Below are 64,648 nucleotides of genomic sequence, written 5' to 3'. Positions count from 1 at the left end.
TATATCACTCGTATTTCTTTTCACTAATTTTAGTCTTCTACCTAGTTGTCCGCTCATTATTTCATTCATGGCCCAGCATGATTATACTTTGGACCGTATTCGATTGACTTCTTCAACAAAAATATATCCCCAGTGGGAAATTATCACCGTGGAATCAAAATGTATCTCTGGTTATCACGATCTTCTTTAATATCGAGGGATTTCTTAATATATATCCTGCTATATATACATGTACGTTTAGATTTAAGCTTAGTGAAATTGGATAATTATTTTTTGGTGTGGATGAAGTATTGAGATGAAAAAACATTGATTAAATGGGGTTATGACAAGTGGAGGTGCGAGCCAATCTAACATGACAGTGGCAAAGAGAAAATATATGTAGAGAAGACGGTTGATCAAGAGGAGGGTGTGCATGGATGGGAAGGTTTCGAAGACCACACAACCTTGTTTTATCTAGAGAGATCTTGCACGAGGTTCTTAGCAAAAGACTACCACTAGTTTGTAACTTAGATTGGAGTCTTTGCATGTGACAAAATCCCTTTATATATATATATACGTGTGCAGATGAAATAAAGAGGGGAGGTCACATGTTTTGGATAAATTTGATTATGTATTGTTAGGGTTTAAGGATGATGAGTTTTGTTGTGCACGGATGGTGTATTTAGCAGTAGGTCAAACTAAGCTATTTCTTTACACTTTGGATAATCTACAATGGATGTCGAAGAAACCTCTGCTTGGTGTTCAAGTTCAAGCGTGATTGGAACTTGTCTGACGCTTGCAGCAGTTGGGTGGGTATCCGTCGAGGCTTTGGTGGAGAAGGTGTAGGAAGATCGTAACTATCTAGTTTTACTTTGATTGGATTCAAGCGAAGATGGAGTTTATTGTGACGTGTTTAGAATCAAATAGAAATTGTTGGTACACCTAGCTAGTCGTAGCTCTCTTTTTTTTAGTGGTCACGTGACCACACATGTGACTCCGATTGAAAAAGCCATTTCTTTAGATATGTTACCTGCTTTTTAGATCGTTAATAATAATAGAATGGTCGTAATTATTTTTTTAAAAAAAAATTGTTTAAAAATAATATATATTTTTAAATTTTTTAATTATTTTTGACATAACACATCAAAACGATCTAAAAATATATATATAAATTAATTTTAAATAAAAAATTATTTTTTTTAACGAACAACATGAATTTTAGTGTTTTTTTTTTCTCGTTTCAATTTATCATTGTCTTTTGTTAACCCTCTATAAAAATATTTATTGTGATGTTTGAGACGTTTCAAGGTTTTCCAACAATATAGAAGGAGTGTCGCCCCCTTGCAAATTAAAACCCATCCATGAAATATGCGACAAAAGCACCATATGCAGCATCTTAACAAGGACAGCGCCCAAGAAAAAAAGGGATCTGCGGGCTAAACAACAATCATGGGCAAGGATTTATCTGTTCATGTGAAAGCATGACATTTTTGTGAAGATTCCATTTCACAGATTCGACATTTGTTTTAAATCAGACCCCTTGATGTTCCTAGGCATCGAGCTAGAGTCAAACTCATTACAAATTTTAATGATACCAAGTCTAAACTATGACATCAACACACCTTCCTTATACTTTCCATCTTCATTCCATTATCAGCAGCTGTCTTGTATGGTATTGGAAAAAAAACAACAATTAGATTAGATGGTAGAACAAGCAAGCCTTTCCATTAGGCCGAACAACCAATCGATTAGGTTTTGACAAAAACCACCACGATGTACAGCACTGGGCAGTGGTTGCTGTTTGGCCAGACAAGCAATTATCAATTGTGAATGGTATGGTAAAAATGGAAATTCTATTGGGCCGATGAACTCAGACGGCAGTGGGACACACAGAATGAGCAGATGGGAAGCACCCAACATATTAAAGTTGTCTCCGTTCTTCCTTCATCAATCCAGTTACGTCCTCCCAATGAAGGTTTGCCATGTAGTGTTGACCTGGGAGGGACTGCAATTTTTGTGACGGGATGTGGAGTTTGTGTCTTGTAGCATGTGAGGGGCAACAAAGATTTGCTATACAATACAGTGAAGTAGGGCATACACGCATTCAATTTGCACTATTAATTTATTATGGGCTGTCTCAGCATTGATTACTACACGTTGATGACACACAAGCGGAGGCAGCTGATACGCCGCCACGGTGGCCGCAGGCGGCGGGATTGCGGGTGTGCTTGCTTTCAGCTTAAATTCTCACCTCTAGGGTCAGCTAGTTGTGATTTAATGAGAGTATTAATTATATAAAACCCGGCAGAGTTAACAAATGCAGCCCAAGACAAAGCTATTAATGAAACTTAATTAGTTGTCGTGGGGAAAATGAGATAACATGAAGACTTTTTCGATAATCGTTTGGTTAGTGCCAAAAACCATGGATAAAAATCAATGAAAATGAACCGAAATCCTATCAGTGAACCAGCTATGAAGGAGTTGCTACTCGGCTCCATCAACACAGACTCATTGATGTGATGCTGAAGATGTAGCTGCATCTAAGCTTTGCACAAGTACACAAGTTTGATAAATTTCTGATTGGGCTCCGCCTGGCCTTTCTTGTCGCCGCCTCTATGCTAATCCTCGTCCGATTTCAGGTCCAAATGTCCTTGGACCACATCTATTATCTACACACACTAGTTTAGCATACATATAATCAAAGTCCAAGCAATGCAAAGCTATTCACAGCTCGGCTCATTTTGTTTTGTGGGCTTAACCTTAATTCAAATATTTCGTGTTTCATTAATGAAGTCCAACTACATTATCCATTCCCTCGGTTCCCTCCCAAAAGCAGCCCTCATCTTATTTGTAAAGCCATCGAGGTGTCCAAAGTCCAAGTACCCTGGAAAAGTATTTCAACTAGTTCTATTTTGTTGAGGTCACAGGTTTTTTTTTCTTTTCTTGATTAGTATTATCTTGTTAGGATCACAGGTTTCTCGCCTTCATTTCAGCGAGAATGATATAAATTCTGGTTAAACCTGGTTGATTTAATGAGTTGATTTGCAGAACCTGGTTTGAGTTGGGTTTTGAGATACGAGTTTTCGAAATGAACTTGCAAGAAAAATCGAATAAGAGATTAGTCTGGGATGGTAACAATAAAAACTCTTTTCCTTGCATATATGTCCATGAAACCACGGGATTGGCCCCAAATTAGGTTGCCAAGGCTTTTCAATCTGGTGATAAAATAGACAAAGTTGTTGCTCGTGGTGTGTTGTCTTTCTTGTGAATGGCACCATCCAGCTGTTTTTATTATCAAAGCATGAACATAAAGCATGTCTATGAATGAAAGAATGCCATACCTTATGATTAAAATGTTGAATCAAACTTTAAACTTGTGAAAGCAAACTGGAATGATTGATTTAATCAATTTGTTGTTTTTCTTGCATTAGTAATTATTCTTAATAATGACTTTCTTTGGTAGTGTTGGGTCAGATTAAGACGTGTCGCCAAATGCCCTGTTAACAACCTAATGCAGGACCATGATTACATAGCTAAAGTTTAAGCAAACCAAGTCTTGTGCTAAATTATTTCTTGCCCAAGCTACTTGTCTTTCCCATATCGTCACCACCTACCTAGTAGCAGGTCTGGAGCTTGATTTCTTTAATAATACTACCCCTGAGCATGAGCTCCAATTTGTCTTGGAATTGGTTTTTACTCAAATTATGTTGTGTTGGGCACGATGGCTTGTTTGGCCACATCGGCAAACAGAAGCAAGGTATAATTTCATGTGAGCGTTCTGTTGCCACCTCGCTAGCTTTCCCTTGTTCAGGCTCGACAAGATGAATCTGCATCACCTTGTTCCACGATTTCATGTTCTCAGTTGAGGCCATTGTTTCATATCAAGTGAGAACGTGGCTATATTCTGATTTCTGAACTTGCAGTGTGGTCTGAGCAGTGTGATAAGGCATTGCTACCAACACGTCTCTAGGCCAGGCTATTTGATTCCCATCCATGTAGATGGATTGGTTCATCGACATCCCCTCACGGATGCTGATGACTGTATCAAGGATGGGCAGTTCTTGTCTTCAATGGTGTCAGAACCTTTTCTCCATCCCGTCTAACACCTAAATCATTATGACATCCGATGAAATCAACAGCACAAAGTCGAATTTCCTTCTCATGATTATAAGGTAATTCACTAAAGATTTTGATCAGATTTTCAACCCGGCAGATCACTAGAGAACATATCCATCATTTGTTCAATTCCCTAGTTTGAGGGTCCAAGCCGATGATTCGTGCAGACTTCAAAGTGGTCTGACAGAATTAGCCGATCTTCCAAATTCTCCACAGTAATGCTTTCAATTCATGGAGCAGCAAGCACTAAATTGTGTCTTGATCCATGGATTTGTACAAGGAGCTCCATGGCCATGGATCATTGAATCCCCTGCATTTTTTGATGTGATTCTCTAATCCAGAAAACTGAGGACATTAAGGGATTAACAATATATTTAAAAAAACCCAAGCCTCGCAAGCCACATAGCTGAAATGGGGGGTAAAAAAAATTGAACAGCTTTGTGCACGGGAGAACAAGTCGACGATTGATGAAGCATTACAAAGTGCTAAAAATCCATTACTCGTCTCAGATTTTTTTACTAACACATTGAACTGCAAAAAGAATACCCATGGCAAAGGAAAAATAAAAAAGAATGCAAGGAAGAAACAAACAGACTCCCAATACCTACTTACCTTAATTAAGGACCTACCCTTGACTAAACCTAAAACTCTACTATCCCTTAAGCTTCCATTACGCACTAACCATTTTCTGAGTTCTGTCTTACAATGCTTCTCTACTGGCTAAAATTGTGGTCATCTAGTGCTTCTATTCACCGTTCCATCCCTGTACAAAAATCCAACGAAGAAAGAAATGAAATAACAGTAAACGAACAGAAAATAGGCAGCCATCAATTTGAAATGATCCAATTGGAACACTGTTCTCTACACCATCCCTTATATGTAATCCATTGCAGGGTTGCTCTTATTAGGAATCAACTCCGGCGGGTTGGCCACCATTGCAGCAGGTCTGCTGACAGTAATTTTCTCCCCAGACTTTGCTCTCATCTCAACAACTTTCTTATGGGAATTGGAATGCAGGGAAGGAACGAAGGTTGGACTAGCCGCGGGCCGGTACTCGGGGAAAAGCCGACCTGACTTGTAGCGAACACCACAAGCATTGCAAAGGGTTTTTGGTCCCATTGGCCCTGCTCTCCATTGTGGTGTCTTGGTTATCTCACAATGCATGCATTTTCTCACTGCTTGCTGTGGTGATGAGTTTTGGTTCATCTCCACGGGACCTAACGGAACAGTAAACTTAATTTTCTTCTTCTTCTTATGTTCTGGGTCAACATGGTTCGGTATCTTGATCACAAGTCTGGACTCAGCAAAGTTCTCAGAGTCCAAAGCGATCTTAGGTGGAACGAATGGCTGGGGAACCTCAGTGATTGACGAAGTGGGCGAAATGAGTTGCATTGCTGGACGAGGAGTGAATGTAGCAGGGCGAGGACGCTTGCTACGAGCACGCCCACGTTTGCCAGAAGCACCAACTTCAGGGCTACGCGGTGCAGTTTTCTCTCCTGAGCAGGAGCTACTGCTCTCAAGGACAGAAACTGGGCTGGAAGTCTGGAACTGGTACTGGTGATGTGGCGGCGATTCCTTGTTGTTGACGATTGTGGACTCCTCTTTCTTCATCGTCAGGCTTCCTCCAGAGAAGGAATCCTCCACAAAGTTTGATAGCCATTCCAGCTGAACAATATCTTCATACTGCAACACAAAATTCCATATTTTTAGATTTCAAAATTAAAAATTCTAAATTTTATACCATAATTAAACTATTCCATATGGAGTTTTCCAATTCAAAATCATCCATTTTTAAGTCAGCAAACATCGCTTCCAATTAAAGCCTAAAAATCCTAAATTAATACACAACTATTTAACATTATTATCCTAGTCAATGACAACTAAGAAATGTTTGACAACCTTAATCTTTTCATTAAACATAATTAATTATCCAACTACTAGTGATTATAACCTGAATCTTTCACTTGCTTAACACACAATTAATATGAATATATATTTTTTTTTTTTAAAAAAAAAGAAGATCAAACACTTTCTGCTTTTTTGGTGGGCCTATAAGGCTATATAACAACTTGCACATGATCATAATTCACTTTGAGTAAATCACATGACAGCCCACGTGATCCATAACTGAACCATTTTTTTTTAAGAAAAAAAGTCCAGCTTGTCGCCGACAATCCCACTAAATGACAAAAACACCCCTAAAAACCAAAATATTTTAAAATTCTAACACAAATTGACAGGCTGGCAATCGATGACATCAGCATCGAGAAAATACGACGGCTAACATTGAGCAAATGACAAAAAAAAAAAACACCAAATCATACAAAACTGCCGCGTGTAAATATAATTAAATGCACTCACAGGAACGGACAACTCGGCAGATAGGTCAGAGGCAGAACCCGGGAGCGAGTCGGACTGAGTCGACCAAATACCAGGAAACGAGTTATCATCGTTGTTCATGAAACAACTGGTATGGTTGTTTGTGGTGGTGCAGTCAGGTAAAGTAGCGTCGACATCATCAGAAGGGAATTCGAGGAGGTCGTCGATGTGCTCGAAAAAGCTTCCACAATCTATCTCGTCCATGAAATTACTAGTAGTATTTGTCTGTCCAATCATTTTCTCTTCTCCTCGCTTCTTTAACTTTTTATTCCTTCCTGAGAAATTATTTCAGGGGTGTGAGAAAATGAAAGGAGAATAGTAGTGGGCAAAACGTGATACTAATTATAAGTAGTGATTTGTATATGTATAGAAGTAACGTAATAATTAGGAGTGGTTTGTGGCGTTTTTTCTGTGGGTCTTTGAAAAGTTTCTCAAAAAATATAATAAAAATATTTTTAAAAAATTTTGTCTCTGTCTCACTGTCAATCAATTATGGATTTCTATGCCCAGCAACAGCGTATAATTCGTGTAGCGTAATTTAGCAAAAATGCTATACGTTTAGGTCAAAAAGAGACAGCTAATATTCCTGCTTTACTTTTCTTATTTGGAATTTTAGCAAGTGTAAAATTTGGAATCTAATTTGGGAAAGGAAAATTATAATTACCTTGACAGAAGAGAAGGGAATTCTTGGTAATTCGAATTTCTTGTTGGGGTTTTTGGGAGTTTGTAATTTTAAACACCTGCAGTAGAACAAAAAAAAATTAATTAATGCAATTCCGAGTGCTTAATTATTGTTCATGAAATGCATTTTAAAAAAAATGTCGTCAAGTTGTAGAAACAATTAATGGAATGAACCTTTCTCGAATTTGGGGAATTTGTTCAAGGAATTATTGCTATAATATTCATTTAATGCTAAATTTGATTGTTAACGAAACTGGGGAAAGTAAAACAGGAAACGGAATTTGGCTCTGAGATTGGGCTTTAGAGGGGAGAATGCGATGAACTTTCACGAATTCCGGAATTTTCCTTTCCCTTTCTTTTCTTTCTTTTCTTTGCTCCAGTTTCTCAGCAACCAGACAAGGTTGACATTCACCCAAATTAAACCTCTACTAATTTTAGTCACATAAACCATGCCGAAACTTGAAAAAATTATCGTTTCGAAAACAATTTCAAACTCGATTTGAGAAAAAAGAACCAAGGAATTGAGCTTAAAACCACTGAAAATGCAGAGTCAAACCAGAACCACCAATCAATTCCCGCCCAAAACCCAGAACAATGCTGAATTTCTGTTAAAGAAAGAAAATGTAATTCTGCGGACACTTGAAAATCAATTTCAAAAACAGTTTAAACAACCCAGTTAAGCTCTAAGCCATTATTAGTGGAAAGCGAAACCTCAACTTAAAACCCAAAAGAATCACTCAAATTATCTCAAACAAAGCAGAAGTAAACAACCCAAGATGAATACCACATTACCTTAGAGAAAGAGAGAGGACAGTGGGAGCGACGAGGAATGTGTGATATGTGTTTGAGTTTTAAAACGGAGAGAGGGAATGAAGAAGAGGGAGAGAGATTGAAGCTAAAAAAGAAAGGAAAAGAGGAGGAGAGTGGGTACTACTAATAGTGGGTAGTAGCTGAGTAGTGATTGAAGGAGAGGGAAGGAAAGGAAGAAGTAAAGGGCTACGGTAGGTGAGCCTCCACCTTCATGCTAGCTGTATTTTTTACTACTATCCCCCCCCCCCCCCCCCCTCCTTCTTCACTCTGTCTTGATGTTGAAGTCTTCCCTACCTCCTCTCTCTCCTGATTACCCACACGGGTCCCACCTCCCACCGCACCTCTTTTTTAAAAAAATTCCCTCTTTTTCCAATTTTTTTATAAAAAATATTTTAACTTCAACAGATTTATTTTATTGTTGGCGTTGATGGATATATAGCTAAATTGCTCAAAGGTGATTATTGGGTTGAAATCACGAAAGAAATAAAGCTGTTATTATCACACTCATGAAAAGTCCATTGACTGTGTTTTTCAAGATCCAAGTGCTAGGATGCTGTGGCGTTGATGGATATCTAGCTAAACTGCTGATATGATTTTCAGCACCCAGGCTAATTTTAATAAATTGCTCAGGAATATATCGATTTATTTTTATTTTCTTACAGCCTAGAGAATGGGACAGTTATTTTATTGTGAGGGTAAATTTGAACAATTCCACGTTAAAATTAAGTTGAATTATGAGCTTGTATGGTGATATTTCATCTAATATTGTGATATTTCAATAAAAAAAAAAATAGGCTGCCCTGAAAAAAAATAAAATTCAATGACACAATCAAAGCCTGCAATAACTCTAAATATGAAGTAACAAGATAGAGACTTAAAGTTATATAAAACCTTATTTAGATCAAGTTTTTAATTAAATTAAATAGACATGGAAAAAAAAATTACGATATATTTGGACCGATCAATTTCAATTAAATTAAAGTAAAATAACATGTTTTAATAGAAATATTCCGTGCTGAATTGATCCATTTACGTTCTAAAAATATTTTTAAAAATTTTGAAATTTTTTTATTTTTATTTTAAATTAATATTTTTAAATCATTTTAATATGTTAACGTTAAAAATATTTTTTAAAATAATATATATTATTTTAATATATTTTTAAATAAAAAATATTTTAAAAAACAATTACAATATAGATAAGAGAGTGATGTAGAATCGGTACGCTGCATTATGTTGAAAAAGAAAATTCCGCTATTGGATTTTGGAAACAAATGGGCTTTTCTTTTGTTTTGTTCTGTCTTCTCGGCTTACTGTTACTTTTTCTCTCATGCTTAACTTTGCCATGATGATGACCAGTCTGGTTTCTCTTGGGTTTCGGGAATATTTAGATTTTTTTATTTTTTTAAATATTTTTTATTTAAAAATAAATTAAAATAATATTATTTTATTTTAAAAATTATTCTTTTTTCTGAAGAATAATTTTTTTTTTACACACATGAAATATAAAATTATATAATTATTTATACCAGTGATACTTACAGATCTTCTCAGGGTTGGAAGCCCATTTTCACGTCGCTGAGATAAATTGAAACTGGAAAGGGATGAATATGTTAAACAAAAAAAAAATCTAGGCGAAATGTGCAATATTTGGTACTCATGCATTCGATAGTTACTACAACCCTGGGGACTGATTTGTAGTTATCTAATTTTAGAATTTAAAAAAAAAAAAAAAAGTACCGCGGTGGTCATTTATGTAGGACCGTGTTTTGGTGTGCTTTTTAAGGAAGTCAAATCCGATTTCACATGGGGCTGCTGCCTTTATAACTGCTAGTGTTTAAGTTTAAATAAGAAGGAAGAAAGGTCAATCTGTTTTCACGTGGTTCTGGTAATTTTGGATTCTTTATTTAAAATATGAAGTAATGCTGTTTAATCGTGTTTTATATATATAAATTAAATTTTATTTATATTTTTATATCGTTTTAATATTAATATACTAGTATAAAAAATAAATTTTGAAAAAATATATATGTTATTTTAATAAATTTTGAAGTAAAATATAATTTAAAAAACAATTTATAAACGGACGAAAAGCTTACCCAAACAGGAGCTTCTTTCCCAGTTTGGTCTCAACTAGAATCAGCAAATTAGTTGTTCAATTCTTTCTTCTCAGATGTACAATTCTAATTATTAAAACCATCGATTTCTTACCTTTATAGCTATACCTTTTCGTTGATGATATATTCAGGAAGTTGATTTGCCTTTTTTCTTGCATTTCAATTAATTAGTAGAAACATATTCAAGGCCAAATATTATATTCTGAATTCCTGGTTTTCAAAAACTAAGTTTCACATTATAAATGCTCCGATCAATTCATGTAAGAAAAAATTCAATGCTCAAGAGCCAGGACTTAATGCATGCTAGCTTGGCATTGCTTTAATTTTTGTGGTCGCGGTTTGAAAATATTGGTTTAAAAAAAGTTATAAATTATAGTTTTTTCACGATTGTTTTGGAACATAATTTTCAATGGGATATTTACAGAACCGTGATGTATTTTAATAACAAAATATTTTTAAAATTATAACTAAAATAAAATATAATTTCAACTACACCATCGTATTTTCGAGACAGGCCCTTAGTAATGGGAAAGGAAAAAAATTAGAAGTGTATATTCGTGCAACGTGCAAAGCGCAACGCATCTTGAAACAAGAACAGGCAAGACGGACGAGTTAACTGCTCCTTGATTCATTCCAATGTTGCAGCACAACACTCAACATTAATTGTACCGATCCGTTTTATATTCTCTTAACCATGTTTAATACGTTAGTATTTTAAAGCATATATGATTTTAATATCCAAACAACTCATGAATTTTTATTTTTTTTTGAATTCGAGAAAACCCCACCCAGTTGTTCTAAGCTCTTACAAAAGATGCATATACTGACTCGAACTCGAGACTTGCTATACAAATTTCAAGCCCTTTACCATCACGTTATATCATTTTCAATTAAAAATCTTCAATTAAAAATGAGAGGTGACCCCTTGGTATAAAATATGGTACGAGCTAGGTTAATTTTATTTCAGAATCTTATCGAAATTAATAACATTTTTTTGTTTAAATTAATTATAACCCAAGTCTTCAACAAAGTAAACTAATTCATAATCATGCTTCGCAGCAATGGGCTAAGTTTTCTTTCTGGCTTTTATAGCGTTCGGCGTGGGTGGTTGACACCTCTAGCTAGCTAGTGAAGCACAGGTGTCCTGAAAACGGGAAAGGCTTTACAAGCAATTAAAGGTAATAAATCCGGGATTTAATAATTACCAGAGGGCTGATTTTCATTAAGATGGAGAAGGGTTAATAAGAGTGACAGCACAGCAGAAACATGTTTTCTTCTGGGCTTATTAATACAAAACGAAGGGCTCACTCACACGACGTCGTCGTCTAGCTAACTTGAGGTTTACCCTTTGCATCGATGCCTTCCAGGACACTCCACGTACGCCCATCCCTCCTCAAAAGAATTCAATTCAATATCAAATGGAAGGGTCTTTCTTGTTCTCGTGCTGCAGCACCAGTACCCTTTTGCTTCCCTTTCTATTCTAACTAACTAACTTCGATTCCACTCTTTGAACCAACTTCCTTCCGAAAGACTTGTCTATCTTTGAACAAAAGTAAATTTGGTAGAACCCTTTTATATTTCAAGGCATAGCCACTCGCCACTGGTAATAATTAATTAGCCTCCTCGCATCACCAGTACTGAAACTGGAGCTGCTGCCACAATGAAACGAGGAGCTAGCTGGTGTGTCTGAAAACAATGGGAAAAGAGGCCGGAACGTGGTTTTTTCTTCTTTTTTTTTTTTATTGGACATTAATGACACGTATATGTAAAATACCAACCCTGAAGAGTATAGCTCACTGGTCAAGTTCTAAATTTATGTTTTAAAAATCACCCATTCGAGTCTCACAAACCTCAGGGCCACTGAAGACTTACATGGTTGTTAATTTCAGGGCCCGTGAGATTAGTCGAGATACACGCAAGCTGAACCAAACACTCGCGTTAATAAAAAAAATCTTAAAAAAAATAAATTAAATGAAAATAAATACACTGCTCGGATAGTGTTTAATTACATCTTGCCCTGGTTAAATAATGTAGGTGATTTATATAATAATGTTTGCAAAATGTAAATATCAACGTCTTTAATTTTATGTCGCTTTGGATCGCAAGTAGGACTTACCACGGTTAATCAATAACTTTAAATGGCACCGACGAAATACGAACAATCCATTACTTACAAATATATTATTTTCATCACTCGATTTGTCTGTTTTGCATTTCACCCGAACTTTTAAAAAGTCTTCCCAAACAATTCGTACATCTCAATCACCTAACAGCAACGTTTTTTCGGTGGGATTGAAGTTAACTGTGATATATTTTTTAAAATTTATTTTTAATATTAATATATTAAAATAATATAAAAATATAAAAAAATAATTTAAAATAAAAGGACAATTATTATTTTTTAAAAAATACTTTTAAAAAACAAAAACAACTCTATCATGAATGGCATGGCGTCGATCCATCCAATTTCACAATCGTATTGTCCATGTCACATAATTAAAAAATAAAAAATTATTCATAAATGCAAACAATAAAAAATCACCCCTCCCCAGCTCCCCTCCCCAATAATCGAGCATCCATCCATGTGTCGGCAAGGAAAGGAAAATTGACACTGTACAAAATAGCCTCGCATGCAGAAATAGCACATGCTTTTGTGCCCTAACTGGACAAGCATGCATTCAATTGAAAATTCAACAATGATCCATCGAAATATATATGCTCGTGGGTCAGACTGGTTAATTACACAACAGATCGGAGTCATTGCTGAGCTGATTAATGGCAAATCCCTCCGGACATGGGATCGGAATGTTTGACTACTAGGCATGTGCAAGTTAATTATCAATCGATCTGGGAAATATTTAGCTCGTGTGATTAGCTCTGAGTCGTGAGAGATTAAATGTGATAATCCAATAATTTAGAAATTCAAATGGATTTAAGCTTGATCGGTCACTTGATTTGTTTAAGATCTGTGTGATTTAAACTCTCGTCTCCTCTATAATATATGGTCATGTAGATGGTCGTTCTCTGTCATTAAAAATTAATCCCTCTGGTGTTAACATGTTGGTTGTCACATACACGTGGGGGTTGGATGCATGAAGTGACGTTGTAACCTTCCTAATTGTCATATGACTAAAGTACCCTTGCATGTGGCTATTATGGTCAATTGACAGCTCGTTGGGATGGCTGGTGACGTGGCTGTACCCGGCGAGATAAGCGGGGCGCGATGGCACGTGCATCGTGCGTGCATGCAAGTAAGAGGCCATGTTCTTCGTGGGACCCATCTTAGCTAGGACGTTCAAAGTAAGAGGAGGAATATAAGTCCACGCGCTGAGCAGACGTGGCACAGGAAATCAGATTACCGTGTGCCCGTGGGATCCACACAGCGAATCGAAACCTGCTCAGTGCCAGCCGGGTAGTGCAGAGTGTAACGGAACTGGATTACTGTAACCTTGATGCTGGGAGTCACGTGCCTTGTGTGGGGATTTGTGCGTAAATAGTTTATTCCAGCTTGGACTGCTTATTGGTTGCCACGTTTTCGGGTTGATTTTTGTGGGACGAAAGTGTCCTAGGGGAATTGTTTTTATTACCTTTCTGGGTCGTGTGATCAAGAATTTTGAAGGTTTTGTGCATCATGACCACAGTTGTTGTGTGGGGCCCCCAAACGCACAGCCGTACAAATGGTATCATGGAGTACAGTCCAGAAACCAGCAAGCAATCCACCGTGGGAGAATCGCAGCCGAAGTTTGATAGAAGCCTGTGTTTTCTTTGAAGGATCCAAGCAACAGTCGGGGTGATTATTTTTTATTTGATTTAATTTTTATAAAAAAATAATTAAATTGGTTTTTTTTATAAAATCACATTGAATTGAAACTGGTTCAAACTAATTGGTTCTGATTTGATTTAGTTTGGCTTGATTTTTCTAGTTTGACTCGGTTTTATGATTTTGTTCGGTTTTTTCAGGTTTGACTTAGTTTTTTTTCGGTTTTTTCTAATTTGGGTTCGGTTTGGTTTTTTCAGTTTCAGTCTTATAAAACCAAAATCGAACTATACCGATCAATTTTTTTAAAATTGTAATCGGTTTAACTAGTTTTTTTTTACAATTCGATTTTTTTTATTATTGTTTTTCTAGTTTTTTTCATTTAATTATTTTTCCGGTTTTTTTACTGATTCCTGGATAATAGCAAGTTCCATAAAAGAGAAAAATAGAAAAAGGAAGGGCAAGACCCACGGTTTACACTATACATACAACTAAAAGATTTGGAACCAGACAGGCTAATCATTTTTTTAAAAATAAAAATAAAAAAACTTTTTTTCAATTGAATTTTTCTAGGGTCTAAAAAAATGAGATTAGACTTAATATTATGAAGGAAATATCAAATTAAAATACAGGATAAAAATATAAAACGAGAAGAAAAAAAGTCTAATTTCAAATTATTGACAACTTTCATTTTATTTTAAAAGTTTATTTTTTGTTTATTTTTTAATTCATTACTTTATGAGAAAAAAAAGAAATTCACCTGAAAATAACAAAAAAATAATAATATCAGTTGAGTTATTTTTTAATGATTAAACTCATCATTTTTTATATCAACGAGTTTCATTTAAAAATTTGAGCTTGATAGTTGTGATTTTTTCTCTAAACATCTCTAGAAAAAAAATCAAGCTTGGTCTATACTCTTTAATTCAATTGGTTTTTGTTTTTTATGTGTTTCTAGAGTGTTTTAGGGTTATTAGGTGATTTGTATAGGATTTTGATAAGTTTTTATGTGATAATGACTTGATAATAGAATTTTCGGTCCAAAAAATACCTCCCTTGATTTTCTTGGTTACGTGCCACGAAATTGGGCAGACCCTTAGCATGTGATGCGTTGCCTCTATTTTTTTTTTAAAAAAGCCGGTAGTAGTTGGGCTTGCCTCAAGCCCACACACATGGACTTTTTTTTTTCTTGACCATTTGTGTATTTTTGATTTATTGAATATTTTTTCAATTTCATCCTTCAGAGTTGAGCTTTTATTGATTTTATTATTATTTTTTTGTTCAGATTTATTCTTTAATATATGATTAATTTTAAATATTTTTTACTTTATAATAAAATATAAAAAATAATTAAACTCAATGGAGTTCATGATCCATGCCACAGACCTGGCTTGCCAACCCGGGTTAACATTGGTTCTCTCTCTCTCTCTAGATCTCTCGAGTTGACAAGGTCACGATTTAATTTAAAATCCGAGTTAACAATGAATTGAGGCAGGAGCTTTCAAGTTTCTTCAACTTAAATATTAATTATTTCTCTTTTTATATCAATTTATATGGTCCAATCTATAGCTTAGCACTTGAAGTAACCTAGTTTGATAATGTAATCCTATAGCTATATATTTTCTAAACTGTGAGTAGTGCTTAAGCTTCTGCTAGCAATTAAGGTCTCATGTCGGGATAAATTAACAGGTCGAGGGACCAAATCCTGTAAAAGGAAAAGAAATGTTTGGTCTATTCATGTATATTAATTAAAATCGCAATCGAGCCAGCATGAAAGATCTTCGATATTCAATGCGATGGCAAGGTATAACTGAACTTACATGAATACTTTCAAGGATATTTTTTATTTGTTAATGAAAGAAATAAAAGAAAAAAAGCATCCCTGGAGATTCAAGCAACTTTTCTCAATCACAAATATCCTCTCAAATCCTTAAAATAAATGCTGGTGCAGGGACTTAACATGGGCTAGGGCGTAGTCGCTCCTTCCCTTGTACTGCCTCTTTCACTAGTTTTAAACAAGTCAGTGTACCTGGGGATCGAGTACCTCTCACCTACGGAAACGAAAGCAGTACCTGGTCCCACGATCACCAATCATAATCATTCAGTGCCCCCGTTTGGAATACGTGGCTTTTAAATGATTAATAATATTTTTCAAGAAGTTATAATTTATATTTCTTTAAAAACCACAACCACAGATTTGGCGCTCATGGTTCCCCGACAAAATTCCTCTCCTTTCCTTGACATACATGAAATTCCCATATAACCCCAGGATTTCAGTGGCTTTGTGATAAAAACTGCAAACGAACGAAAGGTAGTCTTCCGGTAATAAATCTGGCGTGTCGGTGCCGACACTCAATGGCACCGACAGAATTACCGGGTGCAACAGGGGATACGGTCTTGACATGGGAAGTGCTCGCTGGCTTGTATATTTGTTTTTATGTTTTAAAAATATTTTTTAAAAATTTAAATTTTTTTATAAGTTAATATTTTTTTAGTGTTTTTAGATTATTTTAATATGTTGATATCAAAAATAATTTTTAAAAAATAAAAAAAATTATTTTAATATATTTTTAAATAAAAAATATTTTTAAAAAATATATAACCACAAGGTTTGAATGAAACAGACAAAATACATGATGCCATTTAACGCGTCGGTAGCGTTAAATTTTGACTCCTGTGAGTCTGTACAGAGCCTTTAACGGTTTTCCCTCGCTTCCCTGATTTTCGACCGTTTGACATTTAAATTTGTTCATCTGCTTTAAATCTTGAAGTGATTTTTTTTTTAATTGATTGCTTTGGTTAATTCTTATAGATTTTATAAACATGGAAGCAGAGAAAAGAAAATTTTATATCCAACCGACAAAAGATCATAAGAATATTTCTCTTTCTTGAAAATTATTTTTTTAAACTTACTTTTTTTTATTACTCTCCTTTTCTTATATTTATTTCTCGTGTACTATAAATAGTGGCAGTTGCACCTGAGACACCGTATAATTCCTCATTACAATTATTATTATTATTAAGAGTTATAATTAAAAAAAAAACGTTTCATGAATATATCAACATGCATGATAATTTATCTAAAATGTGACGGGAAAGGAAAAAGTTTCTGGGACCTTTTTCCAAAATTTCAAAGCATAAGATATTCAGATATAATTTTAATTTTAAAAAAAATAATTTGAAAACCAGATGTAAAATGCTACAAGATGAAGTTTTTTTCTTAAAAAAAAACCTTCAAAATTTACTCGACATAAAAACATTTCAATAATGACATATTATTAATCATTTTTACGACCTCAATTGCTAATTAAAAACGGCAGCTATAGTACCAAATGACCTCTTAGACTGCTTGACGTTTTGAATTAGGTTTTTTGGAGCCCAGTGTTTATTAGCTAGTGTTTGATAGAAGCTGTGTGGCAAGCATGTAGTGGTGTTCAAGCGCCACCATTGCAGCCGGAGTCCAAGTTGCGCTGTTCATGCAAAGTCGCCAGCAATAGACTCAGCAGCACATGCCAGAAAACAAGACGCCCTTGTGCTCAAAATTCAAATTGTTAGCGAAGCTCCCATCACATGACAGCAACACTCAACGAGTATGTTGTCAAAGAAATCTTAAAATTTGAACATTCAAATTAAGCCTTGAAGACAAGAGGCTCTAAATAAATAAAGTATCGACAAAATACGCGCTAGCCATGGATTTTTTGTACGTCTAGCGTAGGCATCATCAGGCAAAATTGTCGTCATACAATACAGAGCAGGGGATTCTATCGAAAATTAATACTAGCATAACGTGCAATAATTTATAGATCAGACGACATGCTGTCATGTAACCACTGTGCTGCTGGATTGCAGAGAAGACGTACGTAGAAGGCAGCATGTGATGGTGCCACGTGGTTGCATGTTTATTATAATCATGAAAAATAATATCGTGATGGTGATGTAGAAAATAATGCTTGTATATTTTGGGTCATCACCCGTCACAGGCGCCGGGAACAGGGACAATGTATTGAATGTGATGATAATGTGTGAGATTTTTTATACAAGAAAAAGAAATACTATAAAAAACACGATTTAGGTTTGTTAATTAATTATATAAACTGCAAGGGCTCGAATTTAATGAAATTAGGAAAATGTGTTTCTTGAAAATTCATTCGTTCATATTCCATATTCATATTCATTTAGAATATGTGAAAATTGTTTTTTAAATACCTTAAAAAATTAAAAAGAAAGCTAACTTATTTACAAAAATGGACATATATACCTATAGGATACGGATTCTGTGTCACCATAAAATACAATATAAGTTTCCTCTCTTGCATAAATATATTGATCAATTAGTATCGTGCGTGTACGTAATAATACTACTTTGAACTGCATGTTTTTTTTATATTATTATTAATACGAGTCCTTTTGATTTTTTTTTAAATTATAATTTTGATTAACTTGTTGATTTATAATCTCATTGACTTAATCCACTATTCAAGTCTAAAATAATTTTTTTGGTTAAAAAATAATTTTTTTTTATATTTTGAATCGTTTTGATGTGCTGATCTTAAAAATAATTTTTTAAAATAAAAAAAATATTATTTTAATACATTTCAGCACAAAAAACACTTTAAAAAACAATCACAATTATATTTTTAAACAGAAACTTAATATAAATCCTGTGATGATATTAGAGTATTTTAGGATTTTCCTAACCTAACGTCACATACAATGATAACATCTATTATAACATACTAGAGCGCACACAAAAAAAAAAAAAAAAAAAAACAGTTAAAAAAAACTATAAAACATGTTTGAACGTGATCACGTGCCATGTGAGTGCATCAAATCTAATGGTACTACGTGGGGACAATGTTAGAGAACTAGATTTTGGAGGGAGGTGGTGAAATGGCAAAGTTGCCCGTAAGGTGAAGTGATTTTAGTAAGTTTTGTGAGGGTATTTAGGGCAAGTTCGGAAATGGGTCGGGGTTTCAATCAAAGGCACAGATCCATTCCAAGAGCCAAGTTGAGAGAGTGGCATCCCACACCTCTTTAAAACCTTCGGGAGACAAATTAAAATACAGGAGGAAGCAATGTATCTTATCCCATGCAATAAAAGCATGTGACATTGTTATGCAAAAGTACAAGTGTTTTAATACCTTTTTTTTTTTACACTGTACTAGATAGCTTCCATCACTGTCCAATGTGATTATTTTCACTAACCGTTGTAAATATATATTTTTTAAAAAATTAAAGGTTTTACATCATAGAAAAAGAATAAAAAAAATCTCGACAGTGAATTCATAGGAATTTAAATGATGAAAGATAGAATCAAGAAAAAAAAATCAATGAACAAATGAAAAAAAAATATCAGCAAACTCAGTTGATGAAATTAAAAAAAATCAAGATTATGAATCCAATGATGAAATAAAAAATAAATTAAAATTTGATAAAAATATCAAAAATAAAAATTTTAAACCAAAACATTGAGGGCCGAAAACTAAATACCATAAAATATTGAATTGAAGGGCTAAATTGAAAATTACTAAGTCCACATATTCACAAAAAAATCCAAAACAAAAATAAAAATCAAGTGAGTAAGGGCCAAGTTTGAAAATAAAAATAAAAATAAAATAAAATCAAGATACACCATTTAATGCTTAAAATGCTTGACTTGATAAGTTGACTCGTAACTCAAGAAACCCAGGGCTTAGGCTAGCTTGGGTCTCAAAAGTAATATTTGGAACAAAACATAAAAAACATTAGGTGATTATATTTAATTCAAAAGTAAAAATCCTTATAAAATAAATAAATTGAACAAAGCCTGAAAAAATAAACTCTAGGAAACACGTGTTTTTTTATTAAAAAGCTTTCAAGGGTATCATTGTTTTTTAACTGTGCAAATAAAATTGAAAATACATAAAATCTTATTGACAAAAAATCTATTTTCTTAGCTTTTAAGGGTGACGAAGTAATCTCATTGCATATAAAAAAACATAAATTTACTAAATTATCACCATCAATTGGCAAATAATATTTGATCCCTTGAAAAAGATAACTTTACCCTCATAACCAAGATAGTTATTCAGTGCATTGAAGGATAAACTGATTAATACATTACTTGATTCCACAATGTTTATTCTCACATGTTAGAGAAAAATGCTAAGCTCTTTTAGTGTCTTTTTGTAATTTATCTTTTTTTTTTCTAGTTTGAATTTAAAAATGATTTTTATTAATTTATAATTCTCATATTGTCAAAATCCTTGTTATTATTTGATTACAATTCAAAACTATTTTATTTTATTTTTAATTTTTATTAGAATTTAATACAGAATATAACAGTATAAACAAGCTAAAAGTCTTTCAATCTTTTATCAGTGTCACAATTTCATATTGGAATCGTATACATTAATTGGCAGAAATGTAGAATCGTATTACTATTACATGAACTGAATGGATTATTACTATGAAAGTGAATGTTTATCATGAAATTCTCTTGTAATATGATATTTTTAAACTCAAAGATTAATTTATTCGGATTTTTTTTCTCAATCCGATTAGCCAGAAATGACATTCTCTTCCGTATTTCTTTTTCCTTTTTTTGATAATTTATCTGGTCTATTTTTGGAGTAAATTTATTTCCCTTGTTAATTGGTTTTATATATAATTACTGAATTTTGGTTCAACTTAATAGGTTGGCTAGAGAAATTTTAGATCCGGAGCTTAACTTGAATTGAATTTATAATTAAATTAGATAAGATATTGACCTGATCAAATTTATTCATTCAACCCGGCCATATTTATAATAACTCAGTTGATTCATTGAAACTTAATCTAAAATATCAAGGTTTATGTTTTATAAAATAAGAAAAAGATGCTGGTGTTTAAATAAAATTAGTTTATTAGTATTGATTTTTTAACTGTATGTGGGGTTGATTTGATAATCTAATAACATAAGGTAATTTTTAGATTAGTACCTAAATCGGGTGACAAGTAAGATTTTATACACATCATTTATACATATGATCTCCTCATTTGAATCCAAAACGATACAAGGGCTAATCTATCAGTATAAAGATATAAAAACACAAAATATATTTATTTATAGTATTTTTGGGGTTATAACAATTATTTTTTAAAATATTTTTTGTTTAGAAATATATCAAAATAATATATTTTTTATTTTTTAAAATTTATTTTTGATATTAGTATATCAAAAAAATAAAAAAATAATTTTTTAAATAAATTAAAATTTTAAAAAAACACAGACTCTTACTTGGCATAATAATGGCAAATGCAGTTTGTGTTTCTGAACTTCAATTTCCAATCTTTATGGATTTAATGCCGACATTATGTGAATGGGCTTGAAGAAGCCCAAGTTTTATTCTAACCCCTCTCGGCCTTGCTAAATAAATCTCTTTTCATCGATACAAAAATAAAATAAAATAAAACAATTCTGTTCCAAAAATGGTCACACATCTTTCTTAAAAAAAAAAAAAAGAAGCGTGCCGTACAAACCAATCGAAATCATACACCTGGAGAAAAGAAGCAATTATTAAGCTTGATGACACCAATCCATCTATTTTGAACCCAAATAAACCCTACCTGTGATAGGGTGGAGAATTACTCACAATCATCCAACTTGATCACTGGACAGAAAATTCAAATGCTTAATATTAGCTCAATTATCCACATTTTAATGATCGAAAAATATTATGCCAAAAATAAATTACCTCACAAAAAATATATATATTTTTATAAAATATCGCTTCAATTAGCAGATTAAATTAAAAAATACAGAATAAATAATGTACTCTGGTCATGTATCTCTATATGAAAAAAAAAAAAAAAACTTTACACAGTAATTTGCCCTACCAAAGAACCACTGACGAAATTAGTAAACTGTCATCACTGGAGTTTTAAATGAATGAACGAAACATATGATTACGACGAAAAAAATTGTTGGTCATAATCATTTGGCTATACAAGGACTGATTTGGATGCATCCAGATTATTGAGTCGACAGGTTCCGAGTAGGACTTCTGGGAGCTCCTCCTCGGTGTTACCCTACAAGATTTTTCAGACAGGAAGTGTTAATGCTTCTGTTCCTGATGGTATGGTTTTAATCTTCACATCAGCACAGTTTTTGAAATCACTTGAAGATTTCGAAAACTCTTCGTTCAGTCTCATCACGCACATGCAGTTAATTACTTAGCTCGGAGGATGAGGATTTAGGAAGCTGGATAAAGATATAGAGAGATTAATATGTGTCACCTGAATCACAAATGCCATTTCTATGACCAGATGGTTCAGGTATCCAAGAACAAGGCTGACCACCCCTCTGGCTACAGTGGAAGATCCGACATCAATGTCGAGCTGAAATTCGGACATGTTTAGAGGTTGATCAACACGAAACTCAACCTGAAAACTATGGATGCAGAAAACTTTATTTGAAATCTACCTCCAAGTAGTTCTTCCCTCGAAAGTAATTCATTTCAAGTGCTTGACCCACTAAGCAAGCTTTCTTACCAACACTCTGCTTGACTATCCATGATCCCTGCGAAATCACAAACAATGCAAGAATTTAAGCGGCATGATCTGTGTGATATTCTATGAATACAGCTAACTCAAGCTTTGTTACTTACCTTAGAAATATAAGGTATGAGCTTAAATCTTGAATTCCTAAAGGCATCATCACCATTGACAAAACTGTGGAGCAAGGGAGTTTCTTCCAGAGGAGTTTTTAACATATAATACAGTGCAAGGGTATGCTGGGTTACACCGGGAACCTGATTCATGGTCAAATATCATATAATCTGTCTCTTGAAGATGAGATTCATCATCAGCATTTACATTAACTTAAATTAACCTGTATATTGACAATGAAGAAGAATTCTGGTCGACCTTGTGCTGCAAACTTCTGCATGAATCCAATAACAATTGATTGCATGAAGAAATTTGCATTTCCAACAATAGGTCATCCTTTTTTTATTTTATTCTTATAGGAAGATATATGCACACAGTTCATAGAGATGGTTGATATCAAACCTGAACAATACTCTCAGCACGGCTTCCAAGATCATCTTCTCGGCGGTCGGATCTTAGCCAGTCGGCACCAACCATTTGCATTAATGTACCTGTTGCCTTGATCTGGAGAAAATAAAATGCTTAAACATGAAATTTAGAAAAAAAAGGTGGAGGTTCTAAATAACTGAATTAGCTAGAATTTAAGGCACCTTCAGATTGTCTTTGAAATAATTTTCTCCACGAATCAGAAAGGTAGTAGGATCAGCAGTAGCCCAACTGCATGGTAAAGAACAGGCTGAGTCCTTTTGAAGAGTATTTCCAAAGGATGTCGCTACGTTTTCTTCTTTAGCCAACTCTTGAAAGTCCATGTAACCCTTCTTCTGAACTGCAGCAGAGACAAGTTTTGAGGGATTTGTTTTACCAGAACACAATAAATCAGTGATTCATACCATCCTCCATTCAACAGTCAACTTAAAATTGATAACTTTGGCTACCACGACTGGACTAACCTGCAAGGTCATGTAATTTCTTCACAAAGACAGCCGCAGATGATAATCTGGGCTGGGACATGTTCTGCACAATTGGATGCCCAAAAAGTCAGAGAACAAAAGGTTGCAGCTCTTTATCATAATTTATCTCTTACATGTACAGAGAAGAAAAACCCAAGCAAGTATCGACATCAACTTCTGAAGTTCGTGATACGAAACGCAAAACAGAAGTCTTTTAAAAAGTCTGGTTAAACTACATTTTGGAAAGCGTAGACTCAATCATGGAGTTTAGTAAATACCGAAGCAGGCCATTCTTGACTCACTTCAGGAAACCAGCCATTCTCCAAATGGTCAAAAGCTATCACTTCACCAGAATCAGGAACATCAAAGAATTCATCAGAGGCATCATTCAGGCTCATTAAACTTCTGCGCCCTGAAGTTGTTTTTTCTGCCTCGTCTTCCTCTAAATCAGCATTCAGTTCGAACTTCTGTTGGCTTTTATCTTCCGATTTAATATCCTCCACTTCATCCTGGGGCAACATTATTTTTACTTCCGAGTCCGCAGAAGAGAAATCAGATGGATAATTGCCGGCTTTGGCTTGGAACATCTCCCTCAGTGCTGCAAAATGCAACAACAGAGATGGTGATTTAATAAAGTAAACTTTCAGTTCATAAAGCTAAAATGTACCGCAGGTGAAGTTCCCTAATCAGTAGAATAGAAGGTACCCGCAAGTCTTTCAAGCATGCGGATGGTTATAGATCTTCCAGATGGTTGACGCAAATATACTTTCCAAAACTTCCAATTAACTGCAAGCATGTGTTTTACAAGTGATTCCCTTCCTTTATTCACAGGAGTTATTACGTACCCTCCACCTGCAGGTTTGTCAGAAATTAATACACATTTAGGAAAGGTATGGCATGAAGGATAACAAGTCAACACAACCAACTGGAACTCACAGATAAACAGAAAAAAAATAGATATATAGTGAAATGGAGATAGTAGGAAATAAGCAAAAGTCACCATGAACAAAAAGCCTCACATCAAAAGCCATACGTCATCTAAGCTGAAATATCCTCAAAATTAATCTTTACTTTATATAATTGCTGGAAGAACCGGCAAAGAATAGTGAGAGATGCAAATTAACAATCCTGATTGAAATTCTTGTCTTTCCCGTTCATGGCGGGGTCAATTGGCAGCATTAATAAGTAAATTAACACTTTAAATTTCCAGAAGCAAAGCATACATTACTTTTAAGGCAAGCTCGAACATATCCATTTTGTGGAGGACACTTCTTGTGAATCACAGAATGGTATAGAATTACTGTGAAAAAACCAGATAAAATGTTAGGGCCAAATAACAAAGGCTGCAGCTTGTTGACATCATACGCCTTCTTGATATTGTATCGATTTTCTGAAAAAAATTATGAAATATTACCATATGTTCCATCTTCCTCTCTTCTCCAATATCGTCGCAACAAAAAATCTCTACGCATCATCCCCCTGCAAAGAAGTTACGAGTCAATGAGAACATATAATAGAAGTAAGTAAACTTTTCAAATGTCTTTATCTAACCAGGGTAACCAATTGCTGTATAACTTCGCGTGAAGAATATCTGTGTGACCATCAAGGTGCTCAACCACACTGCCTCGGTAAAAACAGAAGTCCCATCTGCAAGACAGATGACAATTCAGCCTCTGGAATGTTACGAAAAATTAATTTAAATGCTCATCCGATCTAAAACCAAAAACAGCAGACAAGGGTTGAACAAAGGAAGTGGTGCATGTAGTATAAGAATCATAATTAAGTTCCCCGTGTTGCTTTCCTCAGAAACCCCAGAACTTTGAAGACTATTATCTTGTCTCTAAGCTCATATAAAACCAGACGTGATAGATATTCTCATAGAAGTTATAATAGGAAGTCACAATATATATATATATCTTAAACATTCAGGATGAAATTGTAATAAAGCATGCTTCCAATTCCACTTTTAAGAAGATAAGAGGCAACATTCCAGCAATCTTACTCTGATCTCGAGGCACCAAGAGACATAAGAGTATGGAAAATGGCTTCTGGAGTCCCATTAAGCACACCAACTGCCATTATAGCTGGGTGATCATCCCAATGCTGAGAAAAAAAAAATCTTTAGCTGAAGAAGTGAAGTGCTGCTATCCATAATCACCAGGCAATGAAAGAGTGCTTCAACTTACCCTCCCACGAGAATCCCAATCTTTTGCTTCTTTGAAGAGACGCAATCCTGAATTTGCAACAAGGTTTAAGCAAATAAGATCATCCCATGAATACTAGATTAAAAATGTAAGTCTTACCATTCTGACAACCAAATATTTTCCATGGTGACGGCGCAATTACATCAGATGTCACTGCCTCATTATGCAAGAAGGAGTAATAATCTATGGATCTTTGGCGCTGAGCCCTCTTTGCACTGCCAAATCTGTTGAAGCAACCTTGGATTATTGTGTGGAAAGAAATCTAAAACTTCAAAATATTGCTACTTGGAAGATTGAAGCTTACTAAGAATTCCAAATGACCATATCTTGTTTTGGTAACGCGTTTGAAATCGTGTTTTTTAAAATTTTTTATTTATTTATTTTATTAAAATAATTTTTTAATATTTTTGTATTGTTTTAATATGCTGATATCAAAATTAATTTAAAAAAATAAAAAAAATATTATTCTGATATATTTTCAAATAAAAAACATTAAAAAAAAATCGTTACTACAACTACCAAACACCCAGATAAAGAAGTGTACATGGGGAGAGTTCCAAATCTTCAAATGGTTGAATTCATAGTAATTACATTTCAAGAATCAAATCATGAAAGTATTACGAGTCTCTTCTCTTAGATGATCAGTAAGCATAGAAGAATAGAATCTGATAACAAATGCAGGCCTTCTGCAAGCAGCAATGTATAGTTGTATACCTCTACGCTCCACAGTAATGGAGATTGAGTCAAAATCGCTAGCACAAGCCTATAGCTTGAAATTGCACATATGTCTAGTGTTTATTGATGTCGGGAAGAAATAAGATGCAAAATTGGAAAATAAAAATTACGAACATAACAAAATCAAATGAAAAGGTTCAGTTTCATGAACTTGTCTTGGCAGAGCCTGACATACCTTGAAGGTAGCCAGTTCTTCTTAGAAAAAGACATGAACTCCTTTTCTGGATTTGGGCACTCCTGGAAAACATAATCAAACGTGAGGTTTTCATCACCAGATAAACCATTGAAATGGTTTATTACAAGTTAACAGTAAAAAACCTTCAAGACAGCATTCTGCAAGGAACGAATCCATCTTCCTGCATCTTCTGAACCACTTGCTCCCAACTATAAAAGAAGTGTTTGTTAGAGCTTGCGTTACACAAATTTATAAATCAAATAGAATGAAATCGCTTGGAATTTGCTGCACCTTAAGATGATCATTTTCGTTTAAAATATTGTAAAGCGCGAAAATGAAGAAGACCTGCAAGTTGCAAACAATTACTTGTGCTTGGAAAATAAAACCCGTCCCTTGCAGGGCCATGAAGAATTTCATCCATCATGGATTAGAAAAACAGAAACTATGAAAACAAAGGGCATACTTTCCGATTGATGCTTTCTCTTCCGTTATCTGTGATGCGAATGTAGGAGTCTATTTTTGCACTTCTAAGTGGCTCCTGAAATATAAATTTTCAGTTAGGCCTTTTGCGTTATTATCAGAGATAATCAAATCATCTGATTGAAATTGCAAAAGGACTTAACAGCATCCTATAGATGAAGCTGATAAAAGATGTTGAAATGGAAGCATATCATGTCATTTATTTTGTTTTCCTTTCAAAACTATAGTTCTTCAGCATGGAGGATTATTTTCGAACAAGAATTACCGCACCAACATGACTGCATCTACAGAAACACATCTTTAATAGGTTATCATCAGATCATAATCATCTCAGAGTCCTAGATTTGAACGACTTCTAGCCCAATCATCTCAGATTCCTAGATTTGAACGACTTCTAGCCCCTTCAGCTTTCCAGGATTTCCATTCTTGTGATGTTCACTTCAGGGCTTCACCATAAGGAATGTTCTATCAAAATCTTCTCCTATCATTAATCAAAGCAGAAGCTATGGTTTGACAGACGATTCTACCATCAGCAAAACTTTGAACCTATATATCTTATCCTGATTTAAATTGAAGTCAACAAATAAGTTACAACTCAACTCAACACCCTGCATATTTGGCATGATGTCACCCTCTAACTCGTTAATAGTACAGGTATTTAATGCGAGAGATCAAATATAAAAAAGGTGCCCTTCTTCCATTCCCAGCAAGGCATAACATTTTCAGAAAGATAGGCTTTTCACCCCACCATTGATTTAATATTATAAACCACTTGAAAAACTTTCACTTCCTCACCTTTTGTTCTTCTAGGAAAGATAAAATCATATCCAGGAATCAATAGTAAAGTGGATAGATTCTGAAATATTTGATGCCGAAAGCAAAATCATGAATCCACATCAGTAGATAAAAATTTCAGATAAGGAAGAATCCATTTTCAGTTACCATTTAGATTATAAAAGTCCAAAAATCATACAGGCGTACAAATCAATATCATAATCAAACAAACATCCACACCCCCGCACACACACACCCCTTCAAAATACAAAAACAGATTCTGCTTGAGAAAATCAAGGGCACATTCAAACCTTTTCTCAACCCTATCCAATTCCCATTTATACCAATAAAAAAGACAAGAACTGGAAAATAAAAAGAAATCTATACCAAATAAACATCTATCTGCCTGCATCCTTTTACATTGTGAGTTGATCAGAATTTCAAATGAAGAAACACAACAGAAACAAACGAAACAAGAAGTTACCTCTTCCTGTGAAATGGGCTTTGTCTTATAGCATCTGAGGTAGTTTTCTTGAAGAATGAAGTACCTTCTGCGTGAAAACTGTAAACCAAACCTATGGGACCTGATGATAAACAACCACCCTTCCATTTTGCCATCATTTGGAGGCACACCCATTTCAGCAAACCACACAAAAAAGTTAACTCACCGTTCAAAAACCTTCTCAACAATGTTTCATACTACCTTTTCTTCTAGTTTTTGTGCTATGTTGCTGAAATGGCTATGTAAAAATCTTGTACAAGGATAATACGCAACTCTTTTTACGTGCAGAAGTTTTTTATATATATAAATAAAAATATATAAGCATGTATATGATGCTGATCCTCTGATCCCACCTTAGGGAATCAGAGAATCAAATTGTCAGTCTCTTACAAATCTTTCAGAGAATTCTTCCCTTTTGATTCTTTTCCGGTCCCCTTCCAAGTTTTTCCATTTTCCTATTTCCAAATTAACTATTATTGGGGTTGACAGAGCAATTGAATAGTTTCTTCGACCAAGTTATTGTCATGCTAAAATTACTATATTACCCCTTAACCATTTTTTCATTTATAAAAGAAAATGTGAAACGTTGGTTTTTATAATTACTTTTTATTTTTAAATAATATAATTTATAGATGGGATATGGACATAACTAGTGGATTTTACATAATGATCTCATTTTTTTTCTGATGAAAAATGTTAATTTTTTTTTAGTGTTTTAAATTGATATGTTAATATAATAAATAAATTTTAAAAAATTAAAAAATATTATTACTGAAAAACACTTTAAATAATAATTACTAATACAACGCCAAACCATCAAGTGATTTGAAAGAAAAGGTATTAAATTGAATATTATGAAAATAATATTTGCCAATCACGTTTCAGTTGCATCTGTGATGTGGCTTTGTTGACTATGGTATCATGGTGTTTAAGGTTTTAAAGACATGGCGTGTCTTCTTGGAATGATTTCTGGACTTTTAGCCTGCCATTTGCACAGTACAGTCAGTGCCTTATGAATTTCTTACAATCATGATTTTAATTGTTTCTTTTCTCGTTCAAATATATATATATATATATATATATATATATATATTGTGCCTTGAGAAAGGGGCAGTATGGTAAAATCAAATATGCATGATGCGTCATTTTTACTTCGAAGTTCAAATTGCAGATGTATGCGAGGCGGACAACCTTTGAAGACACACATGAATGCAGAAATGAGCTGTAACTAATTACCAATCACCTATTGTTTTTGCAACTGATCATGATTATTTGTAGTTTTATTCTGTTTTTTCTGGGAAAGAAATTAGATGTATTTGCGAGGAAAAAGCATGACCGTCTTAGCTAGTCAAACAAAATATATACTGTTTTTTTTTTTTTTTTTTTAACCTTAAAATAAGATGTTTAGACTGTAGAATCATCCAAGTGGATGGTGACCATTCTTTTGATTCCTTCCTGTCCTTCCAAAGATTACCAAAAATCAATGTACTGCCTCTCTGTCTTTTCTCTCTCAACTTATACAATGTCAGACAAAATACCATCTCTCCCCCATCATCTAAAAACAAAAGGTAAGTTCATCATCACAGTGGCGATTCTCAGCATAGATTTTGACCATAATTACCGTGAATTATGCCAACTGAACCATGGAGTCAAACCACCTGCCGACCTGCGACTACTCTAAGGTTGTTCCATGGGATAAATTTATGGTTCCTTTCAGGGTTGTTCAAAAACTATGCTGAGAAATCTCGAGAGTATAACTCAACAAGTCAGATTTTGAATTTGCTTTCTAAAAATCACTAGTTTGAATCTCATAAATCTTAAGACCACTAGAAACTTGCATGATTGTTAACTTCAGGGCCCGTAGGATTAATTTAGATACATGCAAATTAGCTCGAACACTCACATTAATCTTAAAAAAAAACAAAAACTATGCCGCGATCAAGTTTCCCACGTTGTCTTTACCTGCATGACCTATGAAGAACACGATTTCTTTAGTTTTCGAGGATACTGCAATGTTACAACTGCTCAAGAAATTCATGCTTTAAGCTATTCGATATATCATGCGATCTTCGCAGACACTTCATGTTCATCATCAACTTTGCAGCCACATAAATTGTATTTATGAAAAACATTTTCTTAATAATGCTCTTATGATTCAAACTAAATTTATTTATTTACCATTTGGACTAAACTTTTGCACTAAATTCGTTGATTAGACGCACATGATAAAAAATAATCAATACAAGCAAATAGCCTCTGGCTCTTGGGTCAACTGAGGCATCGTAGCATCTTGAAATTATGCCGAACTCGTCTCCATCCAGAGGGCAACAGCATTTCTCAACCGTTCTTTTAAATTTAGATATCCAAGCACGAAAGAGTTCTTACATCATTAGAAGAAATGTTGTCGGAATCTAAGCTCCATGAGTTGCTAATTAATTATAGTTTCTTAAGCTTCAAGACTACTAGCATCTACTAACTTGATTTTATAACCTAACCCATCAGGCATCAGTTAGCTTGACCTGAAAAACATCTTTTTTTTTTTGTTATCTTTATACACCCATTGCCTAACCTCTACCCCTCCCTCCCCTTCTCCCTTGTCTTGATAAAGACATGAAATGACAGATTCGCATTTCAAGAAGAGACATGCTGTTTCTTGCCAGAGTGAATAAACATGAGATGGAAGCTACTCATTGAAGCCTATCAAGTAACTAATGCGGCAAGTTACTTCGCCTAGTTGGAGGAAATATTAGACTAGCTTACATGTCCTTTTCTGGCTTGAATGACCCATGAAGAGCCGGCAAAGCAAATAGAAGAGAAAATCCGTCTCATCTTGTTGCACTTATCTCACCACAAAGTGCCCCCTTACGGCTGTCCTTGCTTGCCCCAATCCTTGTTCACTAGAGTTGACGAGGTCTGGTAGCGCTGAAGTTCTTTGTCACCCTATTATTTATTTATTTTCTCTGTTACTTGAAAGATTTTGACTAAACCCAATTTCACCCAGTAGTTCATCTACTTGTAGGTGTTTTGACACGATCCGAATAAGACAGCTACTTTTGGAGAAAATGCAAAGCACAGCTAAACTGTCAACAACCCCAGATCCACTTGTGCTTTCTTCATGCTCAATTAGGAGAACATGGACAAGCAGATGAATTTAGAGACAACATAGTTGACTAGCCCTGAAAAGGATCATGGCTTCCACTTCCCTGCAAGGTTGCAACTTTTATCAATTCGAGCAGGTCGTCTTACAAAGGATTGACGATGAAAACTGAATCCATTTGATACGGGAAGCCCCATACTTGGGCATTACTCTCTTGGGAGTTATAGTTGCTCAAACAACGTGTTTACGAAACTTCAAGTTGAGGTCAAAATGATATTACCAAGTTTCTAGCCAAATCCCAATTCCCAGCCATGATTTTTAGGGGGGAAAAAAAGAAAAAGGAAACAGGTTGCCTCCCCTGTCAAACCACCGCAAAATTCTTATATTTTCATGTGTGAACGGTCCGTTTGTCTAAGCGTTTACAACTGTGTTTGTTATGTAACAGTGAAAATCTAGTGTTTGGTTATGAAATCAACCGTGATTTTTGTATGTGTTTTGTATGTGAACCCTACCATTAACTGCATCAAAAATATTGTTTTGTTGAAGCAGAAATTATCCGCTTCTCTCGTCGCGTTCCTGCCTTTTTGCTGCATGCGCACATCCTGCTAATTAATTAGCCTGTTAATTAGCAGGAATAGTGCAGCTTGCTGCACTGTTCGCGTGCTGCACTATTCCCGCCGAACCGGTTCCGGTCCAAAATTTAAAATGTATTTAAACAGGTTTGATCTAGTAAAATAAAAAATAAAAATTATTTTTTATTTTTTTAATTGTATTTTATTCAAAAAACTAGTGTTTAACATTATTCAATGGAACTACATAAATTAAACAAAGATCGCTTAATGACGTAGCATTTGCAGAATTTAATCGCAATTTCAATTTTGTTCCTGATTATATTTTATCTGATGTTGTTGCGTGCTTAAGAAACCAAAAAAACTGTAGTCTTTGTCGGATGTATTTCATACGTGATGGAATTGTAGATATTATAATGGAACAATAAAAAATATTTTATATAAAGTATTATTTATTTTATGATATAATAACAATAGTTAAATCTATAACATTTAAATTAAAAAACATCAATATTAATATATAATTTTTTAAATTATTTTATAACCTCAATTTCAAAAGCATTCTTAACCAAACACATTAAACTACTTTTTGTTCAACCTCAATTCTAACCACAGTTTTAACCAAACACCTATTTTTTCAAACTAAACTCAACTAAAAATACTTTTTATAAAACAACTTTTTTCAAACCATAACCATAACAGCTACCGCGATACCAAACACTCAAGAAATACTGTTCAATGGCACCCCACAAAGGGTGGAGTGAAAGTTAAATCCTGCTACTTGAGAAGAAAATTTTCAAGTTCAAAACTACTTTCACTGCAGAAAATCTAAAAGGTCTACAAGTAGCCCAAAATGGTCCCTGATGGGCCCCAGATTCTGACCTGCTCAATTCATGATTAAACAAGTAATGCCGAAACCCTTCTCATGGCAGAATGAGCATATCAATGTCAAAAACTGGTACATACATCACTAATAAGTTGCATAATCTGGCCTTTCTGGAGCATTTGTTACTTGCGTATGGAAAGATCAATGTGTAGATAAGCTAAACAAGCCATGAAAAACAAGAAAAATACAGATGCCAACATCAATGGTTCTGCTAGCATAAATATAGGTTTGAAAGTGTAGTAAACCTGCAAGCACAAGACAAATGTTACTAAGCTTTCACAAATACGGGAATCAAAGGGGGTGTTTTGTACGAGAAAATCAAAATGGAAATTACTTAATATTGTCGTGGAACATTACAATTCATGCAAGTCACAGGCATATTACTAATTTGACAGAGTCAGCCAAGCATTTCGAATCCCAAAATTCATACCACCAAAGAGATCTTCCACAACTCTAAATGAAGCCATAACCAATGTGGGCAAAGCATAACAGTCATTATAAGTAGAAATATATAGTACTATCCTGGAGCACATAATCATGCAGTTTAAAAACTCTCAACTGTTCAAATTTAAAATCTTATTTTTTCAGGAATCATGAAGCTTGCTTAGAAAACTTACACAATCCACAACATTGCAGAGGCAAATAGCACTCAAGTAGAGTTGGTGCAGTTAGTATCTGGTGCAATCCTCAACAATTCTTATTTTCATAACCAAAAATCAGCATCCATAAATAAGCGAAATGATTGCATCTAAAACTGCCTAAATCTAGTCCTAAAAAGGTGACATTGATTGGTATTTAATTGCCATTCGAAACCTAGCTATTACGACCCTTCATTTGATACCTAGGAAAATCAAAACTGAGATACAAGGGCAGTAACACATTGATGTTCAAGGGAAGTGCAAATCACCTGGAAAGGAGTAATGTGCTCAGGAACTACATTTTTATTCTCCAGAACCAGAACGGTCCTCCCAACAACATCAAGGTATGAATATTTGGTCTGCACAAAATCCAAACATAGAAGACATCTCAGTTCAAAGTGAACAAATTTCCAAAAATATAAACACACACATTGGTGCCTTTATGTCACAACAAAGCAAAGCACCAAGCTCAATTTTATAGATCGAATACTTCTTACAAGGGGGGAGCTAAATATCATTCCAGTTTTTTATACTAAAAATTTTATGCAATTTTCTTGTTATTGTTTATTTATACTACATAATATGAAATATGTTAACAATGTACCTACAAACTTGTTAAACTTTAAGAGTAATATTTTGAGTTGTGCAGGGATTAGTACCTCTAGACGCTGCTCCACTGGAAAAGGAACAACAGCTGAAGGGTCTTTTGATCCCTCTGGTAGCACAACCTGAAATAAAACATCTTCTGGCATTAGCACGTGGAAAACATGACTGAAGCAACTAATGGACAAACATCAGACAACAGCATCATGAATGCAAATGATCAATAGAAGCAAACCCACTTTGATGGTCAACTTGTCCACAACAGTCTCTGCAAGAGGACAGCCGAAGCTGAAGTTGAGGTAACGCTTGCCATCAGGTGACTCAAAAAGGAAGTCTTCCAGTGGTAGCCCATATCCAATAACAAAAGTAGCCTTCCAACCTCCAAATAAAGGATACCGTGGTTCGATTTCAAGTTCCGACTGTTTAAAATGTGTCGAGTCAGCACATAGGAAAATGAAAACTGTAGTCCCTAAAATAACAGAGTACCATTTTTCCTCAATTTTAAGCATTCCCATATCTCTCCTTCAATCAATATATAACCATAGTTCCATTACAATGCAGGTATATAACTAGAAAACTGGGGCAATACCTTACGGTTATCTGAACGTAAATGTGATGATGAGATGTTTCCAATGTCATCCCGATAATACACAGAGTGCACCCTAGGTGGTAGACTTGCTAGAAGGTGTTTGAAGGAAGATGTGCCACTAAAAGATGGCCTAGATTGATACTCAACTCTGCCAGAAGGATGTCTCAAAAGATGAGATTAAAATGATCTAATTACAGAAATGAAACACGTATGAAAAGGAAAAAGCATATAAACTATGTGTTTACAGTTTTAGCTTCATCAAATGGCCGACTGCTGACCATGGTCCTTGAAATAAGAAAGGTACACAAAAATTATTTAGATCAGAAATAGGTTAGAAAATCATTTGCTATGCGTTATCCATACAGGTATTTGCTGATGTGCAATTATGCTGATCGTTTTGTGTTCCATTGTGGCCTCAATTCAAAGGTAGGTAATTGAAAAAAAAGAAGAGAACAGGGGGCGGGGGGTGCAGCAAACTGGATGAATATGAAGGGAGGGAAAAACAGACACAATTCCAACCTGGAAAACACGCCTTTGTGTCGAGCACCAGCATGGACCAATTTGTAATGCTCTGTTATTTGAAGGTTGCCCCAGTGAGATATCTCTACTTCTCTTAAAAGCTCTTCAACAACAGCAAATGGGCTGTTATTCTCAAGATGAACAATTACTGGAGAAAATGAATATGGAGGATGATCTTCATATGGTCCATACTTTAGTTCTCTACCAGCAAGCTTGGTGGGTTCCACTCTTGTAAATGATTCCACTTTTGTACTTGGTGTCTTAAGAAAAGTAGTTTGCTGCTTAACATGATATGGTGACAGTATTAATGCGCTGTCACGGAAATATACTAATTGTGATTCCGATTGGCTTATCTCTGCTGGGAAAGGTTCCAGAGAATGTGTTAATATATAAAGCACTTCCAGAGTTGCAGTTTCACCTGAACTTAACGGATTAAGCAAAGATATACTGAAATATTTAGTTCCATTTGGCGCATCGGGTAGCTCTGTTGGGTTTACATCAAGATGAACATAACTTTTCTTCTTCTTCTTGCCTATAGCTGCTTGTGCTTTGACAAGTGCTAGATGATCAGCTTGAGCAGGTGCAAATGCAAGAACGATTTCTGAAGCAGGGGTTGTCCCGACATTCTCAACCTGAATCAAATTCGTACTTGTATCCATAAAAAGGAGAAACACAAACACAAAAGAACTTCCTATCTGCAATGCACATATCTCCACACGTGAATATACTAGCCAAAATCCTTAGATATTTTTTGACCCAATTGTAGACTTTATAATCATTCACACTCAACTCTTTCTATATGATCAAAGGTTGACGGACCATTTGACCACATACAAACCATCAAGATGGCAAGTACCGTGTAGGAAATTGGATCACGGTTTGCAACTATTGCACAAATATAGAGTGTTTGCACCTACGACATTTACCTCATTCACATAACTCGAAGCAAACCGTTAGTCACCATGCCAGAAGGTTTTGAGCTAATGTTCTATCATTGAATTTTAAGCTAGAATATCAAAATCTGATTTCTGCGCCGTGAAAGCTTGCAAATTTCAAGAACCAAGGACAGATTTAATCCCCAAAATTAAATTTTTTTGCAAATTCTTCATAAACCCATCTGTTTGATTATATATAAAAAAAAGAATCAAACAAAGCAATGTAAAAAATGGCATACCTTTAAAGTCAAGAAGACCTTAACAATATGTGAACTCAAGTCAATCTGCACCAATTATCACACAAACAAACAAAAAAGAAGTCATGAAATATACCATCTTCTTCCTCTTAAGTTTGTATTTTTGAAATTGAGCGAAGAGACGTGGCTGTTCTTACTCTACGTTCAGCGTTAAGGATTTGGATCTGGTTAGTTGAGGATGCAGCGGAAATTGTGAGAAATGTGAGGATCAAGAAAGGTAGAGTGAGTCCCGCTGCTTCCATGGATGTTGAACTCGCCATGTCTTGTAAACTGTCAAGTCCTCTTCTGTCTTTGCTTCTACCAGTTACGAGATATAAATGGCAGTGGCGATGGAGGACAGGAGAGGGCACATTTGGGCTTTTTGAACAGACAAGACAGACAGGCAGAGAAGCGTTGGGCCTTCGGCTTTGTTACGTGGAGCAAGGGATGCCAATATGGGCCTTAACGGATACTAGTCTGGACCCATCCGAAGAAGGAAAACCCTAATTTCGCCTCTCGAACCCCCAATCCTGACTGGGCTGGTATACTGAGGAATCATTAGTTGTTCATTGAGTGGGTGTTAGCTGTCTCGAGCGCGAGTGGCTGATTTCACATGAATCTAATAACAATTCTTAATCCAAAATTTTTCTTAAATACAAATTTATTTAAATTATAAATTATATAAATTTAACAAATTATAAATCTAAATAAATAAAATACCATGTATATTTTTATATTGTATTTTCTATAAGTTAAAATTGGAGATTTAATATTAAAAAAGTAAGTTTTGAAGATAAAATGTTAAGATGATCTTTGAGGTGATAGGAGTAAAAGAAATTATTAAGAATAATAATGGTTCCAAAAAAAAATCAGATTAAATTTGATTTGTATATTTTTTAAAGTATGTTTTAAATTGTTTTTTATTTAAAAAAATATCAAATTAATGTGTATTTTTGGAAGATTTGAACATGCTATTGTCAAAAATTAAAAAAAAAATCTATTTTTTTATTTTATTTTAATACATCTTCAATTAAAAAAAATACTATTAAAATGCTATATAATATTAAACACTTATTTACGAGTCCAAAAAAAAAAAAAAAAGAGAGTAAACAAAGTACTTTTTTCCCCCATGAAAGATCCTTTATCCCAAAGTCCCATATCGCAAGGCTCAAAGTTGAAATGTTAACTCTTAAATTTAATCTTGCAATTTCACTTTGCACTCATCCAAACATTTCTACTTATGTTAGGTGATTATTTTGTTTCCAAATAACATCATTTGTCTGTTTTTATGCTAATAAAATTGCAGGTAAAAATTCAATAATGCTCTGTTTGGCTCTTAAGGAAATCAATCGTGGTAAATAGAAGTGCTAGGACAATTCTTTTGATACCATGAGCTATTAAATTGGAGATAATTTCCAGAATGAAAAGTAACAACAAACGAAGCATGCTTTAAATGCAAAATGTTTATTGCCTCTCTAGTACTAACGTAAGAAAACAGGAAGTGCTTATAAAGGATGACCGAAACAAACTCTGCTTGTAAAAGCAGCAACCGATTCTGCTCCTGGATTTTTCCCTTGGACTCGGGACTCTTTGTTTACTCTAAATCTTTATTGTTTTTTACTTTGTTACCCGAAAAGCTGCAAAATTTATCAACAAAGACCAAAGCCCACATTTTGTTTTCCACTCGTTTCCCTTTCCATCCTATCAGGATTCAGAAATCACCTTTTCCATCGCCTTTTCTCATTAAAGATTGTTTCTTTGATATTTCCATCAGAAAAAGATTGTTGCTTTGACAACGTTTGTAATAGCTTAGGCTATACATGGCTTGCATGAAGCTGGGATCAAAATCAGAAGTCTTTCATCTCGATGGCCATACCTGGTCTGTCACTCTTTTCTTTACATATATATTTGTATATCTGTGTGTGGATGAATGTGATGTATTTGATTATGGTTAAGGACTGGCTGCAATGATGATCTGAGAATGTGGGTTTTTGTCAAGGTTGGAAATCATATAATGGGTTTATTTTGTTTTTATGTTGAGATGAGTTTTTGGGTTGATTATGACAGTGTTAAATGAAAATTAACGTGTGCTTGTTGTGCGTTTATAACGGCTTATTATGTTCGAGAAATGTGTGTGTAAAGATGATTATTTACAATGATCACTGGCATTATGCAGTGGTTTTGATGTAGTCAATATAATGATAACTGGTATCAGATGAATAAGTGGGGTCTTTCCCCTTTTCAGTTCTGAGGTGAAAATTTTAGAGGAGTCATTTCTAATTACCGTGTGCAGTATCGATTGGATTTACTTTCACCTGCTTTTGGATTACAAAAAGGATTATTCAGGCATTGTATCATTAATGGATGCTAATTTTTTTTATGAAGAGCGCATGTATAAACTCACTTGATATCTAACTGTACTTCTATGTGTACAGAGTTTGCTTAGAGATTTCCATCTGCATTTTAAATAAAACCAGAATGTGCTTTGGTGCAGGCTTTGCTCAACCGGGCTTCAAAGTGATGTCATTATTGAAATTGGGGACATGTCTTTCCATCTCCACAAGGTGTGTGTTACATGGCCAAACTGTACTTCTATTCTATCACCTGATTACCAAAATTTGTTGTGTTATATAAACACCATACTCAAAGGCTTGCTTCAAGGTTCAATCCGAGGTGACATTCGAAGCATGCTCCTTTAAGAGCAACATTAAGCCTGGAAGTGCATGTCTCATACCTTATGGTTCACCTTGTGTCCGACCTTTGCAAATAGACTAGAAATTAACTAGAATGGCATGCTCACACCAAGTTATTATTTCGTCAACTATTTAATAAAACAGACCATACTTGAAGCAGACTATACTGGAAGTTTTTGGGGAAATCCTGCTATTTGGAAAGCTTGAAAATGCGCACCTTTTTTTTATCAAAGAAAAGTGTGTACTTGATCATTGTTGGTTCTTCCAATTAATTAGAGAAAAGTTAGTCGGCATTAATTTTTTTAGTTATCTCCTATAACTACAGGTTAGCTAAAGGATTTCATACTGGCATTTAATCTTATTTGTTTTCTTATACGACAATTTCATCTGTCGTGTTCTGATTTTGGAAGATATTGCTTCCGTGTGCTGAATTAGCTCATTTCACCTCAAAATATTTAGGATATCATGGATCAAAACTAGATTTAGCAATGATAATATCTTTTATACCTTTTTCTTTGTTGTTTATGAAAATTTTAATGAATGGAGTTAGTAAAATGGAAAGAATTTTTGGAAGCAATTATCTCCATCCTGTTATTATTTCTTCGATTGTTTCCTCTATGCTTCTTATTCTCAGATATAATGATACGACTCTTACGCCTTGGCCTTGGTGTGCTCTAACATTCATCGGGGAAGAACAAAAGGCTTCTCCTCTGCCTAGCTAATTAAAACTGTGGTAGATAGGGATAAAATACCTGCTAGTATCCACTTTTATGATTTTATTTACTTACTATTGAGCTGAGTTCTCTCTTTTATCTCCTGCAGTTTCCATTGCTCTCCAGAAGTGAAGTACTAGAAAATCTTATTGGAGAGCATTCTAGCGAGGACGAGAAAAGGTGTGTTCTACAACTTCATGATGTACCTGGTGGAGCCAAAACCTTCTTGCTTGCTGCCAAATTCTGCTATGGTATAAAAATGGAACTCACTGCATTGAATGTAGTTAGTCTCAGATGTGCCGCTGAGTATCTTGGAATGAGTGAAGACTATGGGGAGGAAAACCTCATCACACAAACAGAAAATTTTCTCAATGAAGTATTTGGCAGCTGGACAGACTCCCTTAAAGCTCTTGAAACCTGCGAAGAGGTTCCTCTACTAGCAGAAGAGCTTCATATTGTTTCGAGATGCATAAATTCCCTGGCAATGAAAGCTTGCGCAGATCCAAGTTTGTTCAGTTGGCCCATGCAAGGAGGCAGCGACATTAGGAACCCAGATGGCACTGTAATCTGGAATGGAATACGTACTTCAGCCAAGCCGCATCCTGTGGGTGAGGATTGGTGGTATGAGGATGTTTCCTTCCTTAGATTACCTCTGTACAAAAGGCTAATTCTGGAAGTTGGTTCAAATGGTATGAATCCAGGGAGGGTTGCTGGGGCACTAATGTACTATGCAAAGAAGCATCTCCCTTTGTTGGGCAGGAAATCAAGCATAGAGAGTGGAAACTATGCTGCATCTAGATCAACTATTTCTGCTACGTCTGAATCAGATCAAAGGAGTCTCCTTGAAGAAATAGTGGAATTGTTGCCTGATCAAAAGGGTGTTACTCCAAGTAATTTCCTGCTTAGGCTTCTGCGAACTGCCATGATAATACATGCGAGTCCATCATGCCGACAGAACTTAGAGAAACGGGTTGGAACCCAGTTGGATGAAGCATCTCTTCAAGACCTTCTGATACCAAATTCAGGCTACTCAGTGGAAACCCTTTATGATATCGACTGTGTTCAGCGAATTCTCGATCATTTCATGCTGATGGATCGTGATGATCCCACATCAAATTACGTCGAACATGAAGGGCAAATAACGGAAAGTTCGCATTCGCTCGTTCCAATAACAATGGTGGCAAATCTGATTGATAGTTATCTAGCAGAGGTAGCATCTGATGTTAATTTGAAGTTAGCGAAGTTTCAGTCTCTTGCTGCTGTAGTCCCTGATTATGCCAGGCCAATAGATGATGGAATTTACCGAGCAATTGATATATATCTTAAGGTAAAGGCAATAATCTTCAAATGGTTCTTTATCTGGTTTCCTTGCCAAAGTTTTCATTAAATTTGATGATATAATTCAAGCTTACAGAGTTCTTTGTTCATTGTCCAATGACATAGTTCAAAATGGAGCATGTTTAAAATTGTTTTTCTTTCCCTACAAAGCTATTTTCATGCGACTTGGACCTATGCTTCGTTATTTCAGTGGTCACTAATATTTTCTTTTACTGCAGGCTCATCCATGGCTAACAGATTCTGAGAGGGAACAACTTTGCAGGCTCATGAACTGTCAAAAGTTTTCATTGGAAGCCAGCACTCACGCAGCCCAGAATGAGAGGCTACCTCTTAGAGTCATTGTCCAAGTTTTATTCTTTGAACAACTACGGCTTCGCACCTCTGTTTCTGGCTGGTTCTTTGTCTCTGAAAACCTTGATAACTCACAAAACCTAAGTGGGAATCTTGCTCTTGCGAGAAACGATTTGCATCCTCAAGCAGGAGCCATACATGGCCGCATCATGGTAGATGACATGAAAGAACGAGTTTCCGAGCTTGAGAAAGAGTGTTTGAGCATGAAACAAGAGATTGAGAAGCTGGGAAAAACAAAGGTGTCGAGTTGGAACATCTTGTTAAGAAAGTTTGGTTTTAGTCGATCAAAGTCAAAATACGGGGATCCAGAAGCATCAAAACCAACGGATACCAAAGAATTACCAACGTCCTCAGCACCACTCATAAATGGAGGAGAAAATCAGAATAATGAATCAGCAGAATGAACATCAAACTCTCCGGAAAGAAAAAAAGAAGAAGACATCTCCTTTCTTGAGTTTTGCTTAAGCTGTCTAGGTGTCGCTACTTGCTATTTAGAAGTTGGTTTAACTTATCCTGTGATATATTCACAACTTATATTGTAGGACGTTCACATTCTCTCGGATTCATTTTGATCTTATAATTTTGGTTGCTTCCTTATTATCTTTGTTTTTCTGTCCTCTTTCAGCACAAACTTTCCAAATTAGATTCGTTTCTCTCAATCCATGTCCCATGCGCGCAAACCAGAATCTTAGGTTGTTTCAGCATAACTTTCTGCTTCTGTTTTCAATTGTTTTTGGTCTCCCTGCTGTTTCTGATGGAGCAGATGACAACATGAAACTGCTTTACTCGCCAATGCATAATTGTTCAATATGTGGTCTTTGTGCACTCAAGCATCCATAATTTACTAAGAATCTAACTCCCTGAGTATGCCTATCAGCTTGTGGATCATCAAAAGAAACACTGCCTTTTGCTTTTAAATGTAAACTTTAAGTGCAAAGAAACAATTGTACAATCTTCTAACAAATTATAGAGTCAACTTAAAAGATGGGGTCAAGATGATGGATTGCTCCTATATCGCGCAATCTGACCTCCCCCGCCAATAGGTGGGAATTCTCGACCCAGCTTTTCCTGAGATTCAGGAATTCAAGTTGGCCTCAATTGAATCAATCGCTAACTTTTTAGAAATGCTTCATTGTTTTCAATACTCTTTAAACTTTGATTGTTATCATTCATTCAGCAAAAAGGGGCAATGCGGTTAGATCTCAACCAAAACCCTGCTAATGCAGCAAATACCAAGTGTTCAGACCCTTTTACTCTGTCAGTAGCTATTGGCGAGGCCATTAATGCTTGATTTGTGTCAGCTCTTTATTTTACTCCTCCCTTGCAACGATGCTTTTGTTAATTGTAATTTATTGAGAACTTCAACAAATATCACTTAGTTTGCATTTTTTTCAATTCATGTTCAAATCTAAATTTTTTAAAGTTAAACCATAACAAAAGCTCAGCCCGGCAGATTCAAATTCCCCAAACATGTAAAAGTCTCCTCAAATCAAGCAGTTAAAATCTGTAAGCGTGTTTGACAACGAAAGTGTTTTTTCGAAGTATTTTTTATATTTCAGAAACAACATTTTAAAAAATAGCCGAATAGCAATACCGATCGATGCCTAAGACAGAATCCAAAATCAAACCCAAGAAAATCGAAAATCAAAACACAAAATCGGCAAATTTCCAATTGTTGACCAAAAACCCAAGAATCTCTAACCTTTGATGCACGTAACTGTGAGTGATTTAGTGAAAAAATGTCAACAATTGAGACCAATATGAGCCGGTCCCAAAAAATTACCAACACAGCTAGAAAGATTGAGACACCATTGGTATCATCGTTCAGGTAGAGGCCACCCCTTTATCAGATACGGTCTCCCCATGATTTCTCTCACTGTTTTGGGTGCTTTAGGACTTGCTCATCTCTTGCATGGCAGGTTTGCGCTTTTCTTTTTCTCAATTTATGAAAAAGTTTGTAGCTTTATAGATCCTATGATGAAAGATGAGACCTTTGTAATAATGTAACATTGTAAAAATTTCATTTCAGAACAGTTTCTTTTTGTGGTTATATGAAAAACCCAGTTCGTAGTTTTTGTTTTTATATTAGGCTGGTGCTGAATCTGGGCTGATGATGTTAGCTTCTGTTCGTGGTTTGTTAACTTTGTTAAAAAGTTTGTGAGTTTATGCGGTTTTTTTATATTCTGATGTGGTTTTATTAAAAAAAACCCAGTGAGGGTTTCAAGGATAATCATGCTAGCAGGTGTGATGCTAAGTTTTCACTTTCCCTTCTTAATCGTCACAAATTGCTTAGGTTTGGCTTATTTGAATTATTTAAAATAGGGAGTGACCTAATTTTAAGGTTTTTTTTTCTGGCTCATGTTGGCAAATAGTTGCAGACACGAATTGCTGCTGGTTGATATAGTATATATATTAAGATGCTAGTATAGTCAGTGTTTCGTTATTTTACTCTCTTTGAAGGCTGGCAGATGGGTAGTTCTTGTACGTTGGGGTAACTTGGAAACCTGTTGGTATCTGTTTTTGGCCATGCTAGTTTTCTGGAGGAGATTGAGGTTTCTCGGGATTGGAATTTCCATGGCTGAACTGTCATCAATGGAGGAGATTACATTTTAAAGGAAATATTTATTCTCTTGCTACTCTGATATATGTAGCATCAGTTAGAGATCAACAAGTTGTCTAACAGTCTTGCTTTGGGAGAAATTAGGAGGTCGGGTTTGTTTTCTGGTGGTGACTGGTGCTTCTTGGGATTGGATTTTTCATGGCTGAACTATCATTTATGGAGGAGATCACATTTTGTAGGAGATTTGCTTGTTCTCTCCCTCCTTGATCCATGCATTAACTAGTTGTCTAGAAGTCTTGCTTTATGAAAAATAAGGAGTTAGTTGGCATAAGACTTCTTGATGTAACTTGAAGATTTTTAATTGCGTTTAGTCAGTGTCCAGTTCAGAAAAGATAAGAGATTAGAACTAAAAACATATTTGTTTGAAGAGATATAAATAAAGATATAAAATAAATCTAAAAACAGAAGCAAGGGAGATATGTTCTCATTGTCTTTATTTTTTTTTCCCCGAGACAACAACCAAACAATATCCTTCTAATCTCTAATGTATCACATGAAAAAACTACCCAGTTTCGTTCACGTAGATTTCTTGTGTGGTAACGTCGAAATATGAGTGAAAACAGTCAGTTGGATCCTGTGGCTTCATTGGAAGAGATTGACTAAGACCGTTAAATGATTTCAAGCCGTTTAATCTTTGGCATGGCTTTTTACTACAGTAGGACCAGAACTGATAAATTGATCTTATAATCCAAATGGTTGCAAAATAGCTAGTTTTTCTCCGGCATGGCTTTCATCGTATCATGTTCATGGTATAGCTGTTGTGCAAATGATCTATATATATGCTTTTGTGATCGTATAACAATCAGCAGTCTTCATTCTAACTTTATGCATGAAAAAATGCCTGTTTTAAACACTGTTCCGGTGCCTAAAAGCGCCTCATTCCACATCATTATCTTCAGGTTTTCATTTCATAATCGTCTCTACTAATGTGGTGGGATTCTATGGTCCAGGAAGGATATTGCAAAGGTGAAAGATGATAAAGAATGGGAGATTATTGAGACAAAAGAAGCATTATCTATATCGGGACCAACAGGATCATACAAGCCTAAAAAGATATCATTGGAGGCGGAGTTAAAGGTGATCATGGTTCTGGTAGCATAACTCAAATTAATAAAAGAATTCCAAGGACATTTCTATAGCTTACATTCCTTTGTGTTTTACAGGCTTTGCAGAAGAAAGTAGACATAAACAACTTACGAGTACGAAAGTAGACATTTCTATAGCATAACTCAAATTGTCGGGCTACTGCTGCTAGTTTCAGCTTGTTGCTTTTGTCACTATATATTTCACTTTAGCTGTAAAGTCCACGAGATCTTGTATGACTTGTAGAGCGGTACTGTTTTTCCAGTTTTACGGGTGAAACTCCTCCATATGCCCCAGTTGTTCAGCATTAAATAGTGAATAGATGTGATACAAGCATCCGATTTTGCCTGAAGAGGTTGAATGTTAATATTTGATTATCCGTGTTAAAAAAAAAGACCCTTATAACAACCAAGTACACTATCCACCTCCAAAGAGCAAAACTAGTACAGAATCATACTAGTCTCTCTCTTGTGCACTTGTCGATGGTACTTCATATGAAGGATCGGCATTGAGACTTGAGAGTGTGATCATTGTTTATAAGAACTTGCACATGCATATTACATAATCAAGTCGTCACACTGCAGGTGGGGGTTCGGGTGGAAACAAACATGGACAGCGACTTGTAAATAGACTACATCAGCACAGAAACCAGAACCTGGACTTTTAAAAAATTGAAAAAAGAAAGAAAAAGGAAAGTAAAATTAAACAAAATAATCGTAGCAACTGATATTACCTTTGCATGTTATAGAGGCGAGGGTAATGAAACAGGCATTACCAAGAAAATAATCGTCTATAACGTCCAGCAGGCAGGCCTCCTGGTGGAGGTGGTGGCGCTTCTCGCAGTGTAGGTGAATCCATCTGTCCGTTCGAAGCGGAGGTGAATTAGTAGGCCTGCTGTAGATGGGTGCTCGAGAAGTTTTGCCTTACCCGAGGAGAGTTTTTGTTTTAGAATACTACATAGAACATGGATAGTAATTTGGTACAACTCCCTTCCATGATACGTGCATCCACCATTCCTGTTGTATTACGTCAAAATCACCTGTATTTCTCTTTAGGTTCAATTTTCTGTACCTAATCTCATATTTATTTCTTCCATCAACTAATAAGGATTCCTTGTTAGTTTATCACAAGCACAATGTCTATTTCCTTTTCAACCATTGAATTCTGAATGTAAAAATTAAAAATAGACATTATGACTGTATCCAAGATTGAAGCAGTGTAACGACCCCTCAGTGTATATTAACTTGCTGCAAATTTCAAGAATTCCGTGCTAAAGAACAAATGATAACGCAAGGCTTAGGCCCCAGACAAGTAATCCACAATGATGGTACCATCTTTCTAGAGCGAAACAACCCGGTGTGTGTGCATAAAAAATCTGGCATTATTTCTGACGAAATTCCATTTCTTCTGTCTGGTTGTTGCACCATTATTGAGTTATGACTTAATGGACGCTTAATGTTTCGCTGTTTCTCTGCTCTGGCCTTTTCTTTCACTTTCCTCATTCCTCTGATCATAGTTTGCACTCGCAGTTTCAGGACATACAATTGTCCAACAAGTAATCCACAGCAGGCATGGCAACAAGTTAATAGCTACAGTATAAAGATTCATTCTATTCTATAACCGAAGAAACATGGAACATGATTCTCTTCTTTTCCTTCGGCAGTGCTTGATATAAATGATATGAAGGGTGACCTCATGCAGGCCCAAGTAGGTATATTACGCATGTACATGTACACAAATGAGAGAGAGAGAGAGAGAATTAAATTGGCAAAAGAAATTAACTCTCTTAAAAGAATTGAGAGCAGGTAAACTATATTAGGCGAAAACTTCACCCCAACCATCTCCACAATTACAAACTTATACCCAGTTATCCCAGAGAAAATACCATTGCTCCTTATGTACATCACCCCCAACAACACAAATAAGAGAGCAAAAGTTGTAAAACCTACCTAGTGTTCCTTTTCTCTTTCCTCCCAAATATATCCCCCCACACCTTTTCCAAGTTTTTATTCATTTACACGTGACATCAGCAAAATCACAGTACAAAAAAAACTCTCTTCTTACCTCCAATTTTATCCTTTTAACCCCAAATAATATTTGAAAACAAAAAGGGAAGGCACTGAAAAAAACTACTTGAAGATAATGCCCACAATAGTCCTAAGTAATCACCTTGGCTTTGGTTGTGATCCAAATGACCATAACGGTTGAACAAGTCTCTGAGCTGATGGACTGCCCAGGAACGTAGCCTGAGATCGAGTAAGCATCTCAGTCATCGATGGGGTTTGGTAAGATTGAACAAGACTTGAACCATCAGTGGAGTCTCCTCTCGCAGTTGCTCTTTGCCATGAGTGCGAGCTTAGGCCTGATAGAATATATGCTCTCCCAGATGCCTCGTATACATGTCTGCTTGCCATTCTTTCTTGCATCTCCTTGAGCTCAGCATCTAATGCAATACATAATCGATCATGGGACTTGGCCGATACAGTTTCTGACAATAACCTTCGGCAGTTTTCAAGGATAGAAGCTGCACCAGCTAGATCTCCCCGTTCAGCTACGGTTCTTGCCTGTGACATGGCTTCAGCTGCTTGGAGCCTGTTGCGTTGCCTATCCACTTCAATTGACACTACTGCTTCTCCAGATATCTCAGGTCTTTCGAGTTTAATTTCTGCACTTTCTAATGTTGTCATTTCTTTAGTTAAAGGATCCCGGTATGCACATCTCACCTTTAGCAGTGATGTTTGATTCATGGAGGGCTCTGCTGGAACATTGATGGAAACCAGAAAATCTCTCTCTTCATCAGCATATAAATCTCCAACATCGATAAACCCTGAACGGGTATCAGCCATCACACGACTAGGGTAACTTCCTGCTTTCAATGAGCCAAGGCGGATACTAGGGTGCATACACTCAACTCCCACTTGCAACTCCTGCACTACAACACTCAGAAGGCCTCCAATGCACTGTGCAAATGCATCCTGGATCACAGCTTCAGTCTCAATGAAAGAGAAGGTGCCTCCAGAAATTTCTGAAATGGAATGCATTGACGAAGCATCATGGTCTGCACCAAAGCCAAAAGCATGCACTGGAATCTGGAATCCTGCATTGTCACCGCCATGAATCGACAAAGGGAGGAGCAACCGGTAATTTGGTTGAGGCTGGTTACCACTGCTACCACTGACAGTATAAGTATCCTGCCCATCAGATAGAAGTATAATACTTGCCACAGGATTCTTTTCCCTTCGTTCTTCCATTACCTTGGCTCCCTTTCTCAGACCTTCAGCAATGTTGGTCCCACCATTCGCAACCAAAGAGTTGACAGCTTGAAGTGCATGCTGCCGGCCTGCGTCAGACATTCTACGAAGGGAAAAGAGGCGGCGGGCAGTGGAAGAAAAGGCAATAACTGAGAGCCTGTCATTGGAGCCAAGGTTCTGTATAACAAACCCCATTGCTCGTTTTAGCAATGCCAGCTTTGTACCTGCCATGCTACCACTGATGTCAAGCACTGTGACTAGATCAACTGGAGCACGGGGAGTTTGAGATAGCTGAGGTAAGCTAGCCAGGTTCCCTCTGGGGTTTTCTCTTGCAACTGTTGCACCAGCTTTGAGGTGGACCAAGACAGTGAAGTTATCGTAAGAATTAGAACGTGATGCAGCTGACACTTCTGGGTATGTTTTGATCTCTACTATTTTACCAGCATTGTGGCCTGCTGCAATTTTGTTTCCAGAGCTTCTCTCAGCAAATGCAGGTTGGAGATCCAAGGATTCATCATCATTAAACACACTAGGTTCGGGAACCTGCAGCAATGGCACAACATGCCGCCGATCTCGACGTGGTGGGGGAGGTAATCGATGGACCACAGTCATCATGGCATCAGTTTGAGGCCAACCTACTGATGCTCTCCCAGGCAGGGGATCCAAAGTTGGTGCCTGAAAGGGGATTTCTTTCCATTTCGCTCTGCAAACTGGACAGAGTTGGTTGCCATGTTTGACATTTGAAGAAATGCAGTGGAAATGGAAAGAATGTGAGCACTCTGCAGTAAAAATAGCATGTCCACCACCTTGTTTCATCTTAGTCAGGCATATTGAGCAGGTTTGCTGAAATTGCAAATCAAAAACATGCCAGAAAGGACATGTATCAGATGAAATTTGAAATAATTAAAAAAAAAAAACCCTCATAACAGTCATGACAGTAGTAGCAGCATAGATTAGGAGCATGCGGATGCTATAGCACACCAGTAATCTCATCAACAACACTTGTCTAGGAAAGAATTATGAACATAAAATTGATCCACAAATCAGAAAAAGAATTAATTGTTGCATTGAGGAATTTGATAAGTCTCAATACTTGGTAAAGAATGGTAACAACAATATTAACTTGGTAGAAGTTGCCATATCACAAGACCACTCAAGGTTAGTGAAGGAGTTAATCTGGAAGCATGTTACGATAAACTCACAAAGTGGTCCACTCAAAAGCTTCCAACCACATAACAGAGTTATGAAGATAAACAAAAAAAAATGTATTTTCACCAACTTTTGAAAGCATGATTATGACACAAAATCTGTGATTGGCTGGTTAGTTTACGATGAATCTCCCAGAACTTGGAATCTACTATTGAGAGGCTGCATGTGTCAGTTTGAACTGCAAATCAGAAACTACTTTTGACATCTAATAATCAAGAAAACAGACTTTCAACATAACAAAAAGCACATGGCATGACAATATACTGATAGCATATCAATGTAATCTCTGGGCAATCTGTCACGGAATAAAATGAATTTCTAAATATTTTTCAAAGATTGTGACTTATAATCCTCCCGTTTTCTTATTCCTCTCTCTCTGGTTTCAATAAAAGATGAATATAAGGTTATTTCGTGTTGATCAGGTAGCACTACTCACAACTGATTACAATTTTAGGTGTGAAAAGCTTCAGGGCCTTGGGCCAGGCCATAAAAGTACTATAAAAAAGGCAAGCAGAAAAGCAGCAAGAAATCACCATTAAGATTAAACGGAAGTCAGTGTTAGGTATCAGACATATGGGGCACACTAGGAAATGTAGAGTTACAATAAGAGAGTGACTTCTGAAGGTTATCAAGCAACTACACAGTGGATACAGATGAACCCAAGCTTTCAACAGAAACAGGAGAAACAATGCTAAATCCAAATCCACATCTATGAAAGGAAGGGAAATGTTAAGTTGCTTTATGATGATTCTTTTCCCGTCTTTTCTTTTACTTCTCTGAGAACTTTCACGCCTAGAAAACTTGCAACCAAATACTCAAAATAGTTCAAGTCACAACACAAGCTGCTTTTCTTGCTTCTAAGGGAACGAGGAAAAGGAAAGATGAAGCCTGTAGTGTTCCTTTTACTATTAAGGCAATTGGTAATGGTTCAGAAAGGGACTCAAGCAGTAACCCCACAAGGCACAAGGTCAAAGAAAGCAAAACAACGTGACATCAGCCACACAGCGCAATAATTTCAAGCACTCAGAAACTGCCAAAACTACTGATATAATATCAGACCAAGTAAAAATATTTCATTCAATTCTACAGTCTATTTTTTTCTGCACAAAGATGATATGCCGGCAAAAATTATCAAACCAGATCCAAAGACAGACGCAGAATCTAGCTGGATGTTGATTTAAAAATGGGCATTAGAGCCCAACAAGAAATCAAGACACAAGCTCTTACAACTTCATTAGAAGCAGGAAAAACAGCAAAAAAATCCACGATTAATGGTGCAAAATCTCTAAAACGTAAATAAAACAAAGAAGATGGAAAACACCTATAAATGCCTAAACTGTTTCAGCTGTCCATGTCGTGAGAAAAAAACAAAGGAAATAAATGCTTATAAAGAATCCAGTGCCCCAAATTTGAAGGTGAAAACGACGTCGGGCAAAAAAATTAATGAAAATCTGGGAAACTAGATTCTTTATCTATGCTACACCAAACAAGGGAAAACATTCATTCAATTAACGGTAGTACACGTATTTGGCTTATTAGAGCTAGTCGAGCTGGGGTTTCAAGGATCAGCAAAACAACAAAAAAACAGGTGTTGTTTAACCTTTCTTTCTATTTTCTGAGGAATCAAAGGCAAAACAGGTAATTAGAGGTCCATCGCCTATATTTACTTGAAAATCACAAGCTCAGGCAACAGCATAAGCCATAATAGAGCATAGCAAAAGCAGACATCTAAACTATGAACTAGCCATGAAGCACAAAGACCAGAATAAAGCAAAAACTGCAGACAGAACTTCTTCATTAAAGCCTCAACAAAGAACAACCCAAACCCATCAAGAAAAAAGAAAAGGCACAATAAAGTCCAATCCTTTCCAAATAAAAACATATAAGTGTGAAAATATATATAAAGCAAACAAACCTTGGATGGTTTGCTTCCACTCTTGGCCAACCTTAAGCCATGTGAAGATGGTGTTGGTGTCATTGGCCTAGAATCCCAATTTGTAGGTGAAAGCAAAGCAGCATCAGATAATCTTTCACTTGAAGGTGCTGCTGAATCATCTAGAGTTCTCGGTACATAAACACAAAGATTTAAACCCAAAGCCAGCTTTGCTTTTCTCCATTTACTTCCCATTTTTACTTCTAAGAATCTTTCTTTCAAGATTCAAGAAAACAAATTCAATAACTCAAAGAAACTAACCAGAGCAAGAGCAAAAAAAAAAAAACAAGAACAGATCTCAAAGTGAAAGAAAGCCTTTGAAATTCCAAGATGCTTCCTTTTTGTGTTTTCTTTCTTGGGATGATAGAGATAAGTAATGGGTTTTTAACAAAAGTAGAAATGGAACACGAAAACCAAGAACAGGAGAGAGAGGCGTTAGTGGAGGGAGGTGTTGTTTTTGTTTTGTGGTGTTGTTATGTTCTAGAGAGTAAAATGTGGGTTTTGTTTGGCCGAAAAAAAATGTCAAAGGGAGTGACTCAGTCTCAGACACAGAATAAGAAACGGGTGGCTTAAGAGCAGTACAAGTCTTCTTGTGGTGTTCTTCTCGGCCGCCATTGAAGAGAGAGACGCAAGAGGGTTTCTTAGAGAGATTATAGGATTTTGAATTAGGACCGCTGCTGCTGCTGCTGCTTGGTTGAAGGTGGAATGGGATTGTTGTGAGACTTTGAGAGTAGTAAAAGGTGACATAAATAAATTTTAAAAAAAAAATTTAAAAAGGGCACGTTTTGGTTGAATAGAGAAAGCTAGTTGGTTGCTTTATGCAAGCAATCATGCATTTCTTGGCCATCGAATTACTCACTTCCTGCATTTCCTTTCTCTCTCTTTTTACTCTTTCATCATCTTTTACAGCTCAGTCTCTTTGCCACACTTCGCAAGTATATTTGATATCTAACTAATCCACTCTCTAATTTAGATTGGATTCAGCTCCAGATTATTTGAAACAATATTATTTTAATTCTTAAAAATTAAAATTACGTTGTTGATTTATATTGATTCAAATAAGATTTTGAATTATATCGAGTTTAATAACTTAAAAAAAATGAATAAAAATATATATCCCTTCTAGGTATATATAATTTTAGGGTAAGAAAGTGGGTCTAACGCTATCATGTAACAGTAAAAACAAAATGTTGCTTTGTTCTTATAAAAAGAATTAAGAAAAAATCCAGATCCTCTAACTTTTCTTTCTTTTTTCTTTTTTAAATCAAAGAATCAAGGACCATTTTGCTTGCTTGCAAGTTGAAGCCATCTAGGTGGTCATTCGTCACTCATACAATGCCAAATGTTATATATATATATATATATATATATATATATATATATATATAACCAAATAAATGTGTTCCGAGAATAAAATGAAAAGTACATGATTCCCATAATAAATAATCAGATTGTTACCATCAAACCCGTATAAGAAGAAACCTTTATGAGATAAAGGGTATATTTGTTTTTGTGTTTCAAAAATAATTTAAAAAATTTAAATTGTTTTTTATTTTAAATTAATATATTTTTAGATTATTTTGATGCACTAATATTAAAAATAATTTTTAAAAAATAAAAAATTTTATTTTGATATATTTCTGAATAAAAAATATTTTAAAAATAATTATAAATACACTTCCAAACATGCCTGAATATTTAATATATTTGTTTTTGTTTAAAGAAAAAAATATTTATTTGTAGTATATAGATTACAGTGTTTTTATATATATATATATATATATATATATATATATTTATATAAAGGTTTGTATGCTTGTTAGTCCATCTTTCAGGTTGGGATGCCCATGCATTTGACTATGTATTTAACCCTCGGGAAACTTGCAATTAGTCAATTACTTCCCGACAAATCTTTTTTCGAGGACTTTTTTTTTTTGGACTATTCCCCCATGTCTATGTTAAAATAAGAAAAATAAAAAAAGATAACCACTTTTCCCATCTTGGGAGGTAAGCTCTCTTCGAGTGTATGTGTGGTATTGCTAGGCATAATATTTTTTATTTAAAATATATATTAAAATAATATTATTATTTTTTTAACATTTGCCCATAAAAAAAACACTAACAAAATAATTAATTTTCAAGCTAAATATTTTTTTTAAAACATACTCAAACAAATTGTTAACCGGGCATCAAGAATCTCTTGCAAGCTTCGCCTAAACAAATTAGCATAGTTTAAACTATCTTTTCACCTTCATGGTTCAGCATGTTTCATGTTGGCTTTTTATATTTTAAAATTACTCGATATCAATCTTGATGTTTCCAGAGATCTTGTTTTTTTTTTTTTTTTTTTAAGTTTTTAAACATTTTTTGTTGGTTATTTATTATACACGAGGAATTGAGAAAAACGATGAAAAAAGAAATGTGGCATTTTGCTGGGTTCCACTCGGTCTGTAACATCAAGCACATCACCACTATTTGGAGACATTTCGGTTGGTATACGAGTTCTTAAACCACAGAAATCTCGAGATCCAACATTGCTAGATCTATAGGCTTTTTTTATATAAAATAAAATAAAATGGTAAAGACACCCTGTAATGAGCTCTTTTTTTCTTGCACCGATATTAATTCTTTGTATAGTTGAGCCACAAAATGAATTGATCATTAACTACATTAATGATTCTCAACGCTAACGTTTTGTTGTTATTTTAAAGGATCATCCTTCCGACCTGGGAAGAGTTGTAGTTATTAAACTCAACTCGAATAAACTGGGTTTTTTTTTTTAATTGCTCTAGATAATGACCCGACTGATAAGGTGAGTTGATGCGTGATACAGTTTTTCCACACAAACTTTTCAAGGAGATTTTTGACATCATTTTAGGATTGAAGCAGTACTGAGACCCACGAGTTTATACGGTGATCTAGATCGTAGACTAGGTCAGAAGTTAGTCGAGCTGACAGCCACGAGCTAGGATCTTATTTCGGTTTGAAGAGCGGATGTTAACGGTGGACCTTTCTCCTCCGGGAATATAAAAGGAAGAGTACGTGCTTTAAGCCGAACACCCCTGAGGGATCCTTCTTGAAACTTGACTAAACGGGTGTTAGTTACTATGGGAGTATGATTTTAATGTTAGTGCTCGGTTGTCAAATCTCTCTGTCTCTCACCAGAACAACTCTTAAAGTCAAGTGAAGTGGTAATAATATAGAGAAAAAAAATTCAAAATCCCCTCGGCGGTGGATGATTGCCGTCATCCTCTTTCTAGAGAACCTCCTCCACTAGAGAATGGAGAAAGAAGAGCACCTCCCCCACCAGTACATTTCTGTGGATGGCCTCGCCTGCCTTTGGCCAAAGCCACCATGATGATGAATCATTGGTGGGCATGAGTCAAAATGGTGGGGATTTTTCTAATGATGCTAGTCTTTGTTTGGTTTTTTATTTTTCCCACATGACATCATAAGTACACCACACGTGCACGTACATCATCACGGTTTAGTCGTTTTGCGGTTGACATTGCTAGCCATATTTTACCCTTGAATTTCTTTTATATTTTTTCTCAAGTATATCTCCTATCCTATCTACTAGCTTTTGGCACTGTTACTGTTGATATTGTTGTTTTTTAAAGTTTTTTTATTTTATAATATATTAAAATATTTTAAAAAAAACCCATTCTATATTGAAACAATTTAAAAATATAAAAAAATAAATTTTTACCGAATAATATTTGAGTCCTGTTTCTGAAGGCTATCGAGATATATATAAAAAAAAAACATTTGAATGGAATTGCTCTCACACTACGCATGCCTTTCTTGTACGAGATTACAACTATTATTCAACAAGATAATTTTGACCAAAGAACAACAATAACTAAGAAATCAAAGTCGGTGCTCTGAGTTGGATTTGCCCGACTAATTTGAATTTGATAAGTAGCTAGCTCGTGTTTGAATTAAGAAATAATATATATGCGGCCTGCAATTTAAACCCTAATGATCCATTTGAAATCTCCTTCGCATGGACCAGTTAAATGCCATGAAAAGTCTTACAATCTAGAAATCCCAAGCAGCTCCTAGTTCCGGATAATTAATTAAAAGATACTAACTTGACCGTTGCCTGAAATAAAAAGTGGCGGTTATTAACTTATTATGGACAACGAACGAATATATATATATTTATTGGTGCTCTGCTAGCAAATGTTTGAACTTTCTAGATGATGATGATGGGTTCAACTCGCTAATTAATATTATTATCTTTGATATTGAAACAATCCTTAATTTATTGGTAATTGTTGATTATAGACACTTGGGACGTGTGTTTTACGTGTAAAAAAAACACCTTGGGCCGGTGGATGAACCAAACAGTCTCAAATCTGGGATTCAGTGGTCAAAATCTTATCTCTTAGGAACTTTCAACATGTAGCCATGTGTTTTCAATTTTATATACAAATGGCTTTGGATTATCGAACCAATCCAAAATCCTTGGCTTAACTGGGATTCAACGGTTTGTGTATGTTTGATTAATTAAATATCCGCATGGCATGCATAATGATGTTTTTGGAGATGTCGATCGAGGGTGTTTGAAAATATTATAATATTTATTTTTTAAGATGTTTTTTTAAAATATATATATTAAAATAATATTTTTTATTTTTAAAAAATTATTTTCGATATTAACATCTTAAACAATATGAATTTTATTTTTTCAAAAATAATTTTTTAAAGGCAAAACAAACAGTTCTTGATTAAGGTCTTAATAATAGCAATATGCATGGTCATATCGACTCCACTAATCAATAATGTGTGTATTTTTTTGTGTGGCTAATTTATATCAAGCTTGAGAGATTAATTGATATATATATATATACACACACACACACATACGCTAACACTGTTGTTGGAGACTAATAACAGTAACATACATACATGGTTATATTAAAACACTAATATTATATTAAAAAAATCATATAAATCTAAAAGTTTATTAGAGTTATGAAATATATTTTGTATTATTTTTTAGCGTATATATATCATAGTATTAACTAAATGGACAGTTGTAAGCGTTCACATACATTGAAGAAGTCACTATATATATATATATATATGCTGCCTGAATGGACCGTTATAAATCATTCCAAGGACACCAATAGAAGTCAATTTGAGTTGAGTCCAACGTGTGCTCCCATTGTTTTTGGAATAGCACATGCAACTTTATTCTCTCCTTGGAAAATATGGTAATCTTCCATCACTATCTCCTGCCAATTGCGAATTGAGAGATGGATGGTATTCTCTCAATTTCAAAGATAATTTGGTAACGGCGCACAAAAAAGAGACATGGAGTAGTCGGGAGTGCACTATCCAAGCTTGCATCGATCGACATGGCCAAAAGCACCACGCAGGAGAGAGGAGACTAGCTAGCTAGCTAGTACCGAACTTGAGATTTGAGTGCTGCTAACTCAAGAGTGTTTCGAGTGGAGTTTCCTATTCCCACTTACTTTACCACTCTTAAAAGACAACCTTTTAAAAGAAAAATGTCCTCTCTTTTTAGAATGCCAAAAGCTAGCTATTCCTAGCTATCCCCCACAAAAAACATCAACGTAAGAACACTCCTTTTTCATTTCACCCTTGCTTTTAAGAGCACCATGCCACACTCACACACACACGACACACACAACTTGTTTTAAGAGAGGAGGGAAAAGAGAGGGTAATGAAGAGTTTTCAATGCAATGAGTGGAGATCCATTAACAAAGAATCCTCATAAAAACCTCTGCGGGTGCAGGGATAGGATTCCCTTTACTCCCTCTAAATTTGCCAGACTTTCTGGGGCAAGTCAACGAGCAAGCTGGAACCTTTATTTTTCTTATGATACAAAGGGAGCCTCTCCCTCTTATGGTGCCCCCCACTCAGGAGGGGATTTACGAGCAATGGGATGTCTTGCACTTAGTATAGTTCATTAATCACAGTAACCCATGACCACTTAATTAATTATATCTTTTCTCTAGCTATATATCCCATATATAATTTATTAATAAGATACCTTCAAGTGTTTTGGTACCCTAAAAACAATATCACAAGACGAAGCTAGCTAGCTAGGTTTGCTCACCCTGCATGCGTTGGTATTCTCTTCTCGGGCATGGCACGTACCTGCGAAACATTTTTCGATTATATCAAAGCTTCATTGGTGCTTAATTACGAGAATACACACACACACACACAGATAATTACCCTTGAGCTTGCTAGTGAATACGTGTAAGAACATTAGAAGAAATATAATTATTAACAAAAGAAAGTAAGACCATTATTAGGAGTCAATTTTTCTCACAGTGGAATCACTACTTCAAGCAATACAAATATAGGACGACAGCCATGCATGCATGTAAATCCAATTAGCACAGGAAAGCATGTAGCCAGTGTGGTGGTTTTCCTTAATCATGATGTCACATGAAATCTTTCTACTATTTATCAGCAGCAAGTCAAACCTAATCCATGCATGCAATGGGGTCCATCTGGTAAAGATCATGCCGATCTAGCTAGGGCTCCCCTTGTGAATCCAGCCCTTCACTATCATTTGACACCAGCTAGCGTGCATCTCTCTCTCTCTCTCTCTCTCTCTCTCTCTCTCTATACGTCTGTGCTTCTTCATATCATGATTTTAATTTGCAGGTAAAAATTAAGTTTACCCCAAATTAATAATGATTCCTTCAATCAGGGCGGGCTCCTTAAGTCTTGCATGGATCTTCCCAAGGGATGCTTCCACAAAGAGATCATTGGTAGACATATAGCTAGCTAGGTGAAGAGATGTTAATTATCACACAACTAGCTAAAAGATCATGGGTCGTCGTGAGAAATTATTTTGTGATGTAATTAATGATATCAATTTATTGACCTTTTCAAGTGCTCATCCTCCACTACTCGGTGGAATTGAATTTTCAAATTCATCTAATTCTACCCCAAAAAAATAAAAAAAAGTTGTCCAAGATCGTCTTCATCTAATCATGCAAGTTTGGCCTCTTACCTAATTCTATCAACATAGAAATTCGGTTTAAGTGTCATGAAGGATGAGTAAACGCTTCAACGACTTTGTCACTAGCCAATTTTTACGAGCTAGGAAAAAAGAAGGTGGGGAGGGAAAGTGAAAAAAAAACAGAGGGATGACTACATACTTTCTGGTTTGGCCCATGCATTAGCATTTTAATAACCTGTGAATTGTGGTTTCCTCGAGTAGTCTTTCGTTATAAATACATTTGTTTGATAATATGATTTTTGAAAATATTTTTAATTTAATATTTAATATTTATATATATAAAAAAACATTTTAAAAAACATCTAATCGCTCGCTTGCTCCTCGGCTAAGTTGTTGAAAATAAATCCTTTAACATTTTATTTGTTTCTAATTGAGTCCAGTGCCTTAATTTTCAACAGCTGATCAATTTGGTAAAAATAACCTGCTTCTTCTTCTTCTTCTTCTTCTTCTTCTTATCATTTTTAAATTGTTCATGGCAGAGTTAAATCGTTCGAAACTGAAACTAGAAGGCAAAACCTGAGTGAGTGAACTAAAGCAATAAAAAAATAAAACTGGGCCATCAGCACGGGCCTTCGCAAGCCGAATGTCTATATCTATTGACCCACCTCAGCCCAAGCATTAAGAGGAATTTACGACCCTTTTGCTGTGGCAATAACCACTACCCATCTTCTTTACTACATTAGCAATTAAATTTAGAAATGAGAATTCCAATTTAATTATGCTTTCTGGAAACTTTCCAAATTCTTTAATGGTCATGGTCCATGGACATACTTGCATTGGTTCATGTGTTAACAGGGACCGAGTTTTCCTTTTAAATTACATCAAAGACGCTTCCCCTCACATCATTTCATGTATTTAAGAAAATAGTTTCCTTTTTAAATGTTAGTCTCCAAATTTAAATTCATAAAATTAACTAATTGGATGATTCTTAAAATTAATTAATTGGAAGATTAAGTGTACAGTGCAATTTCATCACGTACAAAATTTATCCAACAAGAACTATATTTTTCATAGTTTTTTAAGCACGCAATAACATCAAGTAAAATATCATCAAGAACAAAATTGGGATTGCTATCAAATTCTGCAAATGCTACGTCATCAAGCGATCTCCGTCTAATTTATATAGTATCATTGAATAATATTTAACACTAGTTTTTCGAATAAAACACAATTAAAAATAAAAAAAATAAATTTTATTTTATTTTACTGGGTCGAACCCGATTCAATATATTTTTAGCTTTGAACCGGACTCGGTCTGGCCGGCACGTGAACAGTGGAGCATGACTATACTGTTCAGTGATTTCTCCGCGTGCAAGCAGCAAAATACAGTTTCTAGTAAACTTGCAGCACAATCTTAATAAATGGTGGGTCCTACCAAAAAAAATTATGACTTTTACTTAACCAAATAAGAAAAATTGTGGCTGCGAGTGAACCTCACCCGCAACCACAATACCAAACAACCACGATAAAACACTTCCCCTCACATAATTTCATGTATTTAAGAAAATAGTTTCCTTTTTAAATGTTAGTCTCAAAATTTAAATTCATAAAATTAATTAATTGGGAGAACCTCTAATTTACAATTCATTTGAGAATTGAATTTAAATCTTAATAAAAAATACACTAGTTAAATTCTTTCCTTCCAATTTTTTTTTTTATTCCAATACTCATTAATAAAATCGAACTCCATTTAGTTCTTTATTTTCTTTGCCCCCCAGTAAATTAATTTTGTATCACAATTGTGTATTCTCGAAACAAATAAAAAATAAAAATAATATTACGTGCACTTTACAATCTTCAACTTCTCAAACTGTACTCCATCTAATCTCAACATGTATCACTCCATTCCTCGAATCAATTAGATGGTATTTCTGGTTGATGCGTCCGTTGTACACAACATCATCAAGATTGATTTCCACATGCCCCAACGATTCCTTCATGTTAAAAAATAGCATCAATAATACAAGAAAAAACAGCAGCAGCAGCAGCAGCAACAACGCTGTTGGAAAAATTAATGACTCTTGTACCTTTGATCGGAAACTAAAGCTTTTTCGCTTGCTCATGACCTCAATACGAATCAACTCGTGCAAGGGAGGTTGATCCAGCGTGAATTGGAACTCTTCGTTCCAACGAGGATCACGAGTCTTTTTTATCGTCTGCAGGGACACCAAGTTGCAGATGTAAATAAAAATGTAAGACTGGACTATGTCTGCAATAAATTTCAGGAGAGGACTTGATATTTTACTATAATGAAGAGCCTTCACCTTAGTTCTCTTCCTTTCTCCTCTGAAAAGGACTAAAGCATAGGGATTATGGTGACGCTTCCCTTCTACATCCTCAGCTCCTTGAACCATAACTGAGAGTAAACCTGCTCCACTCAATGGTGCTTCTTCTGGAGTAGACCTGCCACTTACACTTCCCATCTCACCATTTCCATCCAAAGGTCCGCTAAACTTGATACTATCTTCTCTAAAAGGCACATAGGTCAACTCCACCACAATCTGTCCTCGCTGTTTCTTGTCCCGAGAGTCGGAAATATTTGTGTGCTTGAGCAAATCAAGAGTGAAGTCCTTCGTTTCACGGGGAGTAAGCACTTTCAGGGGAACTAATTGCATCCCTAATCTGTCATGCCCACCAACCTGCAAAATAAATTAGCAAGAAGTTTGAATTCCTTTTGCAAAGCGAAATGCAAATTTAAACTCAACCGAACAAAATTTCTTTCAAATGCTGTTCTCAGAGAACCAGAAAACAATTTTCTATCAGTTCTTCGAAGGATTTTAGATGCTAAGAAAATTAAAAACCATAAAGAATCAATGCTTATATTTCTAAGGAAAAACCTTGTCCCAGTCAAACACTTGTAGTTGAAGAGCTTGGGATTCAGGATCCTTGACAACAAGCTTGAAGTTCTCATTCCATTCAGGATTCAGATTCTTCTTCTTGATTGTCGTTTTCTTTGCTGGAAGCTTCTCTCCAGTAAGGTTAAGTTTCACATATGGATCAGATGTTCCGAGGAGATCAGCCTTCAGGAGTTTTTTTGCCCGCACAACTTTCACATGAAGTATCCCCACAGGCTTCTTAATAATTACTCTAAAGAAAAATTAGAATCAGATAATAAGATTGTCATTAAAAAAAAAATTGTGTAAAAACTCAACGAAAAGTTTCTAAATCGAACTTAGTCTGACAGCTAATTATAATATTTTCAAAGATGAATGTAATCGAACTTCGGATGCAGAGTGAGCCAACAATATGAAGTATTGGATGATAGCACTAGTGAAAATGATAAATGTATCGAACTTAAATTCATTGAAAGAAAACGGAAAACTCAATGAATCATATCAAGTTCAACATCTAATATAAACTTACGTTGAAGAATCAAGGATAGGTATGTCGAGAGTTTGGGGCCATAAGTAGAGGCTTGCTACCTGTTTTTTTATCATCTCCTGCAAGCACTTGGAACTATCAGTTGATTCAAACCCATCTAACAGTTTGATTTAATGCAAGAAATTTTAACACTGATCCAATTTTAGACAATTAAATTATTGCTTCACTCCACACGTTTAAGTATTACCAGTGCAGCACCTGAACAAATCGATAAAGGCCAGGTATGGACATAACATCTCCTCCCAGGATTTTCAGTCCAAAATCAACATGTGGCTGGAGATAAATCAGTAGAAAAAGATCATACAAAGATAATTATTCATCTGGCTTTAGCTAAGATAAAACCTCACTGTACCAGACTTCTTACCCTCTCCATCAAGGACACCAAAATATTTGCAAAACATGGAAAGGTAGGCACAAGAGGTTTCAAAGCTACCCGAGGCGCTGCAAATATCTGCAGATCAACTAACTGCAAAGAAGCATTGTCAGTGCAATGGGAGCCATGCATCTTCTTTAAAAGAATTAAGTCAGCTAACAACACTAGTTTTCTGAAGAAAGATTGTGCCTCTTGGCTCTTTTTACCTGAACTGTAACCTGCAAGGACATTAATTTAAGCACCAAAACAATGTTGGGATTGCCAGCCCACCTTATTGCTGGTTCCATTACTAAATCCTTCTCATTAGTTTCGTAGACTTTGAGACCTGAAAAATTACAGTTCACATGAACAGTAAGAAAAATGAGGGATCATGAAGGATCAATGCCTTCTGTACATGGTTATAAGATTTTGCTCAAGTTCATAGATAATTTCCGCAATTGAACAGAATTGTCATTGCATCGCTTAGCTGAATTTTACACCAAGACTCTTCAAATTTTAGAATTGAAAATCCTCAAAACACAGTCACTCCAGCTGATGAACGTGATCAAACGTTTTCACACACACTTAAACAATGAAACAGAGAAAAAATTCTGAGTGTTCCTGCACTGTTTAAACGATCCTTTAAAATAAGAGCAATTCTACTGCCTTTCGATATTCAAATTTTTTTTTTCCAGTTACAAATATCAGAAGAACCGTGAAAAACTTAATTACCGTGAATTGTAGGAGGAAGAGTTCCAAGAGTTAAATGCTCAAACTCGATGGCTTGTATCTTATATTTCCCAATATACTCTGCAAACATAGATTGTGTTGTCCTTCTTATCATTGCACAAACTGCCTGCATGTAGCAATGAACTCAAAATTTTGAAAATACTTCAACAAGATGAAGGCAATCTTAGTTATCAAATCACCTTATCAAGGTAGGGCCACATATCCGAGAGAAACTTGTTCAACCAGTCAACCTGTGAAAATCACATAGCAATAATCAATATAGAACACATTTGAGATAATATTTAACTGTGAAACAATAAATAGTAAATACACAAGAAAAACAGTATCAGTAACAATAGCTGTTGCGAATGTTCAAATAGACCAGGACTAATATACTGCACTTACTCTTTCATAATCAGGGCATTTTACCCATAATGGAATATCTGGTAGAATATCTAGCAAAGCACCTGTGTCTAACTCATGAAGTGGTCTGACCACTGGATCCTGCATTAGATGGTCCAAGATTAAAAAAGTCACACATGTTAAGCAAAGATTATCAGCACAGCTTTGTGCATTGCTTGCAAGTATCCTGTAACTTACAGAATACTTTGAATTTGGTTGCTTTAAAGTATCCTAATTTTTCTTTTAATCCCATGAAATGTCCTGGTATTCACTACTCTCTAGTCCAGTTTTGTCACGAGGAGGGACTTCTTTTATGTTTTGAACTTTGAAAAAGGAAACCTCTTCGACAAATCAGTGAAACTTCTGGCTTAAAATCTTGACTGGATAACATAATTTCAAACCCCCTTGAGCGTTGTGAGAAGAAACATCAACTAAAAAGCAGTTTAGGATGTTCTACACAGTCCAAACTGTTGAGATTAATGCAACATAAGCACCACAACATCTATCACGAAAAGAAAAAAAAGAAAACAGAAAGCCACTCTTAAATATTAAATAACACAGATGAGCTAATCAACGCAGACCCCCAATGTAAGCAAGCAGCACATTCATCTTAAATTAATGTAGACCTAATCAACAAAGTTGAACAACCACAAATTGCAAAGGCATCATGAGCATGATGTGTGAATAAGAAATCAAAGCCTGGCCTGGCCTTCAATAATTCTACACAAAATGTCGAATAGAAAATAAGAATTGCATGTCAATGCACCAAATTCTCAACTATTCCAGAAGAGTTGAAGAGTTTTTTTAAAAAAATCATTCTTTCTCCTTTCACTTGAGAGCCCTGCAAAAAAAGAAATCAGAAAATCAACTGCAAATAGTTCTCCTTCAACCTTTCCTACAATGGCCCCACAATCTCCAAAAACAGGGTAAAACCCCAATTCCTCTCCATTTTAATATTCAGCAACATTACTTCATCGAACATTGAATCACATTTTTCGAAAGAACACAGCATCGCACTCGAGAACTGTGTTCCTGACAAACCACAATCATATATAGAAACCGAGAAAAGTAAGAATCTTGACGGAAACAAATGCAGTACTACTCCACAACCTCAACCCAAAAAGAAAAAAAGAAAAACTTTTAGAGGACAACATATATAATGAATCAGAGCAAAACAATGATCAAACAAATTAACAACGTTATGAACCTTAACAACATCAACGATAAAAAAGAAAAACCAGCAAACTAACACGTATAGATTATAGAGAGAGAGAGAGAACGA

General features: G+C 35.3%; 6 protein-coding genes, 1 long non-coding RNA gene and 1 pseudogene across 11 annotated transcripts in view; 3 read left to right on the top strand and 5 right to left on the bottom strand.

Moving 5' to 3' along the window:
• Positions 1–4,559: 4,559 nt before the first annotated feature.
• On the bottom strand, positions 4,560–8,188 carry LOC7494950 (GATA transcription factor 8). Its single transcript, XM_002311052.4, has 4 exons — positions 7,948–8,188; positions 7,139–7,214; positions 6,457–6,749; positions 4,560–5,778 (listed from the first exon to the last, which is right to left on the bottom strand). Exons 3-4 carry the CDS (start codon positions 6,709–6,711, stop codon positions 4,969–4,971), a joined length of 1,065 nt encoding a protein of 354 aa, XP_002311088.1. The 5' UTR covers positions 6,712–6,749; positions 7,139–7,214; positions 7,948–8,188; the 3' UTR covers positions 4,560–4,968.
• Positions 8,189–21,550: 13,362 nt separating this feature from the next.
• Positions 21,551–28,704, bottom strand: LOC7494949 (protein ENHANCED DISEASE RESISTANCE 2). 2 transcript variants are annotated; one of them, XM_024606521.2, is made up of 21 exons: positions 28,210–28,704; positions 26,935–27,009; positions 26,763–26,816; positions 26,615–26,680; positions 26,472–26,533; positions 25,661–25,785; positions 25,544–25,590; positions 25,360–25,460; positions 24,909–25,004; positions 24,772–24,836; positions 24,586–24,657; positions 24,063–24,209; positions 23,660–23,955; positions 23,358–23,421; positions 23,058–23,233; positions 22,870–22,971; positions 22,691–22,741; positions 22,467–22,610; positions 22,283–22,378; positions 22,096–22,197; positions 21,551–21,888 (listed from the first exon to the last, which is right to left on the bottom strand). In XM_024606521.2, exons 1-21 carry the CDS (start codon positions 28,360–28,362, stop codon positions 21,802–21,804), a joined length of 2,181 nt encoding a protein of 726 aa, XP_024462289.1. In that variant the 5' UTR covers positions 28,363–28,704; the 3' UTR covers positions 21,551–21,801. The 2 variants fall into 2 exon arrangements, with proteins under 2 accessions (XP_024462289.1, XP_002311087.2); XM_002311051.4 differs by having other exon boundaries at positions 23,636–23,955; positions 28,210–28,703.
• Positions 28,705–30,467: 1,763 nt separating this feature from the next.
• Positions 30,468–31,813, top strand: LOC112328312 (uncharacterized). The gene is made up of 2 exons (XR_002983061.2): positions 30,468–31,138; positions 31,247–31,813. It is a non-coding gene; the product is annotated as an uncharacterized LOC112328312 (long non-coding RNA).
• An 873-nt stretch (positions 31,814–32,686) lies between these two features.
• LOC7479880 (dolichyl-diphosphooligosaccharide--protein glycosyltransferase subunit 1B) lies at positions 32,687–36,639 on the bottom strand. Its single transcript, XM_002311050.4, has 8 exons — positions 36,458–36,639; positions 36,303–36,347; positions 35,129–35,760; positions 34,610–34,757; positions 34,260–34,439; positions 34,077–34,145; positions 33,687–33,776; positions 32,687–33,024 (listed from the first exon to the last, which is right to left on the bottom strand). The coding sequence occupies exons 1-8, from the start codon at positions 36,578–36,580 to the stop codon at positions 32,902–32,904; spliced, it is 1,410 nt and encodes a 469-aa protein (XP_002311086.1). The 5' UTR covers positions 36,581–36,639; the 3' UTR covers positions 32,687–32,901.
• Positions 36,640–37,809: 1,170 nt separating this feature from the next.
• LOC7494948 (BTB/POZ domain-containing protein At5g03250) lies at positions 37,810–41,994 on the top strand. Its single transcript, XM_002311978.4, has 4 exons — positions 37,810–38,178; positions 38,794–38,863; positions 39,815–41,032; positions 41,262–41,994. The coding sequence occupies exons 1-4, from the start codon at positions 38,120–38,122 to the stop codon at positions 41,796–41,798; spliced, it is 1,884 nt and encodes a 627-aa protein (XP_002312014.3). The 5' UTR covers positions 37,810–38,119; the 3' UTR covers positions 41,799–41,994.
• Positions 41,995–42,444: 450 nt separating this feature from the next.
• On the top strand, positions 42,445–45,436 carry LOC18101368 (uncharacterized; annotated as a pseudogene).
• Positions 45,437–46,861: 1,425 nt separating this feature from the next.
• On the bottom strand, positions 46,862–52,212 carry LOC112328368 (E3 ubiquitin-protein ligase WAV3-like). Of its 2 annotated transcripts, none has more exons than XM_024606415.2 (2): positions 51,473–52,212; positions 46,862–49,191 (listed from the first exon to the last, which is right to left on the bottom strand). In XM_024606415.2, the coding sequence occupies exons 1-2, from the start codon at positions 51,683–51,685 to the stop codon at positions 47,263–47,265; spliced, it is 2,142 nt and encodes a 713-aa protein (XP_024462183.1). In that variant the 5' UTR covers positions 51,686–52,212; the 3' UTR covers positions 46,862–47,262. The 2 variants fall into 2 exon arrangements, with proteins under 2 accessions (XP_024462183.1, XP_024462184.1); XM_024606416.2 differs by lacking the exon at positions 51,473–52,212 and adding an exon at positions 50,091–51,399.
• Positions 52,213–60,176: 7,964 nt separating this feature from the next.
• LOC7479879 (synaptotagmin-3) overlaps positions 60,177–64,648 on the bottom strand; it is a 4,927-nt gene continuing 455 nt past the window's right edge. Inside the window, exons 2-12 of one of the 3 annotated variants that reach the window (XM_002311048.4) lie at positions 63,370–63,468; positions 63,165–63,215; positions 62,968–63,091; positions 62,463–62,581; positions 62,248–62,349; positions 62,082–62,156; positions 61,866–61,942; positions 61,340–61,589; positions 60,767–61,141; positions 60,530–60,658; positions 60,177–60,436 (exon numbers count right to left, since the gene is read on the bottom strand). In XM_002311048.4, the coding sequence (XP_002311084.1) occupies positions 60,308–60,436; positions 60,530–60,658; positions 60,767–61,141; positions 61,340–61,589; positions 61,866–61,942; positions 62,082–62,156; positions 62,248–62,349; positions 62,463–62,581; positions 62,968–63,091; positions 63,165–63,215; positions 63,370–63,468 (1,530 nt within the window). In that variant the 3' untranslated portion in view covers positions 60,177–60,307. Of the gene's footprint in view, positions 60,437–60,529; positions 60,659–60,766; positions 61,142–61,339; positions 61,590–61,865; positions 61,943–62,070; positions 62,157–62,247; positions 62,350–62,462; positions 62,582–62,967; positions 63,092–63,164; positions 63,216–63,369; positions 63,469–64,648 lie in introns of those variants that run through there. The other 2 variants (XM_024606755.2, XM_024606756.2) reach the window with 2 other exon arrangements.

This window comes from Populus trichocarpa, chromosome 8, assembly GCF_000002775.5.
Source record: "Populus trichocarpa isolate Nisqually-1 chromosome 8, P.trichocarpa_v4.1, whole genome shotgun sequence".
NCBI classification, from domain to species: domain Eukaryota; kingdom Viridiplantae; phylum Streptophyta; class Magnoliopsida; order Malpighiales; family Salicaceae; genus Populus; species Populus trichocarpa.
Note: the sequence above shows the minus strand (reverse complement) of the source record. Positions and strands in the feature narration are given on the sequence as shown.

What these genes read in the sequence shown, in the direction of transcription:
- LOC7494949 (XM_002311051.4), bottom strand. Translation starts at nt 28,362, where the DNA reads ATGGGTGTGCCTCCAAATGATGGCAAAATGGAAGGGTGGTTGTTTATC. An exon ending in GAGAAAGCATCAATCGGAAA is followed by an intron (nt 26,817 to 26,934) that starts GTATGCCCTTTG and finishes TGCAACTTGCAG; the next exon opens with GTCTTCTTCATTTTCGCGCT. An exon ending in TACAGCAATTGGTTACCCTG is followed by an intron (nt 24,837 to 24,908) that starts GTTAGATAAAGA and finishes ACTTCTTTGCAG; the next exon opens with GGGGATGATGCGTAGAGATT.
- LOC7494948 (XM_002311978.4), top strand. Translation starts at nt 38,120, where the DNA reads ATGGCTTGCATGAAGCTGGGATCAAAATCAGAAGTCTTTCATCTCGAT. An exon ending in TGTCTTTCCATCTCCACAAG is followed by an intron (nt 38,864 to 39,814) that starts GTGTGTGTTACA and finishes TATCTCCTGCAG; the next exon opens with TTTCCATTGCTCTCCAGAAG. An exon ending in CAATTGATATATATCTTAAG is followed by an intron (nt 41,033 to 41,261) that starts GTAAAGGCAATA and finishes CTTTTACTGCAG; the next exon opens with GCTCATCCATGGCTAACAGA.
- LOC7494950 (XM_002311052.4), bottom strand. Translation starts at nt 6,711, where the DNA reads ATGATTGGACAGACAAATACTACTAGTAATTTCATGGACGAGATAGAT. An exon ending in CTGCCGAGTTGTCCGTTCCT is followed by an intron (nt 5,779 to 6,456) that starts GTGAGTGCATTT and finishes TTTGTGTTGCAG; the next exon opens with TATGAAGATATTGTTCAGCT.
- LOC7479880 (XM_002311050.4), bottom strand. Translation starts at nt 36,580, where the DNA reads ATGGCGAGTTCAACATCCATGGAAGCAGCGGGACTCACTCTACCTTTC. An exon ending in AGGTCTTCTTGACTTTAAAG is followed by an intron (nt 35,761 to 36,302) that starts GTATGCCATTTT and finishes AATTTGATTCAG; the next exon opens with GTTGAGAATGTCGGGACAAC. An exon ending in TGGACAAGTTGACCATCAAA is followed by an intron (nt 34,146 to 34,259) that starts GTGGGTTTGCTT and finishes GTTTTATTTCAG; the next exon opens with GTTGTGCTACCAGAGGGATC.
- LOC112328368 (XM_024606415.2), bottom strand. Translation starts at nt 51,685, where the DNA reads ATGGGAAGTAAATGGAGAAAAGCAAAGCTGGCTTTGGGTTTAAATCTT. An exon ending in GTGGAAGCAAACCATCCAAG is followed by an intron (nt 49,192 to 51,472) that starts GTTTGTTTGCTT and finishes TTGCAATTTCAG; the next exon opens with CAAACCTGCTCAATATGCCT.